At 43.2% G+C, this 72089-nt stretch overlaps 2 protein-coding genes across 2 annotated transcripts; one reads left to right on the top strand and one right to left on the bottom strand.

Moving 5' to 3' along the window:
• Positions 1 to 40707: 40707 nt before the first annotated feature.
• On the top strand, positions 40708 to 48920 carry LOC142697962 (uncharacterized). Its single transcript, XM_075847733.1, has 6 exons — positions 40708 to 41306; positions 42323 to 42475; positions 42541 to 44805; positions 45036 to 45165; positions 46658 to 46731; positions 47717 to 48920. Exons 1-3 carry the CDS (start codon positions 41171 to 41173, stop codon positions 43008 to 43010), a joined length of 759 nt encoding a protein of 252 aa, XP_075703848.1. The 5' UTR covers positions 40708 to 41170; the 3' UTR covers positions 43011 to 44805; positions 45036 to 45165; positions 46658 to 46731; positions 47717 to 48920.
• Positions 48921 to 54062: 5142 nt separating this feature from the next.
• LOC142697960 (DNA damage-regulated autophagy modulator protein 1-like) lies at positions 54063 to 57644 on the bottom strand. The gene is made up of 7 exons (XM_075847732.1): positions 56970 to 57644; positions 56662 to 56729; positions 56029 to 56171; positions 55447 to 55618; positions 55067 to 55125; positions 54594 to 54680; positions 54063 to 54482 (listed from the first exon to the last, which is right to left on the bottom strand). Exons 1-7 carry the CDS (start codon positions 57089 to 57091, stop codon positions 54417 to 54419), a joined length of 717 nt encoding a protein of 238 aa, XP_075703847.1. The 5' UTR covers positions 57092 to 57644; the 3' UTR covers positions 54063 to 54416.
• Positions 57645 to 72089: the final 14445 nt, after the last annotated feature.

Raw genomic sequence — 72089 nt, 5'->3', positions numbered from 1 at the left:
TGTGCTGACTGGCCAATCACAATGCAGAAGTATTATTTTACCAGCATCTCCTGCTCTGTGAGGGCTCAACTGTGTCCTGGAGCCTGACAGAGCCAGATGCTGTGTAGATAGAGATAAAAATGAACATAAAGCCGGCGATCAGTCCCCTCACCAGCTGATAAAACACTACAACCACCATCATCTGGTGATTAGTGTCACCAAACCTGACCCGTCATCGCCTCTCATCCCCTGTACCCAGCTGTATACCCCTAGATTGCCCACTGTCCGAGGTCCTGGTTAGGTAGCAATGACCCTCTCATTTAGAATTTGGTAGGTAGGTAGGTCATCCCCACTTTTAAATACAGCAGGGTCACTGGTGGACGCTCCGCTCCTATTGTTCAGTTGAAATATAAAAATAAAAAAAACAACGGCCATCAGACCTGTCATCGCCTGTCATCAGACCTGTTATAAGACCTGTCATCAGACATGTCATTTCCTGTCATCAGACCTGTCATCAGACCTGTCATCGACTGTCATCAGACCTGTCATCGCCTGTCATCAGATCTGTCATCGCCTGTCATCAGACTTGTCATTGCCTGTCATCGCCTGTCATCAGACCTGTCATCAGACCTGTTATCGCCTGCCATCAAACCTGTCATCACCTGTCATCAGACCTGTCATCGCCTGTCATTAGACCTGTCATCGCCTGTCATCAGACCTGTCATCGCCTGTCATCAGACCTGTCATCAGACTGTCATCGCCTGTCATCAGACCTGTTATCGCCTGCCATCAAACCTGTCATCACCTGTCATCAGACCTGTCATCGCCTGTCATTAGACCTGTCATCGCCTGTCATCAGACCTGTCATCGCCTGTCATCAGGCCTGTCATCAGACTGTCATCGCCTGTCATCAGACCTGTCATCAGACTGTCATCGCCTGTCATCAGACCTGTCATCGCCTGTCATCAGACCTGTTATCGCCTGTCATCAGACCTGTCATCAGACTTGTTATCGCCTGGCATCAGACCTGTCATCAGACTTGTCATCAGACCTGTCATCGTCTGTCATCAGACCTGTCATCGCCTGTCATCAGACCTGTCATCGCCTGTCATCAGACCTGTAATCAGACCTGTCATCGCCTGTCATCAGACCTGTCATCAGACCTGTCATCGCCTGTCATCAGACCTGTCATCGCCTGTCATCAGACCTGTAATCAGACCTGTCATTGCCTGTCATCAGACCTGTCATCGCCTGTCATCAGACCTATCATCGCCTGTCATCAGACCTGCCATCGCTTGTCATCTCTAGTAAGAAATATTAAATATGACCCAAAGGCTTTACACCGCTGATGAGGCAAACCAAATGTTATGCTCAGATACAGACTCAGCAGGTGAAGGTGAAGCAGTTTATGATTTCATATGTATCCGTATCTAGAGAATCTGATTATCACGGGTAGCTGCAGATAATTATAGCCCCCCAAGTGCCTGATTTTACAGCCTCCTCAGGGATCAATTTGACGCCACAGGTTCGAGGCCATTGATTTTTTTGCCCTTTTTTTTTTGACTCCCTAATAAATGTATTGGTTGAGCAGACGAACATCTATGCTGCACCGTTTATCTCCAAAAACGCTGACCCCCTACTATGCCAGAGGCCGAAATTGGACCCCAACAATTACAGCAGAGCTGCATACATTCTGGGGCATGTTTAAGTTTTGGCATTATAAAAAGCCCCCTATTAGAGATGACTGGTCCTCTGATATATTATATAGCCCCCCCCCTCTCCACCGCACAATAATGAGCAGGACACGCTTTGAGGAGATAATTAAATTCCTGCATTTTAGTGATAACAGTCGCTGCCCCCCCCCCCCAGATGCCCCAAATTATGACCGTTTTGTCTTTCAAAATAAGGCCAATAATTGACCATTATTATCAAACATTTTCCCAAAATGATATCCCTATACAGAATATGGCGGTGGATGAATCCCTTGTCTGTTTTAAGGGAAGACTCAGGTTTAGGCAGCACCTTCCAAACAAAAGAGCCGGTACGTTATTAACTCGTTAGTGACCGGCCCATAGACTTTTTACGTCGGTCACTAACGGGCCTTATTCCGATGCCATAGACTTTTTACATCGCTGCATCGGAATAAGTAAACAGAGCAGGGATCTGTCAAATCTCCCTGCTCTCAGCTGCCAGCGGTAGCTGAGGGCTGGGGGTGTCCCTGCTCGACCGGATGAGATCGATATTAGTATCGATCTCACCCGTTTAACCCCTTAGATGCGGTGCTAAATAGCGTGCACCGCATATGAGTGGTTTTGGAAAGAAGGAGGGAGCTCCCTCTCATCCCACCGACACCGATAAGATCGCCGAGTGTCTGTGTCTCCTAATAAAGGCCCCCAGGTCTGCCTGTAGTGAATGCCTGCTGGATCATGCCTCTGGCATGACCTAGCAGATGCCTGTACGTTTTACACGGACAGGCATAATACACTGCAATACAGAAGGATAATAAGGATAATAAGGATAATCACATAGTAGGGTCCCCTAGTGGGACAAGTAAAAAGTAAAAAAAAAAGTTTCAGAAAAAGTGAGAAAAAAAAATTAAAAACCCAACTTTTCCCCCTTACAAACTGCTTTATTATTAACAAGCAAAATAAAGTAAAAAAGTTACACATATTTGATATCGCCGCGTCCGTAACGACCCCGACTATAAAGTTATTACATCATTTAACCCGCACGGTGAACGACACAAAAAATAAAATAAAAAAACATTTCTAAAATTGCTGTTTTCTTTGAATCCAGCCTTAATAAAAATGTGAGAAAAAGTGATCAAACAGTCGCATCTACTCCAAAATGGTGCCGATAAAAACTACAAGTCGTCCCGCAAAAAAAAAGCCCTCATACAATTGCATCGGCAGAAAAAAAAAGCATTTTCACTGTCAAAAAGTAGTAAAACATACAAAAACTATACAAATTTGGTGTCATTGCAATCGCAACAACCCGCTGAATAAAGTTATTGTGTTATTTATACCACACGGTAAACGGCGTAAATTTAGGACTCAAAAAGTGTGGTCAAATTGCTGTTTTTTTTCTATTCCCCCCCCCCAAAAAAAGTTAATAAAAGTTAATCAATTGATTCTATGTACCCCAAAATGGTGCTATTAAAAACGAAAACTTGTCCCGCAAAGAATAAGACGTTATACAGTTATGTCGACGCAAAAATGAAAAGGCTATAGCTCTTTGAATGAGACGATGGAAAAACGTAAAAAATGGCTTGGTCATTAAGGTCTAAAATAGGCTGGTCATTAAGGGGTTAAATGATATAAAATCTGTGGGAGTGCCCCGGGTATACCCATCACTTCAGGGTGTATGAGGGAAACGACTCTAAACTTGATCCCCCTGAACGCCCCCCTTCCTAGGAGTCAGTGCTGGAATATTACAACATCTGCAGCTCAATGCTGGAGGAACTATCTCTCACTGACAGTAGATGGCGCTGTGGTAACTATTAGTTGTTATCCCTGTGCAGCTCCTCTGGTGATGATGTGTTATCTCTGGTATTCTCCATCTTGATGTTGTTCCTGATGTCGGTTGCTGTCTGTCCCAGTCTTATTCTCCCACAATGTCTGACTGCTGCTGAAAGCTGCAAATACTGCAACAGGTTCTGGGCCCAGACGAGGAGCAGAACAGCTCAGTGACCCGACTGATAGCAGGAATCACCCCGAGGTCTCACCTCCTGAATACAGGAGACATATAAAGGAAGATGGCGGCAGCTCAGAGCTGACACTGACAGCGGCCCAACTGAGCCCTGACAATCACCAGCAATGGAAGGTTAAAGTGGAAATGTCACTATCCAGAGAGGACGTGTGGGGGCCATTACTACAGGGACCAGAGAGCAATTATCAGGACTGGGACCAGATAAATAGACAGGGACCACCATAAGGTTATTATACTGTATACCCCTAGATTGCCCACTGCCCGAGGTCCTGGTTAGGTAGCAATGACACCTCTCATTTAGAATTTGGTAGGTAGGTAGGGTATCCCCACTTTTAAATACAGCAGGGTCACCGGTGGACGCTCCGCTCCTATTGTTCATTTGAAATATTAAAAAAAACAACTACGGTCATCAGACCTGTCATCGCCTGTCATCAGACCTGTCATCAGACCTGTCATCACCTGTCATAAGACCTGTCATCAGACCTGTCATCAGATCTGTCATCGCCTGTCATCAACTGTCATCAGACCTGTCATCAGACCCGTCATCAGACCCGTCATCGCCTGTCATTAGACCTGTCATCAGACCTGTCATCAGATCTGTCATCGCCTGTCATCAGACCTGTCATCGCCTGTCATCAGATCTGTCATCGCCTGTCAGAAACTGACTCTGAACCCCCCGTCAGCGTGGATGAGTCTCAGGTCCTGCTATGCCGGGATTATCACGGGTAGCTGCAGATAATTATAGCCCCAAGTGCCTGATTTTACAGCCTCCTCAGGTATCAATTTGATGCCACAGGTTCGAGGCCATTGATTCGAGCTACATATCCACATCAGACATGACAGCGCTGCAAAAGCTGCACGACAGTTCCAGTGTGAACAGCAGCTTATCTCTGCTGAGGAAACGGTATAAAATGAGACACAACATAGAAAAAGATCTGCAGGAGCTTCACAAAGCAATGCCGGGGGGGGGGGGGGGGGGGCACAACTGAGGTCAGTCAGAGAGGACATTAACCCCTTCCCACGTTTTGCCGTAGCCATTCGCCAAATGCGTGGCACCGACTCAGAAGCTGACATCTGACTGTAATGGCGATGACCGAAATTAGCTTAGATCCCCGCCATTAACTCTTTTAATGCAGCGGTCAAAAGCGATTGCTGCGTTTAAGGTGTTTGCAGCTCATCAGAACCCCAGCTATGAAATTGCCTAATACTGGCCTCCTGGTCTACCTAGCATGGAAGCCTTCCAGGACCCGCTCTAATCGGCTTGCTGTCACTGAATGACTGACAGATATAATACATTGCACTATATAGGTAGTGCAATGTATTAGAGAAAAAAAAAATCTGACAGTTTCAAGTAATAAAATAAAATACAATCGTCCTGTTCCCTTATCAAGTCTTTTATTATTGAAAAAAAATAATAAATCATACGTATTTGGTGTCGCCGCGTCCGTAACGGCCTGAACTATAAAAATATGTTATTTATTCCACGCGGTGAACAACGTAAAAATCTATACCAGAATTTCTGTTTTTTTGTTCGCTTTGCCCTATAAATATTGGAATACAAAGTGATCAAAAAGTTGCACGTATCCAAAAATGGTGCCAATATAAACTATAGCTCGTCCTGCCAAGAACAAGCCCTCACACAGCTCCGCCGATGAAAAAGTTACAACGTTCTCACAACAATCTAATGATGTTAATGATGTTGGTTGCCGTATATCCCAAGTAATAACCAGTTTTTTTTTGTTTTTTTTATAACAACTTTTTATTGATTTTTCAGAAAAAAAAGAACAATTGTATGACAATATATCGGACAATACAGTTGGATCAATCAGACTCATTGATACAATAACACGTACAGTACATAAAGTAATTCGACAAAATTCTCATAAACAGAGATAATAAAACACCCCCCTCCCCCTGACATCCGGTTAGTGTAATACCAATGTATACATTTTAAAGTAGTTACACATAAAAGGTTAGGTATGTGAAAGCACAAGAGACTCATGCCACCCCCAAGACATCAGTACCTCATATATTGCCAAAAGTCATCCCTTCAAAGCTCCTAACGTTCCCGCCACATCCCTCGTCAAATACCAAGAAGTGTAATAGAACGGTGTCATCAGATCTTTCATCTCAGTGGGTTGGAAGTGTTTGCATATGAAAGTTTTCCACTTTTTGAAAAATTTCGAGGAGCAAGATTCCGCTGTACGTTCAATTTCCAACCTATCCAGATATACATATTTTTTCAATTGAGATATAACCTCAGTAATCGGCGGCAGCTGTGGCTTAAGCCAGAGGGTAAGCAGGGATCTTTTAGCAACTAGAAGAAAAGCATGTAGTGCGTCTGGAATGTGTGGGAAGACATGAAATAGAAGAGGTAGCGGCTCCACTGATAGAGATATTCCCCATGTCTCCCTGATGGCCTCTACAATCTCACTCCAGTATACAAATAATTTAGGACAGGTCCACAAACCATGAAACAGGTTAGTCTTAGGTGTATGGCACCGTGGGCACGCCACCAATCTTTCAGGAAAATTAGGATGAGGGGGATGTCAAATCCATATATAGCCCTATGAATGAACTTAAAGTGGGTCTCTCTCCATTGCTTTACGTACTCTTGCCCAAACCCCTAAAAATTTGCTGCGTTAGATCTTGCTGAGAGAACTCCCTATTCCACGCTTTAAACATTGTGGATATGGTTCCTTTGGCCATTGTTTCTCTTAGTGTGTAATATAGAAAGGACAAGGAAGATTTAACTGGAGGAGTCATGATTAAGGTGTCTAAAAGATTTCTGGGGCAATATTAAGTAGCTTCGACCTCAAAAAGGACTTTAACTGGCAATAGGCTAAATGATGCCGTGAGGAGATATTGTGTAAGACCGGCAACTCTGGAAAAGTCATGTAACGATTGTCAGTAGGGTGTATTAAATGACTAAGCTTAGAGATGCCCAGCAAGTGCATTAAACGAAAGTGGGGGTTCTCCCTCCCCTGAGGAAACTCTGGGTGCCCCCATAGATGCATTTGTTTGGAGATGTGTTGAGGGAGACCAAGAAGGGATCTGACAGATTTCCAGGCCATGATGGTGTCTCTGAATAATACACGGTGTCTCACTGCCGGAGCTAAATTTCTAAAAGAAGTATGTAACAAAGAAGATAAATGCATTGGAGCCCCAATAACCAGTTTTATTCTCCCACAATGTCGAGTGCTGTTGAAAGCTACAAATACTGCAATAGTCACGGGATGATTTGTTTGGGTCTTTGTGCATCTGCTGCTTGGCAAAGTGTACCATTTATATATAGATAATTTATACTATAGGGTCCCGATGGGTTAAAGTCCTTGCCTCCCGATCCACATTGGCCTGCGGCACAATCCGAAAAAAATATAAAGGTCTCCCCAAAACTCTGCTAGGACAGTCGTTAAGGGTGGGAGAGAGCAGGGCCGTCTACAGAGAAGATCTGCTGCTCCTCAGATACAGAGACAGAGGAGACGTCCTGATCCTGACCACCATTACTAATGGCAGCCGGAGCCCTGTCCCTGTATGCGGATCCACCACCCAATCCCTCAAACCCTGGTGTGTACAATAAATTTATGGGGGGCGTTCATATTTCGGATCAAGTCATCAAGCCACACAGCGCCATGCGCAAAACAAGGGTATAGAATAAGAATGTGTCTGTCCACCTGACACAAATTGCACTATACAACGCCTTTGTTTTGTGCAGATTTCTTTTTTTTTTCAATATTGTTTTTATTAATTTCCAACAAAACAATCCACAGACTGTTGTCACAAGCAATCCAATACACCTGAAGAGCATGTACCAGCATGCAGGCCGGTCAAGTGGGAACAATCAAACAGGACACTGTCTGTGCCATTAAGCAGAACGCGCACCAATGATCAGATGGAGATCCCATCTCGTATCAGAATAGAGATATGTATGAAGCTCGAACTGCGCAACAGCAAGACAGCGATGTGGGCCACAGCCAACAATCCAGTAAGAAAGGAAAACAAACATATATTATCATAAAATAATCAATAAAGAAAAATAAAAGCCTACTTTGCCCGCCGCCTCTCAAATTACCAAGTGGTGTCCCCCTCTCCCCAGTCAGAATTCTGAGTCATCCGTCACTTGTGCCTTACTACATGTTAGCCCCCTCCTCCCCCGCTCCATAATCATAGATGACAGTCTCACAGCGGAGTAACACACATTAGGCTCTATTTCTGATACCATGACGTTGGTTGGAAGCATGTACGGAGTTGGTCTTTAACTCGCTGAGGCAATAAAGATATGAAACCCCCCCCCCCCATATCTGAAAAAATGTTTGTAACCCTTTTCTCCTTCCGGTGAGAAGCCTCCACCCAATCCATCTTCACCATAAAAGATAATTTATCTAAGAAAATGTGAAGATGCGGGGCATGAGTGTGATTCCAGACCTGTAATATAGCCTTCCGGCCTGCTGCCGCTATTAAGTGTAAAACGCGAAGCTCATGCCTAGTGTGATCCTGTGTTTCTGCGTCCACATGTCCCAGTATAGCCCATTGTGAAGTCAAGGAGAACTGTCCAGTCATATTATTCATAACAAATTCTCTAATCCTTTTCCAGAATTCCTGTATTTGAGGGCATGCCCACAGGCAGTGGTACAAATTAGCATCCGACTGACCGCATTTAAAACAAGTGGAGGACTCATATATACCCATCCTGTGTCCCCTCTGAGGAGTAAGGTATACTCTGTGGATCACCTTGAGCCACATTTCGATATATCTTGCCGAGGGCAGGAATTTGTACGCAAGAGTTGTGGCTTGAAGTATAACTGAGGGGGTTAATGACGAGTCATCCGCTGCCCACCTGGCCAAGCCCCATTTAGAAATGCCGTAATCTATGGAGGGGTTAAGAAACCTATACAGTCTAGATATCACGTTCCTCCAATTTCAGCAAAGGGTAATCAAATCCCTGTGATTTACTGACCAGGAAGAGGAGGGCAGTACATCTAGTAGCAATGTCAGAAGGATTGTACCCGGCCAACATTTCATGACAGAAGCCCCCCACCCCCACTGAAAAAAAAACAGAGGCCCCAGAAAAGATGTCGCGTGTGCTCAATACAAGGCATCAGGAGGGACACGCAATATATGTGCGAAACGTCCCCCACAAACCTCAGATTGTCTCTCCAGTGTTTTCAAATTTACGACACTTCTTTAGATTTTTAATTTTCCTTTTTTTAAATTCTTCATCCACCTTAAGTCTTCCATATTGGCCATTACATGTTTTTTTCACTGACAAGTCCTTTGTAATATTAGTAAAAAACCCAAATAACGTAATTATTCTCCCTATACACAATACACTATGCCCTGTAGGCAGCTGGAATGGTAATGGAGGGAGTGTAGGGAATTGAAGGGGTTTTTAATAAATGTGTTTTCTGGGCTGCATTTTATGGAATGGTGGGTGGGTTAGCAGTGGGACCTGCCATTCCACCTCCCTCCAGTGCGGGATATTCAGGCTGCCAACTTCACAACTAATAATTCTTACTAATCCCCTAGATGAATACCATGAGAGGTGTCCGTCACATAGTCACAATTCTCATTATTCTCCCAGGTAAATTTCTTGAGGGGTGTAGCTTCAAAAATTGGGTTACGTCTGTGGGGTTTATAATATTTTGACATTTCAAATCGTCTGTAATCACGGCACAATGTGATAAATACCACCATAGTGGGCCTGAAATATTGCATAGTGCTCCTTATTTCCTGAGCCCAACCGTGTGCCTAAACACCAGTTTACATCCACATATGGGGTGTTGCCGTACTCGGTAGAAATTGTGTACAAACTTTTGCTGTACTATTTCTCCTATTACACCTTAGGAAAAAAAATGGATATAATTAGATTTTTCATTTTTCATGGACCATTTCTAACAAACACCAGTGGGGACAAGTTTACTAGGCCACTAGATTAATTCCTTTCTTTTATGGGTATAGATTCCAAAATGGCATAATTTTTTGGGGGTTTCCACTGTATTGATACCTCAGGGGCTCTGCAAATGCAATATGGTGTTGTGGATAATTCAAAGTCAAACAGTTGCTCCAGATTCATTCATATTTATTTCCTCAAGAGGAGGTTTCACAGCAGTGTCATAATGATGTCACTCAGCAAGTGATGGCAGACGGCATTTTACATACATTATGAGTGGGTTTATATGCAGTTTTTTTAGACTGAACTTTTACTACATCAGCTATAATAGTTTCTCTTGATTTTGCACAAAACAAATTACATTCACAATATTTTCTTAGCATTGCAATATTTTCCTATCAAGTCATTGAATGGTAAGTCCTTATCATCTTCTGTATTCTGTAAGGAGGGTGGGTCTTGAGTCATCAATTTTCCCTCAGCCTTTATTCTTGCTGATTCAATTCCTTAACACAGCAAAAACAGAAATACATTCTCTCAACATATTACTCTTATATTGAAGTTAAAATGGAAGTATAGAATAGAAGACAAAATGGTGGAATTAGTTCATTTCTTTCACAATGGCGGCCTAAAAGCATTCCAACAAAATCTGTGCTCCAAATATCCAAATGGCGCTCCTTTCCTTCTGTGCCCTGCCGTGGGTCCAAACAGCAGTTTATTACCACATATGGGGTATTTCCGTGATCAGGAGAAATTGCTTTACAAATGCTGATGAACTTTTTCTCCTTTTATTCCTTGCAAAAATTAGAAAATTCTAGGTTTTTTCAAAATTAATGTAGATTTTCATTTTCTCAGACTAATTCAAATAAATTTAGCAAAAAAACTGTGTTAAAATGCTAACTATACCCCTAGAAAAATTCCTTGAGGGGTGTATTTTCCAAAATAGGGTCACTTACAAAATGGCTTCCATTACCCAGAGGGGCCACAAGAGGGCAGAGAAACGCATATCCTCAGTCCTATAGATTATTATCTGACTGCTGATTATTAAGATGAAACATTCTGACAATTTTTCGACAGTATATAACATTGAGCATTTTCAATTTTTGTTTTATAGTGAAACGGGAAATTATTTTCCCGAAAATATCCTGTTTAGAATAGGATTCATAGGAATGGCCATTGCCTGTAAGTAAATATCACAGAAGTGATTATAATATGCTCTTACTTCTGGGGGATGGCGGGTTAGTATAAAAAGTCTTATATCTGATTATATTACTCTGGGGTCAAACCTACATTTATTTTTTACAAAAATGTGATTACTACGTCAGTGAGAGATGCAGGCTGGTTGCTAGGGACTCATTGCTGGACAAGACTGTGGTTGTTAGGTAGTGTATCCCTAGCAACCAGACTGTCAGACATGACTCAGACTTGGCATCAGTCCCGCCCTGCCCCCATCTCAGCCTGCAGCAGTAATCAGAATTTTCTAAAAAAAAATAAATGACGTTTTGTTAATTTCAACTGATAATAATTGTCCGGATTAGACGATGCAGATAAATGTTCCCGTCCATTATTGAAGGTTTCTTGTTGGGTTTAGGGCTCGGTCCGCGCTTCATAGATGTTATTAGGTTGTTTTACACGTAGTACAGGATTTATTTGGCTCATTTTCTCTTTTTCAGTTCTGGGTCTGACGTTTCTACATTATAAGTTAATCATTCTCCATGCTGAAGCCTTTGGGTCTCGTCAGACCTTGATTCAAAATATCCTCCAGGCAATTGGATGGTCATCATGCGTCGGGACAGCCGTGATGGCTACATTTTTGTTGCTCGGACCCCTCTGCTTCAGGCCAGAACCGGACAGTACATTCAATAAAGAATACGGTTGTTGATAAATCTGCAGCCCTGGCTGATTCCGGGCTTCTTCCTCTCCAGTCCTCTGATAGGGGGCTGAGCTATGCAGTGCCCTTGTTGCAGGTCCCCTGTGGCATCTCCTTTTCCTGGCCCTCCATGCGCCGCCCGGCTGACAACAATCAGCGGCACTACAGTCGTTACCCGGGTGAGTAGGGGGGAGGCGTGCAGCATGGGGAGGGATGCTGGACTCACTGACAGGGGAAGGGGGAACCACCTCCCCAGAGGATGTAGAAGGCGAGACAGGCCGGGCCCGACCGGTGTGCCTCCTCTTGCTGACGGTGAGAGCAGCCCATGTTGACGGGGAGAGCAGCCCCTGCTGAGCGGGCAGCCCTGGGAAGGGGACTTGGGCTTAATCTAACAGGAGGGTGGGTGATGCGATGTGGCCTACCCCTGGTCTCTCAAGCCGCAGGTCCAGGGCCTGTTGCAATAGCTTCACCATCTTTCTGTCTCAATACGTCCTCCAGCCGGGTGGTGCCTTCGACTACCACCTGCTGGGCCACTTGTTGTAAGAGCTCATCAGCTATGCTGGAAAGAAAATAAAATAAACATTTTCACCACACGGAGTGCAACTACTAGGTGTTACTTCACGCTGCCGCAGAAGGTAAAGAGGGGGCTCTGCCATTGAGCTCTACCCTATATCCGTTATGCCACTTCTCCTTTAGCACCTTAGCCCAATCACGCTCCTGGGCATTTTTTCACTTATATAACCACCTACTCCTATTCCCTGCTGTCCCTGGCGCTCCCCTTATGCGGTTCAGCGCCATCAGAGATGTGTGTCCTCAGTCCCCCCAGAGCAGACGCCATTTTCTGTTAGCTGCTTTCTGCTCCATCTAATAGAGAGGAATCCCAAGCAGGAGACCCCCCTCTATATTCATTATATCTCCGGGGTTATTATATCAGAACACGTTATTTAGGATTTATTGGGAAGTTCTGAGGGTAAATTAGTGATTAGTTCCATAAGATTTGCTCTAACCTCTGTCTGCTGTATATGTACAGTATATCGCATATATAATATCAAGATATTGACCTGCTGAGCTGCTGGTACAAACCAGTGGATGTAAAATTCCTTTAATTCTGCATTAATGAGATTATCAAAAATTCCGGATCATTGGATAGATTTTATTTGTACCCCTAGAAGCCGTTCTATAGGAAAACAATTGGACCCATAATCTTTGTGCTTATTCTCTGCACCATGGTGATCGTGACGTCCGCAATGTAATGGATATGGTGTCACATGACAATGGGTCAGGTCCATTTTGGCCTCGCCGTCAGTCACATGACTCCATGTAATAAACATGAATGCAGCCAAACCTCGGTCGGGGTGGAGAGTTCTTGTTTTGCGCAATTTTTTCTATATTAATTTTTTTTTTTTTGAATTTCACTCTTTATTCAAAATTTTGTAAAACATGAAATACAATGCCAACAATGAGGCCAACATAGCCGTACAAAAATGTCACAGGATATTATGCATTACATTGTTGACATATTCACCTAATAACATACCACTTTAGAAAAGTTACAACTTATGAACCAAACAAACAGTATTCCAGGAGACAATCATATATTTTCTAAGTCATTGGTATCAGAGATTACAGATCGATTATTTTCAAACATCTTCAAGGTTTAGTGTTGAGCTTCCATAAACATCCTAGTGAGGGAGAGTCCCGGAGTTCAAATATTCACACCATATAGACCATTTATCAGTGAACTTTTCAACCTGGTTGAGTCGTACCGCCACCATCCTTTCCATGACATAATCAAATTTAACCATGTTTACCAATTCCGCCATCGTTAAGGGAGCCGAGGACTTCCATGACCTAGCAATTATCAACCTAGCAGCTAGGATAATATGACCTACTACATGTCTGAATTGTGCAGGGATATCCGACAATCCTATAAAACATAATGCTAAGGCAGGGGAGGGAGATATCAGAGTAGCCAGTATCGAGCTAATAAGGGCAAACACCACCTTCCAGAATATAAACACTAAGGGACATTGCCACCACACATGCATATAGTTCCCCGAAAAACCGCATTTCCGCCAACACAGAGGGGAGTACTGAGTGTTAAATTTGGCTATCTGGGAGGGGGTTCTATACCAGCGTAAGAGAATTTTATGTGCAGTTTCCCAATGACTAGCTCCCCTGGAAATCTTTCTAACCCAATGAATAGCCTTATACCAATCTTTGAGCGGGACCTCTTGTTCTAAGTCCGCTTCCCATTTCAGGAAATAGCCGGGTTTTGATGCGGACACTGTGCTACTGAACCCAGAATAAAAGAACGATATGCCCCTAAGTTTCTGGTTCTCATTTGTAAAGAATCTATATGCAGTAGCTGGAAAACAGGGCGCGTCTAATGTTAGAGAGTGTAAAGCATGACGGAGTTGTAAATATTTATAAAAGTCCCTCTGGGGGATTCCATACTTGAGGACCATTTGTTGGAACGACAATAGAATGGCGGAATCATACATGGAACCTATAGTGTTCACCCCAGCTAGCATCCAGTTTTCGACATGAAGGTCCGGCACTAACGAGGTGATATATCCCAGCGGTAATAATTTCAAAGCCACGCATTCTGATATAGGTGTGGAAGCCACTAAAAATTGCCATGAAGATAAGGATGTAGTGATCGAGGAAAGGCGAACCAACGGCATCCACCTGGAGGGTTTACCCACATACAGCAAGGAACTCAATTGTTGAGCTGCAGCAACCCGCTCTATCTCCACCCATCTAAGATCTGTATTCCCCTTCCACCAGTGTTTAAGATGGGACAGAACTGTTGCATGGTAGTATTTTTTAACATCCGGGACTCCCATACCTCCACTAGAACAGTGCCTAGTCATAGTGGAAACACGGATTCTAGGTTTCCGGCCTGACCAAATAAAGTTAGTGATAATTCTCTGTAAATTCGCGAGATAGTTACTAGGCACAGAAATAACTACAGTACGAAAAAGATACAACACAATTGGTAACACCATCATTTTCACCACCGCCACCCTCCCCGCCCATGATATCATTGGCTTTGAAAACCCCTCTAACATTTTAGATATTTTAGACAACAAAGGCATATAATTTTTAGAGAAAAGTGCGGAACTGGGGCTAGTGATATACACCCCCAAGTACCTAATACTGCCCTCCTGCCATTTATATGGATATTGTGATGTCAGCCTATTTTTAGTTTGAGAGTCAACCCCCAGGTTCAGTATCTGTGACTTCGAAGCATTAACCGAATAGTAAGAAACTCTTCCAAACTCCGCTAGAGAATGTTGTAACGCGGGCAATGACTTACAAGGGTCAGTCATAGCTATGAGAACATCATCTGCTTAGAGGCCTATCTTATGTTCCGCAGATCCTACTTTAATACCTTTTATGTTAGAATTGGTCCTAATTACTTCCGCCAACAGCTCCATCACCAAAGCAAAAATGAGGGGGGACAGAGGACACCCCTGCCGTGTACCGTTACTGATTGTTAGGGGGTCAGAAAGAAAGCCAGAGGTTAAAACCCTAGCCGAAGGACTAGAGTACAATGCCGATATTGCGGAACCAATATTACCCGTCAGTCCAAAGCGCGACAAAATGTGAGACAGATAGCTCCAATTTACCCTATCGAACGCCTTCTCCGCATCCAAGGTTAATAACAGAGAAGGCGTTCGGGAGGCCTCCACCCACTGCACAAGATCAATAAACCTCCTCGTCCCATCCGGAGCCTGCCGCCCGGACACAAATCCCACCTGATCAGATTTAACCAAGTTTGGAATTATATTGTATAATCTATTGGACAGGATTTTCGCATAAATTTTTATATCCGAATTTAGTAATGATATTGGGCGAAAATTTGCTGGGTCAGTGGGTTCTTTCCCCGGTTTAGGGAGAGTAACTATAGTGGCAGATAGCATTTCAGCAGGAAATGCGCCCTCGGAAACCGCTTTATTAAACACTGCTAATAAATGTGGGGCTAGAATAGAGGTGTAACACTTATAGTAATTATTAGTGAATCCGTCCGGACCCGGTGCTTTAAAGGGTTTTAGAGCAGAAATAGCTTGGGTTATCTCTTCCAGAGTAAAGGGTTCAGACAAGGCCTTCAACTGATTCTCCGAAATTTTCGGGAGAGACACCGAGTCCAGAAACTCATTAATTTCAGAAGTCGATGGTTGAAATGTCGCAGGATTATCTTTTAGGTTGTAGAGAGAGCTATAATATTTCCTAAATCGCTCAGCGATTCCTCTAGGGTCAATGATTTTATTACCCTTATCATCCATCAAAAAGGCTATACGTGTACGCAATGCTGTCTGCTTCAATTTCTTCGCTAATAACGCCCCCGCTCTATTATTATGGACATATGTTTGTACCTGCATCCTTTTAAGAAAGATATCATATTGTGACGCTAATAACACCTGTAATGACAATCGTAAAGCTCGTAATTCAGAAGCCACACCAGGGGAAGGATTAGATTTATTTCTATTTTCTAGATCCGCAATTTTAAGTGTAGTTGCGACAACCTCCGCCTCCCTCTTCCGTTTAACCCTAGAACAGGCCTTAATAATTAATCCTCTCATAAAGGCCTTATGAGCATTCCATACAGTGTGAGGACAGGAAACCGAGTTCATATTGACGGAAAAATAGTGAGACAATTCTGATTTCAAATACTCTGTATACTCAGGGTGATGCAGAATAAAATCATTCAGTTTCCATTGGGAAGGGGGGGGTGATGAAAATTTTTCCGCCAGCGATATTGACACTGGGGCGTGGTCGGACCACGTAATGTCTCCTATACTAGAGGATTGGGCTTGAACAAGAGCTCTACCATCTACCAGAAATAAATCAATTCTAGAGTATGATAGATGAGATTGCGAAAAATATGTATAATCCCTTTCTATCCCGTGCTGACACCGCCACACATCATATAAGCCTTCCTCCGCCATAACCTGAGACAACGGCACCGTAAGTCTATTTTTATTAGTAGTATCCATATTAGGATCCCCTATGGAGTTAAAATCCCCTCCCAAGACCAAAAGACCCTGGGAAAAGGATCTGATTTTGGTTAACAGCGAACGATAATAGTGTTGTTGACGCCTGTTAGGGAAGTACACATTAACAAAGGTATATAACACATTATTAATTTCACAGACAAGTCCCACATATCGCCCCAGTGGGTCTTGGATAATGGACTTCATATTAAAAGCAACTGAGGACTTAATGGCTATCATAACCCCCTTACGTTTCGCTGGGCAGGAGGAGGTGAACACATGTGGGAAAAATTTATTCGAGAATTTGGGAGTTTTGTCCGAGTGAAAGTGCGTTTCTTGCACGAAAAGTACCTCACACTTAAGGGCCCTAGCCTCTCGCCATAAAAGACTGCGCTTAAATGGACTATTAAGTCCTCTAGCATTAATGGAGGAAATATGCAGTACCATGTTTCTGGCAATAGAACATGTGCTGTGATACCCTGCGGAGTATTCTACCAACTATATCGTACTGTACCCTATTCCCCAACTTCATTCGATCCACAATCCTGGATCCCCGTTCTGTTATGAAGTATTTGGTGTTCCTGGAATATAAACATTTGAACAAAGAAAAACGAATATAAAGAATAAAAACAACTAAACCCAAAGACATAATGCTCATTGAGCACCGAAATTCCTGGGGGAGAGAACACATCATACGATACTTAGTAAGTATAAAATACCAAATCAGTGTATAACTACTTTAGCCTGTCATATTTACTTGGATGCTCGGGTCCTATAAATGACAAAACAAAAAAGCTTGCAAGAGAAAACAAAAACAATTCAGGTGTTTTTAGATCTCACAGTGTCCCACTCTTTGGTAACTTGCGACTGAGATCTGTGTTTATCCGCCAGTCCCACAGAACCAGCTGAACCGATATTCCACTTCTGCAGCCATCGTAATCCTTCTTCCACTGAAGACACTGTAATCGATGTACCATTGCGGTTAATCAGGAGCTTGACTGGGAAGCCCCATTTATACCTGATGTTGTGATCCCTTAAGAGCTTTGTCACCGGGAAAAATTCTCTGCGTGCCTGCAGGGTAGCTGCGGAGAGATCCGGAAACAGGGAGACAGAAGAATATAGCGCCGGCAGCGCCTTAAGCTTCCTGGATTGAAACATTATGCTTTCCTTTACATGGTAGAAGTGAATCCTGGCCAGCGTATCTCTCGGCGCCTTTTCAGGAGCAGCTTTGGATTTGGGCACCCTGTGAGCCCGATCTATAGTAAGATCCAGTTCCGAAAGAGAGGGTACGACAGCGAGAAAAAGACGTTTGAGAAATGCTTGAATATCTGATGGAGCCACATCCTCTGGAATGCCTCTGATTTTAATATTATTCCGTCTGGACCTATCCTCAGCATCTGTAGCCCTAGTTTTAAGCCATTTCACCTCTTCTTCTAGTGCCGTGTGCGCATCCACTAGCTCATTATGCGCTGTAGAGACATCTTCCATTTTGCGCTCCAGATGATCCGTGCGATCCCCCAATGCAGTAACATTAGATTGAAGTTTCCGGACTAATGAGGAGACGCTTTGATTAATTCCATTCTGGAGCATAACAAGCATATTTTTCAATGTGTCCACTGTAATCGGGTCAGTAGAGGAAGGGAATTGCTGAAGGTCGCACTGAGCAGTCAGCAGAGCTGGAGAGACAGGCATCATATCCGCCTGTAAGCATTCCCTCTGATCCGGGCCCGCCTGCGCAAGCAAGGCTCCAGGAGAAGATGAGGCCCCCCTCAGACCCCCGTTTCCAGACTGCTCCGAGTCCCAAGCAGAGACTCCGTCCTCCGTAAGAACCACCGCTCTCGAGGGCGAGCCCAGAGGTGACTGGGTGCACACCTGCGGTTGCAATGGTGGAGCCGGAGAGTCCAACTCTTCTGCAGGGCCCAAAGTAGGGTTTCCAAAATATTCTGTGAGTTTTCTAGGAGCTGCCTTGCCTTTCCTTTTTGTCATGGTGATAGAAGCTACAGGTACCAGACCCCAGCAGAAAAGTATGCAAAATAATACGGGCCACTTAGCAGTGATTATACACTAGAATAGATAGCTTCCAAACACCAGCCCAGCAGCTAATTAATTGCCAATTACAACTGTGAAGAATAGGGAGTCCCCCTTCTGGATCGCTGCACAACTTTAGGCCGTGGCTTCTCAGGCCTACTCAGGCCTGCATGCGTGATCTTCACCAGAGCAGTCAATATATACAATTCTATGAGGCCAAGGGTGAGTTGAGTCCTCTATAAAGAAAAATATTCAGCTGCTCACTGATCCCGCCACCGATGGCTAACGATAAGTACCTCACACTTCTCTCCGTGGTCAGTCCAAATCCAGCACTTTCTCACTCCAGTCCTCCTACTTCTTCAGGCACACCAGCCCCTTTACCTGAGATATCTAGTGTCCAGCTCTATGTGTCGGCTGTGTTCCGCGCTGCCCTCACACTGCCGTCCTCCTCACCACGTGGCAGCTCCGGCCCAGCGCTTCCTCAGTCCGGCCGCCGCTCCAAGAGGCTGATTCCACCTGCTGCACCTCCCGGTCCGCTCACCTCACGTACCCGACAGGAGCCCCGAGGTATGCTGCAGTCGATACGCTGATTTGAAGTACTTAAAAGTACTTAGCTACGCTTTGTGCCGCTTTAATCGTATGATGTGGCAGGAGCCCCGGGATCAAGCGGCCATCTCCTTCAGCAGCCAAACTCCGCCCTTCTATATTAATTTTGATATTTTTTCACAGATCAGTGAAATGACAGCAAAGATCATAGAGTGGTCGACGTTGGTCCTCATTCTGGTATTGAGCTACTATCAGAATATTGAGCTACTATCAGAATATGCAGGTCAGTAGACGTCACCTCATTATCACCTCGTATACCAGACCTCGTAATAACATTATTATTCATCTCTATCTATAACAATTACCTGGAAAAGCTTCACCATCTCCAAGAGGGAGAAGAACCAGGACTCTGGAGTATAAAGAGGACCATCGTGGACGGTGACGTGAGACGGTTTCATCTGACCACACACCCCAAATCCACAAATACACAAGATCCAGCCCTAATCTCCCATGTCAGACCTGACAAAAATAAAAATAAAGCTGAGGTCAATGTGTTGTATGTCCTAAAATACATGTATATAGATGGCAGGTAGAGAATATCCAATCCAAACACTATTAAAAGGGGACTCACTATAAATGTTAGGAAATAACCACTCTACTACCCAAGTTTTACCCAAGTTTCTTCGGTGCTGGCAAAGATTACTGGTAGCTGTTGTTTTAGTTAGAGGGGTGGGAACTGCCCGCAGTGGCAAGAGATCAGTTACCCACGTTGTCCATGTTTCAAAAGCCGGCACCTCTTTCCGGCATCTGACGTCAGAGACAGGGAGAATTCCCTGTCCTTTTATATCCAGCTACTCCGCCCATCCTTCCTGTTGAAACACCCATGACGTTTATGGATGTGTGCAGCTAGGAAGGCAATGATTCGCTAACCTCCCGGTGTGAGATGCACCGACATGACCAACCTGGTATGTCAGTGCTGCACGCACCCACCTTACCTGAAGCATCGCCTTCATCCATCATCGTGAAATGCGCTGATATCCCTCCTCTAAGAATCAAAGATACAGGGAAGATGAATCCACAACAAATTGCATTCTCTCTAGCTACACCACAGAAAAAAGTGGAACATAGAATAAGATTAAAAACACAAAAAAGGCCATACTCACAAATTGGGCAGGTATAAGCCCAGCAGGACGCAGACGGGTCAAAAATGCTGCTGAAGGAGAGTGCTCAGGTGTGTTAAATATTAACAGCCACTCCCACTAGCCTTGAGGGGAGTGGTGTCTGGGGCATGGATATAAATGTGTAATACACAAGTGATAATAATGTATACAGAATATAAGGGGCAGGAGTGCATAGGGGTCAAAACTATGAGTTGTACATAGGGAGTGAGTGCAGTGTGTGAGACGGCATTTTTGACCCGTCTGTGTCCTGCCGGGCTTATACCTGCCCAATTTGTGAGTATGGCCTTTTTTGTGTTTTTTAATGACATTCTCTTAAGCGCCTATATTGTAAGTACATGTTCCCTAGGTGACGGACATTACCGCCCCTAATTAATGACGCGACAGCCAATCATTGGTCGTGGCGTACATTATTCCTCGCTGAATCGTCCAACACAGCAGTGCCCGTGACTACTAGCCTTGCGATATCCCCAGCGGGTAAGGACGAGTGTCCCAACCTGTTTGGTGCGGTGTCAGAGTACATATAGAGACGATGAATGAAGGATGGGAAAAAATTATAGTGATGGAGAAAAATAAGGGCCATATGGACATTTATGGAAATCCCCTTCCTCCACCCTCCACTTATGGTGATGCTATTGGAGCACAGGTTTTAGGACTTTTGCTTGTTTCCTAAAAGGAATTATTATGATACTGTAATTGTCGTATTTAGGACATTTAATGGCAAAGCTAGACATAATATAGAATTATGTCTATCAAACAAGTTACGATTTTTGAATGCAAGGAAGGAGTATTTTTTATTTTATTTCAGATGAAACATGTATAATCCAATTGTTTATTTAATCCGTTTGGCGCTATTGATCCCATTCGAAAAATCCATCTGGATTCTTTCTGTAGTAATATCCTGTCAATGTCACCTCCCCTGATTGACGGTTGTAATGATTCTATAGCGGTGAATTTTAGGCACTTCGGATCTCCCCCATTTTCCAAGTGAACAGTGAACATGGCGGGATACAGGTTTATCCCTCTTGTTTGCAACATCGCCCAGGTGTTCGAGGATTCTTTTCCTCCACTCTCTGGTCGTTTTGCCAACATAGTCCAGGGGGCAGGGACAAGTAATTTTATAAATAACGTATTTCGAACTACAGTTAAGAAAATCTTTTATAGGGTAAATGATCCCTGTATGAGCGCTTACAAATGTTTTTTCTATTTGTACCGACATGCTTGCTTTACAATGTCCGCATCTAAAACAACCATTGATCTTCCTGTCTAACCAACATCCCTGTTTTTTAAGAGTCGTTAGATGACTACGCGTAACTCGATCTCCTATACCCCTTCTGTATGTTATTTGTGCCCTGGGGGTCAGAACTTCTCTTATATCATTATCCATTTGGAGGATGCTCCAATGTTTACTCAGGACCTCTTTGACCATTTTGTCTGCCATGTCAAAAGTTCCTATGAAGCGTATAGGGGGATTTGTGATTTCTCGGTTTTTTTGGATAAGTAATGCTTCTCTATTTTGCGTGCACGCATATTTGTATGCCTCGCTCAAGATTTTCGATGGATACCCTCGTTCTAGGAATATAGATTCCAAATCTTTGGCTTTCTTTTTGAACTCTTGCATGTTTGAACAATTTCTCCTAAGGCGGGGGTACTGTCCTTTAGGTATGCCTCTTTTGATGGGAATTGGATGGCAGCATTCCCACCTCAAAAGGCTATTTGTAGAGGTAGGTTTTCTGTATTTAGTTGTTTTTAATTTGTCATTACCCTCAATAGATATTGAGACATCAAAAAAAGGGAGAGTATAAGGGTGTGTTCCAAGGTGAATTTCAAACCCACAGTATTCTGATTAAGGTTTTCTACGTATTTTTGAAATTGATCAGTCGATCCTATCCACAAAACAAAAATGTAGTCAATATAGCGCGCCCACATAGAGACCGGTAGGATCAATGAGTGTCGCTCATCATTGAAAATCAAAGTTTCTTCCCACTAGCCTAGGAAAAGGTTGGCACACGTAGGTGCACACGAGTTGCCCATGGCAGTGCCCCTGGGCTGGTGGTATATACGGCCATTAAATAGGAAATAATTCCTTGTTAGAACGAACTCTAGCAGTCTCAATGTGAGCGCGCTATGAGCCCTGAATCGTGTCCCCCTGGTGTTAAGGAAGTGGCGTACTGCTGTAATGCCCATATCATGGGGAATTGAGGAATATAGTGCTTCCACATCTATATTATACGGAATGGCATTTTCTCAGATGGGTAAATCATCAATCTTGGCAAGAAGATCCATTGTGTCTCTTGTATATGAAGGTAACGTTTCTACAAAATTTCTTTTGTCCAAAATTTCCTTTGTCAATATAGATCCCCACGTTCTTTGTCAGATCCGCAATAGCAGACACAATAGGGTGCCCTTTAAGGGGATGGGTACCCTTATGTATTTTAGGAAGGGCATAAAACGTAGGGGTCTGTGGTCTTTTCACCGCCATGAATTTGTATTCATGTTCATCAATAAGATTTTCTTGTTTAGCCTCTTTCAAAATTTTGAAGAGTTCAGTTTTAAATTTGCTTGTTGGATCTTCTTTGAGAATATAATAATTTATTGAATCATCCAAGATGCTATAGCACATTTCGACGTATCTCTTTCTTACAAGGATCACCACATTTCCCCCCTTGTCTGAAGATTTTATTATGATGTTATTATCTCTTTCTCGGGAAAACAATGCATTGTTCTCGCTCCTGCTTAGATTAACTATTTTCGCTAGTATGTTAATTTTCATTAAGTCTGTGGTTACTAGATCCTGGAACACATTAATTACGGAGGTTTCTCCAATGGGGGGCATTTTTCTGCTTTTCAATTTACATTTTGTAAATGGCCCTGTACCTCTCGCTTTCTGGTTTGAGGTCAGTAATTCTGCCAGGTTTCTCACATGTGAAAGTTCCATGGGTGTTATCCCCAATTCTTGGCATTCCTTCTTGTCCTTGATCTTATATAATTTATGCCATTTTAGTTGGTGAATGTCTTTAATCCAATTAAAGGTGTCAAATCCTGGGGTGGGTACAAACGATAAACCTCTCCTAAGTACTGAGATCTCCATATCAGTTAGTGTTCTTTCGGACAGGTTTGTTACTGTTAGTTCTGTATTTCTCTACTTTGATTGTTGAATTTGTTGCGTAGCTGGTATGGCGCTCTTTGGCCTCCCTCTCTAAAAAGGAATTGTTTCTGCGTTAGATCCAGCTTTGGCCGTTGCATTGTTGAGTCAAAATGCACGGATTTTGTGTTGTTTCCCATCTTTTTGGGGGATTTCTTCCCCTTGAGTGGCCCCGTCCCCTAGTGAATCTGGAGGGATTTCTCCCCCTTTCCACTCAGATCCCGTTTTGATAATTAGTTTCCTGATCAGTATAATCCATATCGGATGAAGACTGGTCTGTTTCAGTTCTTGTTCTTTCCTTCTTGGTTTAAAAGGAATAGGCTTTGTTATCCCTAAAATCCTGAAGGTCCAGAATAAATTGATTGTTTTCTCTCGGTTAGGTTATACTGAAATGTTAGTGAAAAATAGTTTGTAATGCGAGCTCTTTAGTGGCATATTCTGGATCAGTTTTGAATTTTAAGACCACATCAATTTGTTCTTTTAACCTCTTAGACGCCACATCTAGGACTCATCTTTCTTCATCCAAGAAAATCTATGAATCTCGGGGTGCTATTGGTAGCCTCTGTTTCCCATCTGTATATCAACTCGGGGTTTTGTAACTTTTTGCTGGTGTAAGTATTATCCTCAGTCCTCTTGGCACTATATTGTTCTTTAAATAATTCTCAAAAGATTGTACTTCCCACCACGAGATTGCCCGTTCTTTGTAACACCTTTTCAATCCTCCAAAAGCAGATTTTAACGAGGGTGTATGATTTTTTTGTATAAATTTCTTCTCAGAGAACACCTCCCTTGTTTTATTCAGCCATGCCTCCGTGTTAGATGTACTTGTAATGAAGTTTGCCATGCCCTCAAAAAATCGTTAATTTTTTTTTTATAAATTCTTTTATTTTTGGTTTTATAACATAAAGATAAACAGACAATCAGACAAAACCTTCAGAACACACCAATGTGGTATTGACATCGGCCTCAGGCCAGTTACTTACATAGCAAAAAATTTCAGTGAGAACAAAAACAAGTGCAATATCTCTCAGAATGGTTTTGGAAGGCATGCAGCTATGCACCCTGAACCCGCAGCGATGCATAAGACTCCATTGTAAAACAGAGATATAGTGAAGAAAGAAAGAATAATAATACAAAGACAAAGGGAAAGAAAGGGAAGGATAGACATGAGTCTGACATACTTGAGCCTAGGGAAGGGGACCCGGAGCCATGATGGCCTTGTATTCCTCGGAGGATTGATACCTGATCCATTACCGCCATGTTTTGAGGAAGTATGAATGGGACCCTTTCATCGATGCTGTGAGGTCCTCCATTCTCATAATCTCCTGGATCTTGTGACACCACATGCCGAGCGACGGGGGACAGGTCTGGCTCCACAACGCAGGTACACATGCTCTCGCCGCGTTCACCAAGTGGCGGACGACTGAGCGCCTATACATGGACAAAGGCATCTCACACAGGTGGAGCAGAAAAAAAAAAATCATTAATTTTTGATGGTATGGTTTTAGAAGCCCACCACCCGGGCTTAGTGTTGTCAGTTCTCCGTATAATTATAAAGAGAAAAAAATATATACATCCAGAGTTTTTAATATAAAATATAACTTTTACTGTATTTCTTTTTTAAAATTCAAATTACAAACATACTGTATATAAAATTGGTTGTATTCATACAATATCATCAGTCATATTCCTCGGGTAGCCTATGAATGTAACATTTCTTTCTGAGATATTTTCATAAAGATAGACAGCGTAGTATTCACACAATTTGCAGGTTATGCAGATGTATTAATTGTATTCAAAGAGAGGGGTTCACATATATAACCCTAATGTAGTTGGCTATTTTAATCGTAGAATATGAGGGTCGCTGCCCTCCCTACCCGTTCAGATGCAGGATATTCTAGGATTTGAGGGGATTAGGGAACCTCTCTCCGTCATAAATTACTCCCGACGCGTTTCCAGCTTTACCCGAGTTTCTTCGGTGCTGGCAAAGATTACTGGTAGCTGTCGTTTTAGTTAGAGGGGTGGGAACTGCCCGAAGTGGCAAGAGATCAGTTACCCACGTTGTCCATGTTTCAAAAGCCGGCGCCTGTTTCCAGCGTCTGACGTCAGAGACAGGGAGAATTCCCTGTCCTTTTATATCCAGCTACTCCGCCCATCCTTCCTGTTGAAACACACCCATGACGTTTATGGATGTGTGTAGCTAGGAAGGCAATGATTCGCTAACCTCCCGGTGTGAGATGCACCGACATGACCAACCTGGTATGTCAGTGCTGCACGCACCCACCTTACCTGAAGCATCGCCTTCATCCATCATCGCGAAATGCGCTGATATCCCTCCTCTAAGAATCAAAGATACAGGGAAGATGAATCCACAACAAATGGCATTCTCTCAAGCACCTATGTTGTGAATACATGTTCCCTAAGTGACGGACGTAAACGCCCCTAATTAATAACGCGACGGCCAATCATCGGTCGTGGCGTACATTATTCCACGCTGAATCGTCCAACACAGCAGTGCCCGTGACTACTAGCCTTTCCGATGTTGTCCCCAGCGGGTAAGTACAGAGTAAGGACGAGTGTCCCGACCTGTTTGGTGAGGTGTCAGAGTACATATAGAGACGATAAACTGCAAAGGGGAGACATTTCCTCAACCTGTTGCATGAAAATTTTTTGGGCCAGTTTGTGGAAGACCCGACTAGAGGTGAAGCTGTTGAATCTGGTCATTTCTAATAATGCACAGCTTGTTGGGGACGTCAATGTTCGTGAAAACCTCGGTAACAGTGATCACAATATAGTTACATTTTACCTATACTGTAAAAAACAAACACAGGCTGGGAGGGCAAAAACACTTAATTTTAAGAAGGCCAATTTCCCCAGGATGAGGGCTGCCATTCAAGATATAGACTGGGAAGAACTAATGTTAAATAATGGGACAAATGATAAATGGGAGAGTTTCACATCTACTTTGGGTAATTATAGTGCAAAATTTATTCCTATAGGTAACAAGTATAAACAACTAAAATTAAACCCCACATGGTTTACACCTTCTGTGAAAGAGGCAATACATGACAAAAAAAGGGCATTTAAAAAATACACATCTTCGGGTACAGCTGTAGCCTAAAAAATATTAAAAAGAGCTTAATAAAATCTGTAAAAATGTAATAAAATCAGCAAAAATACAAAATGAAAGGCGGGTGGCCAAGGAAAGTAAAACAAATCCCCAAAAATTCTTCAAGTATATAAATGCAAAAAAAGCCAAGGTCTGAGCATGTAGGACCCCTAGATAGTGGTAATGGGGAGTTGGTCACAGGGGATCAAGAGAAGGCAGAGTTACTAAATGGGTTATTTTGCTCTGTATATACAACAGAAGAAAGAGCAGCTGATGTAGCCGGTGCCAGTGCTGTTAATATATCAGTTGATATACTGAATTGGATGAATGTAGATATGGTCCAAGCTAAATTAAATAAAATAAATGTACACAAGGCCCCGGAACCAGATGGGTTACACCCTAGAGTTCTTAAGGAGCTTAGTTCAGTTATTTCTGTCCCCCTCTTCATAATATTCAGAGATTCTCTAGTGACTGGTATAGTGCCAAGGGACTGGTGCAGGGCAAATGTGGTGCCTATTTTCAAAAAGGGCTCTAGGTCTTCCCTGGGTAATTATAGATCAGTAAGCTTAACATCCATTGTGGGGAAAATGTTTGAGGGGCTATTGAGGGACTATATACAGGATTATGTGACAATAAATAGTATTATAAGTGACAGCAAACACGGTTTAACTAAGGACAGAAGTTGTCAAACCAACCTGATTTGTTTTTATGAAGAGGTGAGCAGTAGCCTAGACAGAGGGCTGGCTGTGGATATAGTGTTTTTGGACTTTGCAAAGGCATAGACGTCTAATGGGTCAATTAAGGACTATATGTTTAGAAAGTAGAGTTTGTAATTGGATTGAGAATTGGCTCAAGGACCGTATCCAGAGAGTTGTGGTAACTGATTCCTACTCTGAATGGTCCCCGGTTATAAGTGGTGTACCCCAGGGTTCAGGGGTGGGACCACTATTATTCAACTTATTTATTAATTATATTTTTGCAGATGACACCAAGATATGTAATATAGTTCAGTCTATGGAAGATGTTCGTGAATTGCAAGCGGATTTAAACAAACTGAGTGTTTGGGCGTCCAGTTGGCAAATTAAGTTTAATGTAGATAAATGTCAAGTTATGCATCTGGGTACCAACAACCTGCATGCATCATATGTCCTAGGGGGAGCTACACTGGGGGAGTCACTTGTTGAGAAGGATCTGGGTGTACTTGTAAATCATAAACTAAATAACAGCATGCAGTGTCAATCAGCTGCTTCAAAGGCCAGCAGGATATTGTCGTGTATTAAAAGAAGCATGGGCTCGCGGGACAGGTATGTAATATTACATCTTTACAAAGCATTAGTAAGGCCTCATGCACATGACCATAGCCATGTGCACGGCCGTGATTTTCGGGTCGGCCAGCCACGGAGTGACAGCTGCGAGCCGCCCGCAAATCGCGCGCCGTGAACATGGCCGCGGCCATTATTTTCAATGAGCCCAGACCGCAGAACATGGCCGTAATAAGACATGCCCGTTCTTTCTGCGGTGCGGGCTCCTGGGACATGCACGGACTGTGAAAACCACGGTCGTGTGCATGGCCCCATAGGAATGAATAGGGCCACAATTCTCCCGTGGATTTTTGGGGGAATTGTTGCCACAAAAGCACGTTCGTGTGCACGAGGCCTAAGGCCTCATCTAGAATATGCAGTTCAGTTCTGGGCTCCAGTTCATAGAAAGGAGGAAAAAATACAAAGAAGAGCAACGAAGCTAATAAGGGGCGCGGAGAATCTAAGTTATGAGGAAAGATTAAAAGAATTAAACCTATTTAGCATTGAAAAAAGACGACTAAGGGGAGACATGATTAACTTATATAAATATATGAATGGCCCATACATAAAATATGGTGAAATCCTGTTCCATGTAAAACCCCCTAAAAAAAAGGTTCAACCTGCGGAGGCGACAAGTCTTCTTTACTGTGAGAACTGTGAATCTATGGAATAGTCACCGCAGGAGCCGTCACAGCAGGGACAGGAGATGCTGCAAAAAAGGCTTAGATAATTTCCTAGAACAAAAAAATATAAGCTCCTATGTGTAGAAATTTTTACCTCCCCTTTTCCCATCCCTTGGTTGAACTTGATGGACATGTGACTTTTTTCAGCCGTACGAAGTATGTAACTGTGTAATGAAGGATGGGAAAAAATTATAGTGATGGAGAAAAATAAGGGCCATATGGACATTTATGGAAATCCCCTTCCTCCACCCTCCACTTATGGTGATGCTATTGGAGCACAGGTTTTAGGACTTTTGCTTGTTTCCTAAAAGGAATTATTATGATACTGTAATTGTCGTATTTTGGACATTTAATGGCAAAGCTAGACATAATATAGAATTATGTCTATCAAACAAGTTACGATTTTTGAATGCAAGGAAGGAGCATTTTTTATTTTATTTCAGATGAAACATGTAAAATCCAATTCTTTGTTTAATCCGTTTGGCGCTATTCTAAAAATCCATCTGGATTCTTTCTGTAGTAATATCCTGTCAATGTAACCTCCCCTCATTGACGGTTGTAATGTTTCTTTAGCGGTGAATTTTAGGCACTTCGGCTCTCCCCCATGTTCCTCATTGTATAAAACTGGAAACAGGAGAAAGTAAACCTGTAACTATATGGACAAATCTTCTAATATTTCGAAAACATTATTAGAGGATAATGGAGACAGTAGTGACCATAACAGTTAAACCCAGTGGTAGTAGTCATCATTGTCTGGGCAAGGTCTAAGGAGGCAGAGAGTGGATAGTGGAGTGGTTATTTCCTCACATTTATGGGTGGGATCCCCTTTTAACCCCTTAAGGACGCAGACACTTTTAGACCAAATGACAGAGCCTCATTTTTTAAATCTGACATGTGTTACTATATGTGGTAATAACTTCGGAATGCTTTTACCTATCCAAGCCATTCTGAGATTGTTTTCTCATGACATATTGTACTTTATGTTAGTGAAAAAATGTGGTCGATAAATTCAATAGTTTTTTGTGAAAAACACAAAAATTTAGAGAAAATTTGCAAACATTAGCATTTTTCTTTATTCAAATGTATCTGTTTGTAAGACAGATAGTATACCACACAAAATAGTGACTAGTTAACATTTCCCACATGTCTACTTTATGTTTGCATCATTTTTTTAACATCCTTTTATTTTTCTAGGACTTTACAAGGCTTATAAGTTTAGCAGCAATTCCTCACATTTTCAAGAAAATTTCAAAAGCCTATTTTTTTAGGAAACAGTTCAGATCTGAAGTGGCTTTGAGGGCCTTATATATTAGGAACCCCCACAAATCACCAAAAACTCAACCCCTTAAAGTATTCAAAACAGCATTTAAAAAGTTTCTTAACCCTTTATCCGTTTCACAGGAATTAACGCAGTGGAAGGGAAATTTGCAAATTTCATTTTTTTTGCAAAAATTCCATTTTAACCAATTTTTCCTGTAATACTGAAGGTCTTTACCAGAGAAACACAACTGAATATTTATTGCCCTGATTCTGCAGTTTTTAGAAATATCCCACATGTGGCCCTAGTCTGGTAATGGACTGAAACAAAAGCCCCAGAAGCAAAGGAGCACCTAGTGGATTTTTGGGCCTTCCTTTTCTTAAATTATATTTCAGGCACCATGTCAGGTTATAAGAGGTCTTGTGGTGCCAAAACAAAGGAAACACCCCAAAAGTGACTCCATTTTAGAAACTACACCCCCTAGAGGAATTCATCTAGGGGTGTAGTGAGAATTTTGGCCCCACAGGTATTTCATAGATTTCATTAGAATTGGGCAGTGAAAATGAAAAATTACATTATTTTCCAATAAGATGTAGCTTTATCTCAGAATTTTTAGTTTTTTCAACAAATAAATGTGGAAAATCACCCCAACATTTGTAAAGCAACTTCTCCAGAGTACGGAAATACTCCATATGTGGTAATAAACTACTATATGAATACCCATCAGGGCTCAGAAGGGAAGGAGTGCCATTTGGCTTTTGGACAGCAGATTTTGCTGGATTGATTTTTCTGCACCATGTCGCTTTTGCAAAGCCCCTTAGGTACCAGTACAGTGGTAACCCCCAAAAGTGACTCCATTTGGCAAACTACACCCATTGAGGAATTCATCTAGGGGGGTAGTGAGCATTTTGACCCCACAAGTGTCTCATAGATTTTATTAGAATTGGGCAGTGAAAATAAAAAATTACATTATTTTCCAATAAGACGTAGCAGTAGTTCAAAATTTTTCATTTTTTCAACAAATAAAGGAGAAAAAGCACCGTAACATTTGTAAAGCAACGTCTCCCGAGTAGGGAAATAGCCCATATGGGGTAGTAAACTGCTGTTTGGATACACAGCAGGATACAAGGGAAGGAGCGCCATTTGGCAATAGGAGCACAGATTTTGCAGGATTGATTCCTGGGCGCCATGTTGCATTTACAAAGCCCCTAAGGTACCAGTCAAGTAAGAACCCCTGAAATGTGACTCCATTTGATAAACTACACCCCTTGAGGAATTAATCTAGGGGTGTAGTGAGCATTTTGACCGCACAGGTTTTTGCTGAATTTCTTGGAATTGGGATGTGAAAATAAAAAAAGTTAGCATTTGTTTTGCAAAAAGATGTAGTTCTTGCCCAAAATTTTGCATTTTCACAAAAATAGGAGAAAAGCACCTCGACGTTCGTAAAGCATTCTCTCCAGAGTAAGGCGTGACCACACATGGTCATAAACTGCTATTTGGACACACAGCAAGGCTCTAAAGGGAAGGAGCGCCATTTAGTATTTGGAGTGGAGATTTTACAAGATTTGTTTTTTGACACCATGTTGCATTTAGCTTTAGTACCAGTACAGTGGTACCCCCCGACAAATTACCCCATTTTGGAAACTAGATCCCTCAAAGAATTCATCTAGAGGTAATGTGAGCATTTTGACCCCACAAGTGTTTTGCAAAAATGAGTACACAAAAGATGTTGCAGATTGAAAATTGCAGTTTTCCACAGATATGCCATTTCAGTGCCCAATGTGTTGTGCCGAGCTTGTACCACCATAGACACACACCCCATAAATTGTTAAGCGGGTTCTCCAGAATACAGTAATACCACATATGTGGTCATAAATTGCCGTTTGGGCACATTGCCAGGCTCAGTTGGACCACCATTTGGCTTTTGAAGCGCAGATTTTGCTTGGTGTTTTACTGGTATTTCAGTTTATAATGTGGGGGCATATGTAAGCTGGGCGGAGTACATCAGGGTATATGTAAGCTGGGCGGAGTACATCAGGGTATATGTAAGCTGTGAGGAGTACATCAGGGTTTATGTAAGCTGTGCGGAGTACATCAGGGTATATGTAAGCTGGGAGGAGTACATCAGGGTATATGTAAGCTGTGCGGAGTACATCAGGGTATATGTAAGCTGGGCGGAGTACATCAGGGTATATGTAAGCTGTGCGGAGTACATCAGGGTATATGTAAGCTGGGAGGAGTACATCAGGGTATATGTAAGCTGGCAGGAGTACATCAGGGTATATGTAAACTGAGCGGAGTAGATCAGGGTATATGTAAACTGTGAGGAGTACATCAGGGTATATGTAAGCTGTGAGGAGTACATCAGGGTATATGTAAGCTGTGAGGAGTACATCAGGGTATATGTAAGCTGTGAGGAGTACATCAGGGTATATGTAAGCTGTGCGGAGTTCATCAGGGTATATGTAATATGTGAGGAGTACATCAGGGTTTATGTAAACTGTGCGGAGTACATCAGGGTATATGTAATATGTGAGGAGTACATCAGGGTATATGTAATATGTGAGGAGTACATCAGGGTATATGTAATATGTGAGGAGTACATCAGGGTATATGTAATATGTGAGGAGTACATCAGGGTATATGTAATATGTGAGGAGTACATCAGGGTATATGTAAGCTGTGAGGAGTACATCAGGGTATATGTAAGCTGGGAGGAGTACATCAGGGTATATGTAATCTGTGAGGAGTACATCAGGGTATATGTAAGCTGGGAGGAGTACATCAGGGTATATGTAAACTATGTGGAGTACATCAGGGTATATGTAAGCTGTGAGGAGTACATCAGGGTATATGTAAGCTGTGCGGAGTACATCAGGGTATATGTAAGCTGTGCGGAGTACATCGGTATATGTAAGCTGGGCGGAGTACATCAGGGTATATGTAAGCTGGGCGGAGTACATCAGGGCATATGTCAGCTGTGCGGAGTACATCAGGGTATATGTAAACTGTGTGGAGTATATCAGAATATATGTAAACTGTGAGGAGCACATCAGGGTATATGTAAACTGTGTGGAGTATATCAGAATATATGTAAGCTGTGAGGAGTACATCAGGGTATATGTAATATGTGAGGAGTACATCAGGGTATATGTAAGCTGTGAGGAGTACATCAGGGTATATGTAAGCTGGGAGGAGTACATCAGGGTATATGTAATCTGTGAGGAGTACATCAGGGTATATGTAAGCTGGGAGGAGTACATCAGGGTATATGTAAACTATGTGGAGTACATCAGGGTATATGTAAGCTGTGCGGAGTACATCAGGGTATATGTAAGCTGTGCGGAGTACATCGGTATATGTAAGCTGGGCGGAGTACATCAGGGTATATGTAAGCTGGGCGGAGTACATCAGGGTATATGTAAACTGTGTGGAGTATATCAGAATATATGTAAGCTGTGAGGAGCACATCAGGGTATATGTAAACTGTGTGGAGTACATCAGGGTATATGTAATCTGTGCGGAGTACATCAGGGTATATGTAAACTGGGCGGAGTACATCAGGGTATATGTCAGCTGTGCGGAGTACATCAGGGTATATGTAAGCTGTGAGGAGTACATCAGGGTATATGTAAGCTGTGAGGAGTACATCAGGGTATATGTAAGCTGTGCGGAGTACATCAGGGTATATGTAAGCTGTGCGGAGTACATCGGGGTATATGTAAGCTGTGCGGAGTACATCGGTATATGTAAGCTGGGCGGAGTACATCAGGGTATATGTAAGCTGGGCGGAGTACATCAGGGTATATGTAAACTGTGTGGAGTATATCAGAATATATGTAAGCTGTGAGGAGCACATCAGGGTATATGTAAACTGTGTGGAGTACATCAGGGTATATGTAATCTGTGCGGAGTACATCAGGGTATATGTAAACTGGGCGGAGTACATCAGGGTATATGTCAGCTGTGCGGAGTACATCAGGGTATATGTAAGCTGGGCGGAGTACATCAGGGTATATGTCAGCTGTGCGGAGTACATCAGGGTATATGTAAACTGTGTGGAGTATATCAGAATATATGTAAACTGTGAGGAGTACATCAGGGTATATGTAATCTGTGCGGAGTACATCAGGGCATAATAGGATGATGTAATAATAGGGTAAATATCCATGGATTGGTGTGTTACGCTTTGAACCAATCCTTTATGCACAGGCCGGGATTATTGGGGATTATACAGAATATCTGCGCTCCAGTATCGCCTAATATTTGACTTCTTCACTAGCCCTATAAGCCGCACAAGGCCCTAAAGTTTCCTCATCTCCGCTGCATCTACGGGGTCACCTGTGGGGTCCAGTAAATGATGATGTGGGGTATTTAGTGAAATTCTACTGGACCGAAAAAATTAGTCTGTGAAGTCATTTTGCATCATTGTGTTTTGAGAGTCATAACGTGTTATTTTATCCGTTGACGGAGCTGTGTGAGGGCGCGTTTTTTGTGGAACGAGCTGTAATTTTTATTGGTTCCATTTTGGGGTACATGCGATTTTTTTTTTATCACTATTGAATTTTTTGGAGATGAGAAAACCAAAAAACAGCAATCTAGCACGTTTTTATTTTTTACAGCGTTCACCGTGCAGTATTAACAACATGTTAACTTTATTCTGCGGGGCGATACGATTACAGCGACACCAAATTTATATCGTTTTTTTACTTTTCACTACGTTCCCACAATAAAAATACTCTTTTTAAAAAATATAATTTTTTAGTGTCGCCATTTTCTGACAGCCATAACTGTTGATATCGCTGCGGGACGGCTTGTTTTATGCATGACGAACTGTCGTTTCTATTGGTAACATTTTGCGTTCCTTGCAACTTTTTGATCACTTTTTATAAAAAAAAATTTGAGACAAGATGACCAAAAAATTAAATGCTGTCATTGTTTTTTATTAAAAATTTTTACTGTGTTCACCGTGCGGTAAAAACAATGTGATATTGTTATAGATCAGGCCGTTCCGAACGCGGCGATACCTATTATGTATAGTTTTTTTTCATGTTTTCATTTTTTTTCTAATATTAAAGGAGTTGATCAGGGAAACAGGGCAAGTGTTGTTTTTATGAGTTAAAATTTTTATTTATTTATTTTTCTTTAACATTGACCTAGGGACTTGAAGATCTGGTCTTCTGATCCCCGATACAATACGCTGCACTACTTATGTAGTGCAGCGTATTGTAACTGTCATTCGTCATCTGACAGTTAGCGTATTAGGTCCCGCCTCGGGCAGGATCTAGTAGGCTTCCATACCTGGGCAACCAGGAAGCCTAGCAACAGCTTCCTGGTTGCCATAGCAAACATCGCCACCCGCGATCCATTGCGGGTGGGTCATAGAGGGAGGGAGCTTCAATGTGGCGGACGCCATTGACAGCCGCATTGAAGGTGTTAAACGGTGGCGATCTGCGTTAACAGCCATCGCCGCCGTTGCAGCAGGATGTCAGCTGTGTATTACAGCTGACAGCCGCTGAAGAAGAAGCGCGCACAGCTCCTGTGTCCGCTTCATCTACAAGGTGTGACTGTACGCCCTATTGCGGGAATGCACTTTGAATCAGGATGTAAAGTCACGCCCAAAAGCGGGAAGGGGTTAATAGTGTTTGGATTGGATATTGGATTTTCTCTACCTCCCTTGTATATACATGTATTTTAGGACATACAACACATTGACCTCACCTTTATTTTTATTTTGTCAGGTCCGACATGGAAGATTAGGGCTGGATCTTGTGTATTTGTGGTTTGGGGTGTGTGGTCAGATGAAACCGTCTCACGTCACCGCCCACGATGGTCCTCTTTATACTCCAGAGTCCTGGTTCTTCTCCCTCTTGGAGATGGTGAAGCTTTTCCAGGTAATTGTTATAGATAGAGATGAATAATAATGTTATTACGAGGTCTGGTATACGAGGAGATAATGAGGTGAAGTCTACTGACCTGCATATTCTGATAGTAGCTCAATACATTCACCAGAATGAGGACCAACATCGACCACTCTATGATCTTTGCTGTCATTTCACTGATCTGTGAAAAAATATCAAAATGAATACATTAAAAATTGCGCAAAACAAGAACTTTCCGCCCGGGCCGAGATTTGGCTGCATTCATGTTTATTGCATGGAGTCATGTGACTGACAGCGATGCAAAAAAAAACGTGACTCATTGTCATGTGACTCCTCACCCATTACATTGCGGACGTCACGATCACCATGGTGCAAAGAATGAGCACAAAGTTTATGGGTCCAATTGTTTTCCTATAGAACTGCTTCTAGGGGTGCAAATAAAATCCATCCAATGATGCAGAATTTTTGATAATTGCATTAATACCGGATTAAAGGAATTTTACATCCACTGGTTTGTATCAGCGGCTCAGCATGTCAATAACTTGATATTATGTATGAGATCTGCTGTACATACCTTTACACATTGATCTCCAGTGCACAGGTGGGTTTATACTGATACCCTACCTTCCAATGGCTGGTAATTTATTATATAGGAAAATAAAGTTTATTATGTTTAGTAAGTGTCTTATAGGAGTTACTACATATTTATGTAAGATAAATGTTAATATAATACATATATCACAATGACAGTACCGCTGCTTTCTATTCAATATCTTTCTGCAAGAAGCTGAAAAATGTTACCAGATGACGCTGTTTTACACCAGCATGTCGCCATCTGACCGCCAAAAACAGAAAATTAAGGGAAATGATCACCTCAAGATGTGATGTTTTCTACATGTGAACCTAAAGACAAGGATGATTGGATTCCATTCAAATATTCTTTAAGAAATAATACAAAAAACTACTAAGGTCACGGCCATTATGCAGGACGCCAGTCTGAAATAGCTGATGACTCTTCGGCTTTCGAGCACTTTGTAGACGAGTATGGACTGCCAAAGGTTGTAAAGGCTGCCAAACCCGAATGCAATGAAAGCGCAAATCCGGTGAGTCATTTTTTATAATAGTAGGTCTAGAAAACAAGCAGACAGAGGTTAGAGCAAATCTTATGTAACTAATCACTAATTTACCCTCAGAACTTCCCAATAAATCCTTAATAACGTGTTTTGATATAATAACCCTGGAGACATAATGGATATAGAGGAGGGTCTCCTGCTTGGGATTCTTCTCTATCAGACAGCAGAATGCCGCTAACAGAAAATGGCGTCTGCTCTGGGGGAACTGAGTACACACATCTTTGATGGCGCTGAACCGCATAGGGAGAGCGCCAGGGGCTGCAGGGAAGAGGAGTAGGTGGTTACATAAGTTTAAAAATGACCAGGAGCATGATTGGGCCAAGGTGCTAAAGGATAAGTGGCATAAGGGATATAGGGTAGAGTTCAAGGGCAGAACCCTTCTTCATCTTCTGCGGCAGCGTGAAGTAACACCTAGTAGTGAGGGCTCTGCAGTGAGGGCGCTTCATGGCTCAGCCTCTATCAGAGGACAAGATATGGAGAGGATGAAGACTTGAATCAGCCAGGGCTGCACATTCATCAACAACCGTATCCTTTATTGAGTGTACTGTCCAGTTCTGGAATGCAACAGAGGAGTCCGAGCAGGGATGTGGCTCATGTGTTTGGTTCCAAGGGGGATCGATGTGATGTTGGTCACTCTTCTGCCTTGTCCGACTTTTCTGTTTTAGGTTCGGCAAAGGAGTTATCTAGAAGAGGGAGGAAATGTAGATCTGGAGGTGGGCGCAGGCACGGTCGGCGCAAGCATCGTCATAACAGAGTTGGTCGTTATCAGAGGCGGAGATCGCCCTTGTGAACTTCTGAGCGACAACTCTCCTCTTCTTTCTGTTTATAAACGTTCTATTTAGTTCTTTCTCGCTGATGTAAGATGATATTTGGGAGAAATGTTGGAGGTGGTGGACGTCTCGGCACTTTGTTGTATTTCTGGAGCCTCTGCAGTTTGAGATGTTCCTGCTCGGCTGTGACGTGCCATTCCACCTCGCTGTAGAGTTCGCTGGTTATAAACGGTTCTTGTAGCTCTTTCCCACCTGATATAAGATTGTTTTTGGCGAAAGGTTAGAGCTGGTAGATGTCTTGGCACTTGGTCGCCATCTCTAGATCTTCTGCAGTTTGGGATGTGATAACTGCTTGGCTGTGGCGCGCCATTCCACCTCATTGTATAAAACTGGAAACAGGAGAAAGTAAACCTGTAACTATAAGGAAAAATCTACTAATATTTCGAAAACATTTTTAGATGATAATGGAGACAGTAGTGACCATAACAGCTAAATCCTGTGGTATTAGTCATCATTGTCTGGGTAAGGTCTAAGGAGGCAGAGAGTGGGTAGTGGAGTGGTTATTTCCTAATATTTATGTGGGGATCCCCTTTTAATAGTGTTTGGATTGGATATTGTATATTCTCTACCTGCCATCTATATACATGTGATTTAGGACACGCAACACATTGACCTCACTTTTATTTTTGTCAGGTCTGACATGGAAGATTAGGGCTGGATCTTGTGTATTTGTGGTTTGGGGTGTGTGGTCATATGAAACCGTCTCACGTCACCGTCAACGATGGTCCTCTCTATACTCCAGAGTCCTGGTTCTTCTCCTTCTTGGAGATGGTGAAGCTTTTCCGGGTAATTGTTATAGATAAACTAAGAAAAGAAACACATATCCACATTACATACCCCATGATTGTAGAGATTAATAATAATGTTATTACGAGGTCTGGTATACGAGGGGATGATGAGGTGACATCTACTGATCTGCATATTCTGATAGTAGCCCAATACATTCACCAGAATGAGGACCAACGTCGACCACTCTATGATCTTTGCTGGTATTTCACTGATCTGTGAAAAAATATCAAAATTAATATAGAAAAAATTGCGCTAAACAAGAACCTTTCTCCCCGGCCGAGGTTTTCCTGCATTCATGTTTATTGCATGGAGTCATGTGACTGACGGTGATGCCAAAACAGACCTGACCCATTGTCATGTGACACCATATCCATTACATTGCGGACGTCACGATCACCATGGTGCAGAGAACGAGCACAAAGATTATGACTCCAATTGTTTTCCTATATAACGGCTTCTAGGGATGCAAATAAAATCTATCCAATGATCCAGAATTTTTGATAATCTCATTAATGCAGAATTAAAGGAATTTTATATCCACTGGTTTGTTTCAGCGGCTCAGCAGGTCAATAACTTGATATTATGTATCAAATCTACTGTACATACTTTTACACATTGATCTCCAGCAGTTGGGTGTATACTGATACCCTACTTCCAATGTCTGGTCATTTATTATATAGGAAAATAACGTTTATTAAGTGTCTTATAGAATTTACTACACTTTTATGTAAGATAAATGTTAATATAATACATATATGACAATGACAGTACCGCTGCTTTCTATTGAGTATCTTCCTGCAAGAAGCTGAACAATGTTACCAGATGACGCTGTGTTACACCAGCATGTCGCCATCTGACGGCAGAGATCAGAAAATGAAGGGAAATGATCACCTCAGGATCGGACGTTTTCTAAATGTGAACCTAAAGACAAGGACGGTTGGATTCCATTCAAATATTATTTAAGAAAGGATACATGGAACTACTAAGGTCACGGTCATTATGCAGGACGCCAGTCTGAAATGGCTGATGACTCTTCGGCTTTCGGGCACTTTGTAGAGGAGTATGGACTGCCAAAGGTTGTAAAGGCTGCCAAAACCGAATGCAATGAAAGCACAAATCCGGTGAGTCATTGCATAACAGTAGGTCTAGAAAACAAGCAGACAGAGGTTAGAGCAAATCTTATGGAACTAATCACTAATTTACCCTTAACTTCCCAATAAATCCTTAATAACGTGTTTTGATATAATAACCCTGGAGACATAATGAATATAGAGGGGGGTCTCCTGCTTGGGATTCCTCTCTATTAGGAGGTGACGTCTACTGACCTGCATATTCTGATAGTAGCTCAATACATTCACCAGAGTGAGGACCAACGTCGACCACGCTATGATCTTTGCTGTCATTTCACTGATCTGTGAAAAAATATCAAAATGAATACATTAAAAATTGCGCAAAGCAAGAACTTTCCGCCCGGGCCGAGGTTTGGCTGCATTCATGTTTATTGCATGGAGTCATGTGACTGACAGCGATGCAAAAAAAAAACCTGACTCATTGTCATGTGACTCCTCACCCATTACATTGCGGACGTCACGATCACCATGGTGCAAGGAATGAGCACAAAGATTATGGGTCCAATTGTTATCCTATAGAACTGCTTCTAGGGGTGCAAATAAAATCCATCCAATGATCCAGAATTTTTGATAATTGCATTAATGCCGGATTAAAGAAATTTTACATCCACTGGTTTGTATCAGCGGCTCAGCATGTCAATAACTTGATATTATGTATGAGATCTACTGTACATACCTTTACACATTGATCTCCAGTGCACAGGTGGGTGTATACTGATACCCTACCTTCCAATGGCTGGTAATTTATTATATAGGAAAATAAAGTTTATTATGTTTAGTAAGTGTCTTATAGGAGTTACTACATATTTATGTAAGATAAATGTTAATATAATACATATATAGCAATGACAGTATCGCTGCTTTCTATTCAGCATCTTCCTGCAAGAAGCTCAACAATGTTACCAGATGACGCTGTGTTACACCAGCATGTCGCCATCTGACGGCAGAGATCAGAAAATGAAGGGAAATGATGACCTCAGGATCTGATGTTTTCTACATGTGAACCTAAAGACAAGGATGCTTGGATTCCATTCAATTATTATTTAAGAAATAATACATAAAACTACTAAGGTCACGGCCATTATGCAGGACGCCAGTCTGAAATGGCTGATGACTCTTCGGCTTTCAGGCACTTTGTAAAGGAGTATGGACTGCCAAAGGTTGTAAAGGCTGCCAAAACCGAATGCAATGAAAGTGCAAATCCGGTGAGTCATTGGATAACAGTTGGTCTAGAAAACAAGCAGACAGAGGTTACAGCAAGTCTTAAGGAACTAATCACTAATTTACCCTCAGAACTTCCCAATAAATCCTAAATAACGTGTTCTGATATAATAACCCTGGAGACATAATGGATATAGAGGGGGGTCTCCTGCTTGGGATTCCTTTCTATCAGACAGAGCAGAATGCCGCTAGCAGAAAATGGCGTTTGTTCTAGGGGGACTGAGGACACACATCTTTGATGGCGCTGAACCGCATAGGGAGAGCGCCAGGGACTGCAGAGAAGAGGAGTACGTGGTTACATAAGTGAAAAAATGCCCAGGAGCGTGATTGGGCCAAGGTGCTAAAGGAGGAAAGGGATATAGGGTAGAGTTCAAGGGCAGAGGCCCCTCTTTACCTTCTGCGGCAGTGTGAAGTAACACCTAGTAGTTGCCCTCCGTGTGGTGAGGAGATTTTTTCTTTTCTTTCCTTCTGTCTCTTTCCTTTTCTTTCCAGCATGGCTGATGAGCTCTTACAGCAAGTGGCCCAGCGGGTGTCAGTCAAAGGCACCACCTGGCTGGAGGACCTGTTGAGACAGAAAGATGGTGAAGCTGTTGCAACGGCCCATGGACCTGCGGCTGGAGAGACCAGAGGTAGGCCGCAGCGAATTACCTGCCCTCCCTTTTGATTAAGCCCAAGTCCCCTTCCCAGGGCTGCCCGCTCAGCAGGGGAGGCACACAGGTTGGGCCTGGCCTATCTCACCTTCTACATCCTCTGGGGAGGTGGTACCCCCTACCTCACTCAGTGTGTCCAGCATCCCTCCCCATGCTGCACGCCTCCCCCTTCTCACCCGGGCAACGGCCAGAGTGTAGTGCCGCCGGTTGTTTTCAGCCTGGCGGCGCATGGCGCTTCTGCTACCAGCCCGCCGTGCTCCAATGGGGGAGGGTCGGCTCCGGAGGACATGCCGCAGGTGCGCTGCAGTGAGGGCACTCCATGGCTCAGCCCCTATCAGAGGACAAGATATGGAGAGGAAGAAGACCGGCAAAGGAATCGTCGAGAAGAGGGAGGAAATGTAGATCTGGAGGTGGGCGCAGGCACGGTCGGCGCAAGCATCGCCATGGCAGGGTTGGTCGTTCTCAGAGGCGGAGATCGCCCTCGTCATCTTCTAAGCGACAACCCTCCTCTTCTTGCTGTTTATAAACGGTTCTTGTCGTTCTTTCTCCCTTATGTAAGATGATATTTGGTTGAAAGGTTGGAGGTGGTGGATGTCTTAACACTTGGTCGCCATCTCTAGATCTTCTTCAGTTTGGGATGTGATCTGTTTGGCTGTGGCACGCCATTCCACCTCATTGTATAAAACTGGAAGACGGAGAAAGTAAACTTGTAACTATATGTACAATTCTTCTAATATTTCTAAAACATTTTTAGATGATAATGGAGACAGTAGTGAACATAACAGCAAAACCCAGTGGTAGTAGTCATCATTGTCTGGGCAAGGTCTAAGGAGTCAGAGAGTGGGTAGTGGACTGGTTATTTCCTAACATTTATGTGGGGATCCCCTTTTAATAGGCTTTGGATTGGATATTGGATATTCTCTACCTGCCATCTATATACATGTGATTTAGGACATACAACACATTAACCTCACCTTTATTTTTATTTTTGTTAGGTCTGACATGGAAGATTAGGGCTAGATCTTGTGTATTTGTGGTTTCGAGTGTGTGGTCAGATGAAACCGTCTCACGTCACCGTCCACGATTGTCCTCTTTATACTCGAGAGTTCTGGTTCTTCTCCCTCTTGGAGATGGTGAAGCTTTTTCAGGTAATTGTTATAGATAAACTCTAAAAAAGAAACACATATGCACATTATAAACCTCATGATTGCAGGCACGGCCGGCGCAATCATCACCATGGCAGAGGTGGACGTTCTCGGAGGCGGAGATCGCCCTCGTAATCTGCTGAGCGACAACCTTCCTCTTCTTCCTCGGGTCGTCCCGGGCTTGCGACTCGGCTCGGCGACCAAGCGGGGAGCCGTCCTTGGTTCCGACGCCGCCAACGGTGAGGATGCGGCTTCGGGAGTGGTGGGGACCCCTACCCTCGGTGAGTCATCATGTGTGGACGTATGGCTTTCAAAATCTTTAATGTCTGGAAATTACTTAGAGTCGTTATTAAAGGCTATGGTGGCCAGTTTGGATAAAAGTGAAGGTGCTCCTGTGCTTTCTGTTCCTCCAGGGGAGGTTAAGCCCTCGTCTGTGAGGCAAGCTAACTTAGCCTGCTTGACGTTTAGGGATTCCCTGTTTTATGGTATGGCTCCTCTCGGCACTCATCTACCTGCTGAGACCAAGGAAAAAATGTAGAAAAATTAGTTAATTAGGCGCATGTTTTTGGTGCCAAGGGGGATCAATGTGATGTTGGTCACCCTTCTGCCTTGTCCTTTTTTTCTGTTTCAGGTTCGGAAAAGGAATCGTCGAGAAGAGGGAGGAAACGCAGATCTGTAGGTGGGCGCAGGCACGGTCGGAGCAAGCATCGCCATGGCAGAGGTGGTCGTTCTCGGAGGCGAAGATCGCCCTCATCATCTTCTGAGCGACAACCTTCCTCTTCTTTCTCGCCATCATTATCTGCATCATCCTCCCCGCCGAGGTCGTCGAGCCGTGCTGATGATAGACGGATCCACAGGCAGCAACGTGTCAATGCCCGGCAGGCAGAAAAAGACCTGGTTGGGTCGTCCCGGGTTTGTGCCTCGGCTCGGCCACCAAGCGGGGAGCAGTCCTTGGTTGTGGCGGGGACCCCTACACTCGGTGCGACTGATGCCTAGTCTGAGTCATGTCTGACAGTCTGGTTGCTAGGGAAACACTACCTAACAACAACAGTCTTGTCCAGCAATGAGTCCCTAGCAACCAGCCTGCATCTCTCACTGACGTAGTAATCACATTTTTGTCAAAAATAAATGAAGGTTTGACCCCAGAGTAATATAATCAGATATAAGACTTTTTATAATAACCCGCCATCCCCCAGAAGTAAGAGCATATTATAATCACTTCCGTGATATTTACTTACAGGCAATGGCCATTCCTATGAATCCTATTCTAAACAGGATATTTTCGGGAAAGAAATTTCCCGTTTCACTGTAAAACAAAAAGAAAAACGCTCAATGTTAAATAATATAGAAAAATTGTCAGAATTGTTTCATCTTAATAATCAGCAGTCAGATAATAATCTATAGGACTGAGGAGATGCGTTTCTCTGTCCTCTTGCGGCCCCTCTGGGTAATGGAAGCCATTTTGTTAATTAGATATTTCCTCCTTATTTAAGTAATTACCTTATACATTCCCAAACTATAAAAGTCGTGTAATTCTCCATCTTACCTGATGTACATCAGTGGGGGGGCATGGCTGTTGATAACAGTCAGTGTGTAGCTACCAGAGAGCCAGGCCACACATCAAAAGGCCAAGAAGATGGTGAAGAATCCCAGTCCATTGATTTCCATAATAATGAAAAGTCGCAAATGAATCAGCAAATCGCCCTCTTGTGTCAATTCACAGAAAGAAAGACCGGGCAGCTGCCAGGGGAATATTTATAACATCTCATCATCTCTCTGTGACATCATAGATCAGTGATATCATCATGATGGCGACTGTGTCAGGAGATGTTGGGGGAAGGAGGGCCAGGCAAAGGAGACGCCGCAGGGTCACTGCAGCGAGGGCGCAGCCCCCTATCAGAGGACAGGAGCTAAAGAGGAAGACGACCGGTATCAGCCAGGGCTGCCAACTCCTGATCAACCGTATCCTTTATTGACTGTATCTTCTGGTTTTTGGCCTGCAGCAGAAGGGTCCGAGCAGGGAAGTGGCGCATGTTTTTGGTGCCAAGGGTGATCAATGTGATGTTGGTCACTCTTCTGCCTTGTTCCTTTTTTCTATTTCAGGTTCGGCAAAGGAATTGTCGAGAAGAGGGAGGAAACGCAGATCTGGAGGTGGGCGCAGGCACGGTCGGCACAAGCATGGCCATGGTAGAGGTGGTCGTTCCCGGACGGGCCCCGTTGCAGGCCGCAATTGCTAATTTGACATTGCCCCGTCCCCAGTTGATCCTTGCACCGCCCCGCCGTCACCAGCAGGCATAAAATTGAACTTGCCCCTTTGGTGTAGTTTACAACTGGTGAGTAGATGATGAACCCATGTGTAGACTGTGTAGTATTAAACAGAGTGGAGTAGGTCAAGATCACTTTTTTCAATTGGAAAGTCATTTTGGGGGATGGGCTCATACTAGATTGGCATGGTGCAATGGAAGTGGATGCTGCTATGTAAGTAAATCATGAGGTGGGGCAGGTTAGGATCTGACTAATGTATTGAGGAGTCGCTGTATTAACGTATTTACTTTTTCTTTAGGTGACGTGAAGAACCCGACCCCTCTACGTGGTGGGAGTAGATTCCAGGCTCCTTCTACCTGTATCTCCTGGGTGCCGGCTGCCCAGTGGGCATAGAATTGAACTTGTCCCTTCGGTGTAGTTTACAACTGGTGAGTAGTCAATTGTCTTATTTATAATGCTGTACTAGATAGGAAGGGGATGATTTATAGATTGTGTTAGGCTCATGTCACGTTTTTTTTCTGGCAGTTTCTGAGCAATTTTTTTAGCCAAACACAGGAGTGTATACAAAAGAGACAGATCAGCTTTTTCTTTATACTTTTCCGTCTTTTAAGATCCATTTCTGTGTTTGACTCAAAAAACGGTGACACCAGCCTCAAGGAAATATGCTAAGCGCTCTGTCTATGGGCTGTAACTGCAATACCAGATGCAGCCTGTGGACCGACGTGATGCTGTTTAAAAAAACAACACTTTTTTAGAGTCCTGAACAACCCCTTTAAAAATAGAAATATGCTGCCTAAAGTACATTCACTTTGTAAATGAGACCGCACTGTTGCTGAAACGAAGGTGCAGAAGTCCTCAGCTGAGCGCCTTGCACCTTCGGCTGTGAGCAGCGCTCGTTGTCAGGCTGGAGACGGCTCTCATAGACGTTCTATATAAGCCGTCTCAGCCTGACAGGGAGAGCTGCTCACAGGTGAAGATACAAAGCTCTCAGCTGAGTACTTCTGCACCTTCGTTTTAGCGGTGGCGGTCTCAGCACCCAGACCCACTTCTGGTATGTGTCTATGACATTTCAAAAGTTTGATGAAAGTGCAGTTATTATTTAATGTTAAAACTTGTTTTAAAGCAGAATTTTAATATGTTGGATTTTTAACAAGAATCTGTTGCTGTTAACAAAGTTTGTACCGCTTTTCTTCCAAAAAAATATACTTTTTTAGTCAGGCAAGCACTGGTTAGCACTGCTGCCCATGCCGTTTCTTGTACCCATCAGATTGAGGCTGCCTTGTCGGGGCAGGTGGGCTCACACAATTTTATCAAATTTGATTAAACTGTGTGCCAAGAACCTCACTGTTATTTGCTTATAAGAAATAATGCAGTAATTAAATGGGTTTTTGAATCTAATCTCATAAATTCATGGTATATCCCCATGATATGCTATAAATGTCTAATAGATGCAGGAACCACTTCTGGGACCTGCACCCACCTCGAGGACGAGGTCCCCTCACACCTGTCAAGTCTTCTAAAGTGGACGGAAGGAACAGAAATAGCCAAGCGGGCTGTTTTCAGCTGTTTGCATAACTCCAATAGAAGTCTATTGGATTAAACAAGTGGCATAGCGAGCTATCCTGTGGATATACCATAAATGTATGAGATAATATATAAGACTCGTGAGTTATGAAAACAGTGTAGCTCGCAGTGCTGTCCTGTGGATATGCCATAAATGTATGAGATGAGAAAACATCTTTTATTCTACATATTTTATATATAATGTATATTTTACTTTTGGTCACTGGTGTCTCGGTGACCTCTAGGACAGCATGTTCTTTTTAAGACACCCGGTTTAATCCTGCTAATGTTTCCTGAGAGCGACCGGCCCAGCCAGCAATGAGTGTAATGTTATCTGCATTTCTTTTTACCACTTAGCAAAGACGAACCTACACTCACTGCATGCCACCCACCATCTATGGGTACAGAGCGAAGAATGATGGGCATCCAATGTAAGTCACTGCTTTTAATGTTTAACTTAGTGGACTTTTAATATCTCAAGCACTCTGGCTTCTATTTTGTGGGGGACAGTTTATAATAGGTTGTACTAAGCTTCAAATGCCTAGAAGCATTGCCGTGGGGAACCCTGTGTTAGTTGGGTGGGGGCCCCCATCATAAATAACTGCTCCATACTGCTGGCAGTCTAAGGGTATGTTCACACGGCCTATTTTCAGACGTAATTCGGGCGTTTTTCGCCTCGAATTACGCCTGGAAAAACGCCCCTAGTACGCCTACAAACATCTGGCCATTTCTTTCAATGGGAATTACGATGTTCTGTTCCCACGAGCTTTTATTTTGCGCGTTGCTGTCAAAATACGGTGCGTAAAATGACGGCTCATCAAAAGAAGTGCAGGTAATTTCATGGGACGTTTTTGGAGGCGTTTTTTATTGACTCCATTGAAAAACAGCTCCAAAAACGGCCGTAAAAAACGCAGCGAAAAACACGAGTTGTTAAAAAACGTCTGAAAATCAAGAGCTGTTTTCGCCTGAAAACAGCTCCGTATTTTCAGACGTTTTTGGTCAGTACTTGTGAACATAGCCTTAATCTGGCCCTGGGTAGCATTTATGTTGAAGCTGTGGGGTGCTTGAGATGTCACAAAAGAATTTGTAGTTCGTCGGGCATTGAAGGGTTGGAAAAAGGAACATGTCTCGCGTGACAAGCGGCGGCCAGTCGTGTCCTTTGCCTCTCTCTCACCCGTTTTCAGTTCATGGCAGTTTTCAAGTCTTGCCGGGAGAAGCTGGGTTTGCCGGCAAGTGATTTTGGGACGCACTCTTTTCACATAGGTGCGGCTACAGAGGTCGATTCACTGGGTTTGGGCGAGAGAGAGATAAGGCGTTTAGGTCGTTGGAAGTCTAAACTGTTATAAATCTTATGTGAGGCCTGACTTACTTTGTTAGTGGTTTATTTTTCATTTTCCTCGTTTTATGTTTTTGTAGGTTTTGGATTGTTGGGCATTCTTATGTCCATTGGGCCTCCGAGCGCGCTCCTTGGCGCCCCCTTGGTGCTGCTTTGGGCCTCAGGATTTCCGACATGCATTGGAGAGGCATTACGAGATTACGGTGGGTAAAAGTGTTGCCAGAAAATGTAGCCATCACAGCTGTCCCAACGCATAATGACCATCCAATTGCAAGGAGGATCTTTTGAACCAAGGCCTGATGATCCCCAAAGGCTTCAGCATGGAGCATGATGAACTTATAGTGTAGAAACGTCAGGCCCAGAGCTGAAAAAGAGAAAATGAGCCAAATAAATCCTGTACCACGTGTAAAACCACCTAATAACATCTATGAAGCGCGGACCAAACGCTAAACCCAACAAGAAACCTTCAATAATGGACGAGAACATTTATCTGCATCGTCTAATCCGGACAATTATTATCAATTGAAATTAACAAAACTTTATTTATTTTTTTAGAAAATTCTGATTACTACTGCAGGCTGAGATGGGGGCAGGGTGCGACTGATGCCAAGTCTGAAAATTGTCAGAATTGTTTCATCTTAATAATCAGCAGTCAGATAATAATCTATAGGACTGAGGGGATGTGTTTCTCTGTCCTCTTGCGGCCCCTCTGGGTAATGGAAGCCATTTTGTTAATTAGATATTTCCTCCTTATTTAAGTAATTACCTTATACCTTATGGGGGGGGGGGGGCATGATTGTTGATAAGAGTCAGGGTGTAGCTACCAGAGAGCCAGGCCACACACCAAAAGGCCAAGAGGATGGAGAAGAATCCCAATCCATTGATCTCCATAATAGTGAGAAGTCGCCAATGAATCAGCAAATCGCACTCAATTCACAGAAAGTAAGACCGCGCAGCTGTCAGGGAAATATTTATAACCCCTCATCATATCTCTGAGACATCATAGCTCCGTGATGTCATCATGATGTCACAGTAAGGTCAGTTTTGCTCTGGAGCTGCCATGGTTTAGTATCTGCTATGAACTTATATCTGCTATGGGCTTCGCAGACCCCAGAATCCAAGTCATTGATGTAGTGACATTTTAGCGTCTTTTTTCACAGAGGTCAATGTAAGGTCATCTGTTATACTGTGCTAATAAAGAGTATTTACCCCCCTCCATTGATTTTTCCATGTTGTTTTGGGTGATGGCATTGTATCACAGGGGATTAAAATTGGTAAAACAAGACTGACCAATGATGGCATCACCCCCATATAACACAACCTCTAACATTTATATGAAATAACTGAGACCCAGACCAAGATGTGGGGGTAAAGTGGGGGTCGGCCACAGCTTTTATTATTACCAATAAATTTGAGGACGTTGTCCGCTGGTTGGATAAACACATTGCAAGATAAACAGGTCACCCTGGGTGCCAGAACATTGCAGGCGCGATGGGCATGCTCCAGTTGTTTCCGGGTGATTTCACGAACGGTAGAGACAAGATCCTCCTAGAACCGCCGATGTGACATCTGGAACAGAACAAAATGATCAAAACAGGATGAACATAAAAACTCTGAAACAATTATCAACAAAATGACATTTAAGGCTATGTTCACACGCAAACTCAAAAACGTCTGAAAATACGGAGCGGTTTTCAGGCGAATAACTCCTGATTTTCAAACTTTTTTTAACAACTCGCGTTTTTCGCGGCGTTCTTTACGGACGTTTTTGGAGCTGTTTTTCAATGGAGTCAATGAAAAACGCCTCCACAAACGCCCCAAGAAATGACCTGCACTTCTTTTGACGAGCCATCATTTTACGCGCCGTATTTTGACAGCGACGCGTAAAATAAAGGCTCGTGGGAACAGAACATCGTAATTCCCATTGAAAGCAATGGGCAGATGTAGGCGTATTAGGGGCGTTTTTTAATGCGTAATTCGTGGCTTAAAACTCCCGAATTACGTCTGAAACCACTGCGTGTAAACATACCCTAACTCCTTAACAAGATGCCACATACATGTACGTGACAGTCGTTAAGGGGAAGTATGGAGCGGGATCACGGGCTGAGCTCGCTCCATACTTAGCGGGTATTCGCTGTGTAATATGGCCAACACCTCACTGCAACGGACAGAATCAAAAATCACTTTGAGTCTTCCCGTTTAACCCCTTAGATGCCACAGTCAATCACGACCGCAGCATCTAAAGCATTAGAATGAGAGGGGCGACCCCCACCGACGTGCCCTTGTGCCCCCACGATGCTATAGCGGGATGTCGATGGTTATCATGGCAGCCTGGGGCCTAATGAAGGGTCTGCCATCTTTGTTCTCCGGCAGGGCTTCATAGGTGGCTGTAAAAATCATGATATACTGCAATGCTTTACTATTGTAGTGGATCGTGTGAGCAATCCAATAATCGCTGGTTCAAGTCCACTAGGGGGACTTCTAAACTGAATTTTAAAAAGTTAAATAAAGTTTTTTGCAAATATCCCCCCAAAAAATATTTACATTTCTAAAAAATTCCCTCTTCCCATTTTTTCCCTAAAGTAATGTTAAACAACATATAAGTTAGCATAACTGATATCGCCGCGTTTGCAAAAGTCCGAACTATGAGGGTATGCTCACACGAGGTCATTACGTCCGTAATGGAACCGGGCTCCTAGCATCATATTTATGTACGACGCTAGGAGTCCCTGCCTCGCTGATGGACAATTGTCCCCTACTGTAATCATATTTTCAGTACGGGACAGTAGTTCCACGGAGAGGCAGGGACTCCTAGTGTCGTACATAAGTATGATGCTAGGAGCCTGGCTCCCTGCACTGTGTTCGGTCCGGTACTTGCGGCCGAAATACGTCCGTCAATTACGGACGTAATGACCTCGTATGAACATACCCTTACAATCTGATGTTATCTAACCCACTCGCTGAACACCTTAAAAAAAAAAATAATAATTTTTAAAACACCCAAATTGCTGTTTTTTGGTCACGTTAGTTTCCCCAAAAAATAGAATAAACACTGATCAAAAAGTCGCATGTACCCCAAAATGGTAACAACAAAAGCTCGCCTCGCAAAAAATAAGCCCTCACATCGCTCAATCGATGGAAACATAAAAAAGTTATGGTTCTCAGATTTTGGCGACGCAAAACAAATTTTTTTAACAAATAGTTTTCCAAAGTGGTAACACATGAAAAAATAAAGTCGGTATCACCGTAATCGTATTAATCCGTAGAATAAAGTGAACATGTAGTTATTACCGCACAATAGACGCCGTAAAAACAAAATCCCCAAGAAAATGGCGCATTTGCTTTTTGTTTTTTTGCTAATTTCACCCCACAAATAGTAATAAACTAAAATAAAAAAAACTAAATTGGTCGTGTCATTAAGGAGTCAAATCTTGAGAGGGAGTGGGGGAAAGACGCCAAGCTGCAGGGTCCAAAGAGGACGAAGGGCATTACTATCTTATAGGGAGCTCTATAGCCCCCCTACCATGTGATCACTGGCCAATCCCTGTAGATCATGATGATGTGATGCCACCCCCCATTTATTTATTCTAAGGGCTTATTCAGACGAACAGGATATACGTCCGTGCAAGGCGCTTGATTTTCACGCGCGTCGCACAGACCTATTGGGGCCGTGCAGACATGTGCGTGATTTTTACGCTGCGTGAGTCCGTTGCGAAAAAGTCACGACATGTCCGTTCTTTGGGCGTTTTTCACGCATCACGCACCCATTGAAGTCAATGCCACACGGAAGCGCTTCCGTGCGGACTGCATTTTTCACGCAAGACTTGTTAAGTCTATGTAAATGAGTTAAGAAAACTTGGCCAAACAAGCACCAACCAGGAAGTGGATTTTCACTTGTTGGGTGTCACGGCACAGGGTGTGGACCCACTGGGCCGTACCGCGTAGCGGGGTAGCAGCTGGCCAACAAGGTACAAAACAATGTCTATAGTTCTGAACGGGTACCTGAGGCAATGTAGACAGCGGCAGGAACACGACTTGGCTTTCACAGCAGGTGACGCCGCGGATGCAGCGGAAGACACGACTTGGCTTTCACAGCAGGTGACGCCGCGGATGCAGTGGAAGACACGACTTGGCTTTCACAGCAGGTGACGCCGCGGATGCAGCGGAAGACACGACTTGGCTTTCACAGCAGGTGACGCCGCGGATGCAGTGGAAGACACGACTTGGCTTTCACAGCAGGTGACGCCGCGGATGCAGTGGAAGACACGACTTGGCTTTCACAGCAGGTAACGATAGTACGGGATGCAGGGTACAGGCAGCAGGAACGGGTAACACTGGGAACTAGAAAACACTGGGAGACCTTTAGCAAGACAGACTAGGGTATACAATGCCCAGCTAGCTTGTCCGACAGACCCTATGAATGCCCCCACAGTATAATGCCACCACACAGTATAGTGGCCCCCCATAGCTGCCCCCACACAGTATAATGCTCCCCATAGCAGCCCCCATACAGTATAATGCCCGCTATAGCTGACCACCACAGAATAATGCCCCCATATTTGGACCCCCTACAGTATAATGCGCCCATTATTGCCCCTCACACTATAATGCCCCCCAGAGCTGCGCCAACAGTATAATGCCCCTATAGCTGCCCCCACAGTATATTGCCATCCATAGCTGCCACATAAAGTATAATGCCCCCCTACAGTATAATGCCCCCATAGCTGTCTCATTCAGTATAATGTCCCCTCAGCAGCTGCCATATAACCCCCCCCCTCCAATACCCAGTATAATGCGCCAATAAGTATGTACCTAATAGAAAACTTATAACATAATTACTTACCTATCCCCGTTCCCACGATGGGTGGAGGATCCTTCTCCTCTGCACTGTGCTGTGAGTGACTCGGCGCAGACAGGCTTAGGGGCCTGGTTGCAATTGCGACCCCTATAGCTACGCCACTGCCCTCATCTATAAAGAGCGTCTCTCTGGTGGAACCAGCACATCCGTGTATTACGTAGAGGGTCAGTATTTGGTTCCCTGGTGGTCTTGGGTAAGGAAAAGGTAAATTGCTGTCTCCTTGGTGGTCTAATAGTTTACCATCCTCCACAGGCTCTAGTGGTGTGTCTGGCCGCTGACGGGAAGCTGAATGCAATATTCACATCGTGATCGAATTCCCTCCCCACCCACCATCGATCATACAGATCATGGAATAACATTCGCAACCCCTCAAAAACCTTAAATAAAAGTCAAGCATACAAAATAGTTGGAAGTAAAAGGCTGCGGTGTTTATTATGGGTAACATAAAAATATTAATAAATCTTTATAATCAACTTGAATGAATTAATAAATAAATAATTAAATAAATAATGTCCAATAATGAAACGTCCAATAAACAAGCACTTGTCCACACAGCATTAGCTGCGAGACAACCCACTAACAAACTCCGCGACGGGGATTCTGTCCTTGAACAAGGGCAGGTGGGCGGGAATTCTGTCCTTGAACAACGGAGGGTGGGCGGGAATTCTGTCCTTGAACAAGGGAGGGTGGGCGGGAATTCTGTCCTTGAACAAGGGAGGGTGAGCGGGAATTCTGTCCTTGAACAAGGGAGGGTGGGCGGGAATTCTGTCCTTGAACAAGGGAGTGTGAGCGGGAATTCTGTCCTTGAACAAGGGAGGGTGAGCGGGAATTCTGTCCTTGAACAAGGGAGGGTGAGCGGGAATTCTGTCCTTGAACAAGGGAGGGTGAGCGGGAATTCTGTCCTTGATCAAGGGAGGGTGGGCGGGGCTGCTTCAAACAGCTTCTTCAGACAATCTGCTGATCGGACCAGACATCCTTTTATCCTCCAGGATTTCCAGCCGCTCAGCTGCTCAAACCAATCCCTGGACTGTTGCCAACATCTGCCTGGTCACAAGGTCAAACCTGAGGAAACTTCTAGAACAAGGTAAATACCGTAAAGCCACACCCCAAAGAAGGGGTGTGGGAAGACACCAAAAGACAAAATAGGGGGAAAAGCAGAATATAGGAAAAACAAGGGAACAGAATAAGGGAAAAGAAAGAAGAAAAAAAGGGTAAAAGGGGGTGCGAAGTGACCCCCACGCTATTCGCTCTAAAGGGGGGGGGCTCTCATTAGGTTTAATAAGGGGCCGCCAGGCTCCCCTGAGTCCGGACTATCACGTGTACACATTTTGTAGCAAGATTTTTTTATTGATAAAATGTACGTCTTATAGTGTAAAAAATATATTTATATTTTTCATAAATCTGAATTTTGCTACAAAAATATTGAGACGTTCTTATTCCTCCAGGTTCATGAGGACAGATCTATGGAAGACTCAGGATTATTATTATTATTATTGACAGTAATGAAGACAAAAACAGGTTTCAGGTGGTAGAAAATGACTTTACTAAACCGTTTTATAAGCCAACAAACAAGGACCATGAGGATAGTAAACAGTCCGCTGCTTCTCTCTCCTTGTGCTAAGATGATATTTGGGAGAAAGGTTGGAGGTGGTGGATGTCTCGGCACTTGGTTGTATAACCGGAGCTTCTGCAGTTTGAGATGTTCCTGCTCGGCTGTGACGTGCCATTCCACCTCGCAGTAGAGTCCGCTGGTATAAACGGTTCTTGTAGCTCTTTCTCCCTGATGTAAGATGATATTTGGGAGAAAGGTTGGAGCTGGTGGATTGGTCGCCATCTCTGGAGTTAAGCAGTTTAGGATGTTCCCAGTGAAGTTCCTGCTCGGCTGTGACGTGCCATTCCACCTCATCTGTAGTGTCCACTGTTTATAAATGGTTCTTCTCGCTCTTGGAGATGGTGAAGCTTTTCCAGGTAATTGTTATAGATAAACTCTAAGAAAAGAAACACATATCCACATTACATTCCCCATGATTGTAGAGATGAATAATAATGTTATTACGACGTCCGGTATACGAGGAGATAATAAGGTGACGTCTACTGACCTGCATATTCTGATAATAGCTCAATACATTCACCAGAATGAGGACCAACATCGACCACTCTATGATCTTTGATGTCATTTCACTGATCTGTGAAAAAATATCAAAATTAATATAGAAAAAATTGCGCAAAACAAGAACTTTCCGCCCCAGCCGAGGTTTTGCCGCATTAATGTTTATTACATGGAGTCATGTGACTGACGGCGATGCCAAAATGGACCTGACCCATTGTCATATGACACCATATCCATTACATTGCGGACGTCACGATCACCATGGTGCTGAGAACGAGCACAAAGATTATAGGTCCAATTGCTTTCCTATAGAGCGGCTTCTAGGGGTACAAATAATATCTATACAATAATCCAAAATAATCTCATTAATACCGGATTAAAGGAATTTTACATCGACTGGTTTGTACCAGCGGCTCAGCATGTCAATAACTTGATATTATGTATGAGATATACTGTACATACCTTTACACATTGGTCTCCAGCACACAGGTGGGTGTATACGGATACCTTATTTCCAATGACTGGTAATTTATTATATAGGAAAATAAAGTTTCTTATGTTTAGTAAGTGTCTTATAGGATTTACTACACTTTTATGTGAGATAAATGTTAATATTATACATATATAGCAATGACAGTACCGCTGCTTTCTATTCAGCATCTTCCTGCAAGAAGCTGAACAATGTTACCAGATGACGCTGTGTTACACCAGCATGTCGCCATCTGACGGCAGAGATCAGAAAATGAAGGGAAATGATCACCTCAGGATCTGAAGTTTTCTACATGTGAACATAAAGACAAGGACGGTTGGATTCCATTCAAATATTATTTAAGAAAGGATACATGAAACCACTAAGGTCACGGCCATTATGCAGGACGCCAGTCTGAAATGGCTGATGAAGTTTCGGCTTTCGGACACTTTGTAGAGGAGTATGGACTGCCAAAGGTTGTAAAGGCTACCAAACCCGAATGCAATGCAAGCATTAATCCGGTGAGTTATTGGATAATAGTAGGTCTAGAAAACAAGCAGACAGAGGTTACAGCAAGTCTTATGGAACTAATCACTAATTTACCCTCAGAACTTCCCAATAAATCCTAAATAACGTGTTCTGATATAATAACCCCAGAGATATAATGGATATAGAGGGGGGGTCTCCTGCTTCCCTATTAGACAGAGCAGAAAGCCACTAACAAAAAATCGCTTCTGCTCTGGGGGGATTGAGGACACACATCTATTACATGGTCGTCCATTCATTCTAATAAGCCATGTAATACCACTTTAGTGTGTGGCCACCCGGTGATAACCGCTGATCATGATCACCAGGGGTTCAGCTGCCAGACCTACAGTAATCAGCTGATTGCCAGCGGGTCCCTATTTAGTGAAGATGGGACAACCCTATCAATGTAAAACATTTATTAACTTACCGAGAATGTAGCCATCATGGCTGTCCCGACGCATGATGACCATCCAATTGCCAGGAGGATCTTTTGAACCAAGACCTGACGATCCCCAAAGGCTTCAGCATGGAGCATGATGTACTTATAGTGTAGAAACGTCAGGCCCAGAGCTGAAAAAGAGCAAATGAGCCGAATTAATCCTGTACCACGTGTAAAAGCACCTAATAACATCTATGAAGCGCGGACCAAGCGCTAAACCCAACAAGAAGCCTTCAATAACGGACGGGAACATTTATCTACATCGTATAATCCGGACAATTATTATCAGTTGAAATTAACAAAACATTATTTATTTTTTTTAGAAAATTCTGATTACTACTGTAGACTGAGATGGGGACAGGGTGGGACTGATGCCAAGTCTGAGTCATGTCTGACAGTCTGGTTGCTAGGGATACACTACCTAACAACCACAGTCTTGTCCAGCAATGAGTCCCTAGCAACCAGCCTGCATCTCTCACTGACGAAGTAATCACATTTTTGTAAAAAATAAATGTAGGTTTGACCCCAGAGTAATATAATCAGATATAAGACTTTTTATAATAACCCGCCATCCCCCAGAAGTAAGAGCATATTATAATCACTTCCGTGATATTTACTTACAGGCAATGGCCATTCCTATGAATCCTATTCTAAACAGGATATTTTCGGGAAAGAAATTTCCCGTTTCACTGTAAAAGAAAAAGAAAAACGCTCAATGTTAAATAATATAGAAAAATTCTCAGAATTGTTTCATCTTAATAATCAGCAGTCAGATAATAATCTATAGGACTGAGGATATGCGTTTCTCTGTCCTCTTGCAGCCCCTCTGGGTAATGGAAGCCATTTTGTTAATTAGATATTTCCTCCTTATTTAAGTAATTACCTTATAAATTCCCAAACTATAAAAGTCGTGTAATTCTCCATCTTACCTGATGTACATCAGTGGAGGGGCATGGCTGTTGATAACAGTCAGTGTGTAGCTACCAGAGAGCCAGGCCACACACCAAAAGGCCAAGAAGATGGTGAAGAATCCCAGTCCATTGATTTCCATAATAATGAAAAGTCGCCAATCAATTAGAAAATCGCGCTCTGTGTCAATTCACAGAAAGTAAGACCGCGCAGCTGTCAGGGGAATCTTTATAACCTCTCATGATCTCTCTGTGACATCATAGCTCCGTGATGTCATCATGATGTCACAGTAAGGTCAGTTCTGCTGCTGTCAAGGGGAATTCCCAACTTCTCAGCTCTCTGTGACATCATAGCTCCGTGATGTCATCATGATGTCACAGTAAGGTCAGTTCTGCTCTGGAGCTGCCATGGTTTAGTATCTGCTATGAACTTATAATCTGCTATGGGCTTCGCAGACCCCAGAACACAAGCCATTGATGTAGTGACATTTTAGCGTCTTTTTTTCACAGAGGTCAATGTAAGGTCATCTGTTATACTGTGCTAATAATAACTATTTACCCCCCTCCATTGATTTTTCCATGTTGTTTTGGGTGACGGCATTGTATCACAGGGGATTGAATTTGGTAAAACAAGACTGACAGGACCAATGATGTCATCACCCCCATATAACACAACCTCTAACATTTATATGAAATAACTGAGACCCAGACCAAGATGTGGGGTAAAGTGGGGGTCGGCCACAGCTTTTATTATTAACAATAAATTTGAGGACGTTGTCCGCTGGTTGGATAAACACATTGCAAGATAAACAGGTCACCCTGGGTGCCAGAACATTGCAGGCGCGATGGGCATGCTCCAGTTGTTTCCGGGTGATTTCACGAACGGTAGAGACAAGATCCTCCTAGAACCGCCGCTGTGACATCTGGAACAGAACAAAATGATCAAAACAGGATGAACATAAAAACTCTGAAACAATTATCAACAAAATGACATTTAAGGCTATGTTCACACGCAAACTCAAAAACGTCTGTAAATACAGAGCGGTTTTCAGGCGAATAACTCCTGATTTTCAGACTTTTTTTAACAACTCGCGTTCTTCGCGGCGTTCTTTACGGACGTTTTTGGAGCTTTTTTTCAATGGAGTCAATGAAAAACGCCTCCACAAACGCCCCAAGAAATGACCTGCACTTCTTTTGACGAGCCGTCATTTTACGCGCCGTATTTTGACAGCGACGAGTAAAATAAAGGCTCGTGGGAACAGAACATCGTAATTCCCATTGAAAGCAATGGGCAGATGTTTGTAGGCGTATTAGGGGTGTTTTTTAATGCGTAATTCGAGGCGTAAAACTCTCGAATTACGTCTGAAACCACTGCGTGTGAACATACCCTAACTCCTTAACAAGATGCCACATACATGTACGTGACAGTCGTTAAGGGGAAGTATGGAGCGGGATCACGGGCTGAGCTCGCTCCATACTTAGCGGGTATTCGCTGTGTAATATGGCCAACACCTCACTGCAACGGACAGAATCAAAAATCACTTTGAGTCTTCCCGTTAAACCCCTTAGATGCCACAGTCAATCACGACCACAGCATCTAAAGCATTAGAATGACAGGGGCGACCCCCACCGACGTGCCCTTGTGCCCCCACGATGCTATAGCGGGATGCCGATGGTTATCATGGCAGCCTGGGGGCCTAATGAAGGGTCTGCCATCTTTGTTCTCCGGCAGGGCTTCATAGGTGGCTGTAAAAATCATGATATTCTGCAATACTTTAGTATTGCAGTGGATCGTGTGAGCAATCCAATAATCGCTGGTTCAATTCCACTAGGGGGACTTCTAAACTGAATTTTAAAAAGTTAAATAAAGTTTTTTGCAAATATCCCAAAAAATAATATTTACATTTCTAAAAAAATTCCCTCTTCCCATTTTTTCTCTAAAGTAATGTTAAACAACATATAAGTTAGCATAACTGATATCGCCGCGTTTGCAAAAGTCCGAACTATTACAATCTGATGTTATCTAACCCACTCGCTGAACACCGTAAAAAAAAACAATAAAAATGTTTAAAACACCCAAATTGCTGTTTTTTGGTCACGTTAGTTTCCCCAAAAAATAGAATAAAAACTAGTCAAAAAGTCGCACCCCAAAATGGTAACAACAAAAGCTCTCACATCGCTCAATCAACGGTAACATAAAAAAGTTATGGCTCTCAGATTTTGGTGACACAAAACAAATTTTTTTAACAAATAGTTTTACAAAGTGGTAAAACATGAAAAAAATATAAATTCGATATCGCCGTAATCGTATTACTCCGTAGAATAAAGTGAACATGTAGTTATTACCGCACAATAGACGCCGTAAAAACAAAATCCCCCAGAAAATGGCGCGTTTGTTTTTTGTTTTTTTTGCTAATTTCACCCCACAAATAGTAATAAACGAAAATAAAAAAACTAAATTGGTCGTGTCATTAAGGAGTCAAATCAAGAGAGGGAGTGGGGGAGGGAAAGACGCCAAGCTCTATACAGTGATCTGCATGTACTATAATTATTAACCCCTTGATGTCGCAACCAATTTTGTCGGTTAAGCTGCAAATAATTTTTTCCGCTTTTGTCTCCCTTCATTGTGACCATTTTGCAGTACATTTAATTTAAATTAGCATTTAAAGAAGAACTCCACTTTATTGTTTTTATTGCACCCTCCATTTGTACATTGGTGTTTCACTGGAGTGCTGTGTGTAGAAATACTTATCGATCCCCGAATCCTGTCGTTTTTCGTGTCCATTCTGACTTCGTCTAGAATCACTGCTGTTCAGAATTCCTGGAAGTCAATGCATTCCTATGGAGCCTCGTTCTGGCCTCGTTCTTGCCTCGTTCTGGCCTCGTTCTGGCTTCCATAGGAATGCATTGAGTTCCGGTTTATTCAAAAGCACAGTAACTTCAGACAAGTCTGGGGGAAGGTCACGTGAGCGGCGTTGGACCCGAAAAATACAAGATGCGGGGATCGGTAAGTATTTTGCTCACAGCACCCCACTGAAACACCAATGTACAAAAGGAGGGTGCAATAAAAAAATAAAGCGGAGTGTTCCAATAATTTATCTTTATTTTTATTGTTTTTTGAAGTTTTTATGCCCTTCATCATTCACCATAAATAATATGTTATTGTTCATGTCAGGAAACTGTTATTGGGGTCAGTAGCTGTCACTATTATTGGGGTCAGTAGCTGTCACTATTATTGGAATCAGTAGCTGTCACTATTATTGGGGTCAGTAGCTGTCACTATTATTGGAATCAGTAGCTGTCACTATTATTGGGGTCAGTAGCTGTCACTATTATTGGGGTCAGTAGCTGTCACTATTATTGGGGTCAGTAGCTGTCACTATTATTGGGGTCAGTAGCTGTCACTATTATTGGGGTCAGTAGCTGTCAATATTATTGGGGTCAGTAGCTGTCACTATTATTGGGGTCAGTAGCTGTCACTATTATTGGGCTCAGTAGCTGTCACTATTATCGGGGTCAGTAGCTGTCACTATTATTGGGGTCAGTAGCTGTCACTATTATTGGGGTCAGTAGCTGTCACTATTATTGGGGTCAGTAGCTGTCACTATTGTTGGGGTGAGTAGCTGTCACTATTATTGGGGCCAGTAGCTGTCACTATTGTTGGGGTCAGTAGCTGTCACTATTATTGGGGTCAGTAGCTGTCACTATTATTGGGGTCAGTAGCTGTCACTATTATTGGGGTCAGTAGCTGTCACTATTATTGGGGTCAGTAGCTGTCACTATTATTGGGGTCAGTAGCTGTCACTATAATGGTGGCAGTAGCTGTCGCCTCTAGAGGCTCTGGCTGTCACTGCATGGTGGGCTGTGGTTGTCACTTATCAGACCCTCCAATCTACCTACCAACTCTCATCTTTTGAATTGGTTGCTATGGTTACTTATGGGAAGATGTGGAGTCGAAAAATGAGCAGGTATAAAGCATGGAAACATTGCCCATAGCAACCAATCAGATCACTTCTTTCATTTTCAAACCTGTCTTAGAAAAATAAAACCAGGAATCTGATTGGTTGCTATGGACAACGCCTCCATGTCTTTTCTATACTCTTTCTCTATAAAGCAGGGGCCCTTTAGGTAAGGGGGGGGGGCACTAGCTCTTTGAGTGAGACAATGGAAAAACGTAAAAAATGGCTTGGTCATTAAGGTCTAAAATAGGCTGGTCATTAAGGGGTTAAATGATATAAAATCTGTGGGAGTGCCCCGGGTATACCCATCACTTCAGGGTGTATGAGGGAAACAACTCTAAACTTGATCCCCCTGAACGCCCCCCTTCCTAGGAGTCAGTGCTGGAATAATACAACATCTGCAGCTGAATGCTGGAGGAACTATCTCTCACTGACAGTAGATGGCGCTGTGGTAACTATTAGTTGTTATCCCTGTGCAGCTCCTCTGGTGATGATGTGTTATCTCTGGTATTCTCCATCTTGATGTTGTTCCTGATGTCGGTTGCTGTCTGTCCCAGTCTTATTCTCCCACAATGTCTGACTGCTGCTGAAAGCTGCAAATACTGCAACAGGTTCTGGGCCCAGAGGAGGAGCAGAACAGCTCAGTGACCCGACTGATAGCAGGAATCACCCCGAGGTCTCACCTCCTGAATACAGGAGACATATAAAGGAAGATGGCGGCAGCTCAGAGCTGACACTGACAGCCGCCCAACTGAGCCCTGACAATCACCGGCAATGGAAGGTTAAAGAGGAAATGTCACTATCCAGAGAGGACGTGTGGGGGCCATTACTACAGGGACCAGAGATCAATTATCAGGACTGGGACCAGATAAATAGACAGGGACCACCATAAGGTTATTATACTGTATACCCCTAGATTGCCCACTGCCCGAGGTCCTGGTTAGGTAGCAATGACACCTCTCATTTAGAATTTGGTAGGTAGGTAGGGTATCCCCACTTTTAAATACAGCAGGGTCACTGGTGGTTGCTCCGCTCCTATTGTTCAGTTGAAATATAAAAAAAACAACAACGGTCATCAGACCCGTCATCGCCTGTCATCAGACCCGTCATCGCCTGTCATCAGATCTGTCATCGCCTGTCATCAGACCCGTCATCGCCTCTCATCAGACCTGTCATCGCCTCTCATCAGACCTGTCATCGCCTCTCATCAGACCTGTCATCAGACCTGTCATCGCCTGTCATCAGACCTGTCATCAGACCTGTCATCAGTCCTGTCATCACCTGTCATCAGACCTGTCAACGCCTGTCAGAAACTGACTCTGAACCCCCCGTCAGTGCGGATGAGTCGCAGGTCCTGCTATGCCCGGATTATCACGGGTAGCTGCAGATTATTATAGCCCCAAGTGCCTGATTTTAAAGCCTCCTCAGATATAAATTTGATGCCACAGGTTCGAGGCCAGTGATTCGAGCAACGTATCCACATCAGACATGACAGCGCTGCAAAAGCTGCACGACAGCTCCAGTGTGAACAGCAGCTTATTTCTGCTGAGGAAACGGTATAAAATGAGACACAACATAGAAAAAGATCTGCAGGAGCTTCACAAAGCAATGCTGGGGGGGGGGGGGCACAACTAAGGTCAGTCAGGGAGGACATTAACCCCTTCCCGCATTTTGCCGTAGCCATATGCCAAATGCGTGGCACTGACTCAGAAGCTGACATCTGACTGTAATGGCGAGGACCGAAATTAGCTTAGATCCCCGCCATTAACTCTTTTAATGCAGCGGTCAAAAGTGATTGCTGCGTTTAAGGTGTTTGCAGCTCATCAGAACCCCAGCTATGAAATTGCCTAATACTGGCCTCCTGGTCTACCTAGCACGGAAGCCATTCAGGACCCGCTCTAATCGGCTTGCTGTCACTGAATGACTGACAGATCTAATACATTGCACTATATAGGTAGTGCAATGTATTAGAGAAAAAAAAAATCTGACAGTTGGACCTTCTAGTCTCCTGGTGGGACTTAAAAAAATGTGTAAAAAAAAAAAGTTTTAAAACATATAATAAAAGTTTCACGTAATAAAATAAAATACAATCGTCCAGTTCCCTTATCAAGTCTTTTATTATTGAAAAATAATAATAAACCATACGTATTTGGTGTCGCCGCGTCCGTAACGGCCTGAACTATAAAAATATGTCATTTATTCCACGCGGTGAACAACGTAAAAATCTATACCAGAATTCCAGTTTTTTCGTCACTTTTCCCTATAAATATTGGAATAAAAAGTGATCAAAAAGTTGCACGTATCCAAAAATGGTGCCAATATAAACTATAGCTCGTCCTGCCAAGAACAAGCCCTCACACAGCTCCGCCGATGAAAAAGTTACAACGTTCTCAGAACTTGGCGACAGAAAAAAGACATTCTTTTTACATAAGTAATTTTATTGTGCAAAACGTTGTAAAACATAAAAAGGGCCATAAATTAGGTATCGCCGGAATCGGACTGACCGCAGAATAAAGGTAACATGTCATTTATAACGCGTGGTGAACGCTGTGTAAAAAAAACTAAAAAACTGCCAGAATTGCTGTTTTTTTGTGGTACCAAAACAGTTGAAACCCCCCAAAAGTGAACCCATTTGGGAAACTACGCCCCTCGAGGAATTTATTTAGGGGTATAGTAAGCATCTTGACCTAACAGTTTTTTTGCAGGAATTTTTGGAATTAGGCCATAGGTTTAGCTAATTTTTTATTCATTTCCACGAGGACTAAAGGAGAGAAAGCATTTGTAAAGCAATTTCTCTCTAATAAAACAGTACCCCACATGTGGAAATAAATGACTGTTTGGACACACGGCGGGGTTTAGAAGGGAAAGAGCGCCATTTTGCTTTTGGAACTCAAATTTAGCTGGAATGTTTTGCGGAGGCCATGTCACATTTGTAAAGCCGCTGAGGGGACAAAACAGTGGAAACCCCCATCAAGTGTCCTCAGTTTGGAAACTATACCCCTTAAGGAAATTATCTAGCGGTATAGTGAGCATTTTGACCCCGCAGGTGTTTTATAGAAATTATTGGAAGTAGGCCGTGAAAATGAAAATCGACAGAAGGAGAAAAAGCACAACAACTTTTGTAAAGCAATTTCTGCCGAGTAAAACAATACCTGATATGTGGTCATAAACTGCTGTTTGTACACAGGGTAGGGCTCAGAAGGGAAGGAGCACCATTTGGAATGGTTTCTGGGCGTCATGTCACGTTTGCTGAGCCCCTGTAGTACAGTGGAAACACCCCAAAAGTGACTCCATTTGGGAAACTGCAACCTGAAGAATCATCTAGGGGTATACTGAGAATTTTGATCCCAAAGGTTTTTTGCTGAATTAATTAGAATTAAGCAGTGAAAATGAAATATGAATTTTTTCCAATAAAATGTAGTTTTAGATCAACATTTTTCATTTTCAGAAGGAATAAAGAAGAAAAAGCACCCCAACATTTGTAAAGCAATTTCTCCCGAGTACAGTAACACCCCATATGTGGTAGTAGTGAGAATTTAGGCTCCAGGTATTTTTCAGAAATTAATACGCAGTGGATGGTGCAAAGTGAAAATTGCAATTTTTCCACTGATCTGCCCATTCACCGCACAATATGTTGTGCCCAGCTTGTGCCACTGGAGAATCTTACCACATAAATTGTTAAGCGGGTTCTCCAGGGTATGGTAATGCCTTACTTGTGGACATAAATTGCTGTTTGGGCACACTGTAGGGCAAGAAGGGAAAGACCGCCATTTTGAGCATGGATTTTGCTTGGTAGTTTTGTTTGAGTATTACTGGTATTTCAGTTTATAATGTGGTGGCATATGTAACCTGGGCAGAGTACATCAGGGCATGATAAGAGGGTATAATAATGGGGTAAATAATACAATTCTCCATAGATGTGTGTTATGCTGTGAAGCGATCCGTTATGCGCAGGCCGGTGTCACACTGATAAACGGTTTTCTTTCTTATCCCCCTTCTGTAACGCTCTGCACCTTTTGGGGACTTTTTCTCCTTCGTAGTTTGGGAAATATTACTGGGAAAGTTTTGCGCTGGTATAATACGGGCGTCCTCGCTTCCAGCGGATGTGCTATGTCCCTGCCCTTTCCTAGTTCCTAAATACTAGGACCCTGAAACTGAAGGAATGTTCCCCTCCGGCCTGCGCATTGAGATGTTTTTCATCACCGCATTACTAGTGCCGTAACTTTTTTGTTTTTCAGTTGATTGAGCGGTGTGCGGGCTTGTTTTTTGCGAGACGGGCTGAAGATTTTATTGGTACCATTTTGGAACACATACGACTTTTTGATCACTTTTTATTTCATTTTTTGGTAAAGGAAATTATCAAAAACAAGCAATTCTGGAATAGTGTTTTATTGGGTTTTTTTTCGGCATCCACAGTGCGCCATAAATTACATGTTCGCTTTATTCTGCGGGTCGATACGATTACGGCGATACCAAATTTATATAGTTTTTTTTATGTATTGCGGCTTTTGCACAATAAAATCACTTTTTTTTATAAAATCATTGGTTTTCTGTGTCGCCATATTCTAAGACCCATAAGGTTTTTATTTTTGCGTGGACAAAGCTGTGTCAGGGATTATTTTTTGCGGGACGGATTGTCGTTTTTATTAGTACTATTTTAGATTTATTATGACTTTTTGATCACTTTTTATAGCATTTTTTGGGAAGAGATGTGACCTAAAAACAAAGATTCTGGCGTTGTTTTTCATGGTTTTTCTTACGGCGTTCACAGTGCGGGATAAATTACATAACAGTTTTGTAGCTTGGGTCATTACGGACTCGGCGATACCAATTATGTATAGTTTTTTAAAAAATGTAAAGTTTTTTCCCATAATAAAAGACTTGTTATGGGAAAAAGGCAGTTTAGCTTTTTTTTTTTACTTGACACTTGAGGACCTGATGCCCCCATCGCTGCTCTAATACACTGCACTACATACGTAGTGCAGTGTATTAGCGCTGTCAGTTATTCACTGACAGCAAGCCTATGAGGACCCGCCGGTTACTTCTGGGAAGATGTGGAGTCGAAAAATGAGCAGGTATAAAGCATGGAAACATTGCCCATAGCAACCAATCAGATCACTTGTTTCATTTTCAAACCTGTCTTAGAAAAATAAAACCAGGAATCTGATTGGTTGCTATGGACAACGCCTCCATGTCTTTTCTATACTGTTTCTCTATAAAGCAGGGGCCCTGTAGGTAAAGGGGGAGGGGCACTGTCACATTAACCCCTTCTCGCAAAATGACGTGTCTGGTACTTCGGTATTGCAAGTAACTTACTGCCGTCCTATGTACCAGGCAAGTCAGGACTTTAAACTGTCACTGTGTGAAGCGACACAGTGACCGAACCGGCAAATCAGATCTAAAGCAGAGTTGCCGGGCAGAAGATGCCGGCATGGGACCAATGAGAATGGTCCAGTGCCCTAAGCGCTGTGATTGGCCAGTCTGTACTGACTGGCCAATCACAACGCAGAAGTATTATTTTACCAGCATCTCCTGCTCTGTGAGGGCTCAACTGTGTCCTGGAGCCTGACAGAGCCAGATGCTGTGTAGATAGAGATAAAAATGTACATAAAGCTGGCGATCAGTCCCCTCACCAGCTGATAAAACACTACAACTACCATCATCTGGTGATCAGTGTCACCAAACCTGTCCTCAGACCCGTCATCGCCTCTCATCCCCTGTACCCAGCTGTATACCCCTAGATTACCCACTGCCCGAGGTCCTGGTTAGGTACCAATGACCCTCTCATTTAGAATTTGGTAGGTAGGTAGGGTATCCCCACTTTTAAATACAGCAGGGTCACTGGTGGACGCTCCGCTCCTATTGTTCAGTTGAAATTAAAAAAAAAAAAACAACGGTCATCAGACCTGTCATCGCCTGTCATCAGACCTGTCATCAGACCTGTCATCGCCTGTCATCAGACCTATCATCGCCTGTCATCAGATCTGTCTTTGCCTGTCATCAGACCTGTCATCACCTGTCATCGCCTGTCATCAGACCTGTCATCGCCTGTCATCAGACCTATCATCGCCTGTCATCAGACCTGTCATCGCCTGTCATCAGACCTGTCATCAGACCTATCATCGCCTGTCATCAGACCTGTCATCGCTTGTCATCTCTAGTTAGAAATATAAAATATGGCCCATAGGCTTTACACCGCTGATGAGGCAAACCAAATGTTATGCTCAGATACAGACTCAGCAGGTGAAGGTGAAGCAGTTTGTGATTTCATCTGAATCCGTATCTAGAGAAACTGACTCTGAACCCCCCGTCAGCGCGGAAGAGTCGCAGGTCCTGCTATGCCGGGATTATCACGGGTAGCTGCAGATAATTATAGCCCCAAGTGCCTGATTTTACAGCCTCCTCAGGTATAAATTTGATGCCACAGGTTCGAGGCCATTGATTTTTTTCCCCTTTTTTTTTGGACTCCCTAATACATTTATTGGTTGAGCAGACGAACATCTATGCTGCTCCGTTTATCTCCCAAAACGCTGACCCCCTACTATGCCAGAGGCCGAAATTGTACTCCAACAATTACAGCAGAGCTGCATACATTCTGGGGCATGTTTTTAAGTTTTGACATTATAAAAAGCCCCCTATTAGAGATGACTGGTCCTCTGATATATTATATAGCCCCCCCCCCTCTCCACCGCACAATAATGAGCAGGACACGCTTTGAGGAGATAATTAAATTCCTGCATTTTAGAGGTAACAGTCGCTGCCCCCCCCCCAGATGCCCCAAATGTTGACCGTTTTGTCTTTCAAAATAAGGCCAATAATTGACCATTATTATCAAACATTTTCCCAAAATGATATCCCTAAACAGAATATGGCGGTGGATGAATCCCTTGTCTGTTTTAAGGGAAGACTCAGGTTTAGGCCGCACCTTCCAAACAAAAGGGCCGGTACGTTATTAACCCGTTAGTGACCGGCCCATAGACTTTTTACGTCGGTCACTAACGGGCCTTATTCCGATGCCATAGACTTTTTACATCGCTGCAACGGAATAAGTAAACAGAGCAGGGATCTGTCAAATCTCCCTGCTCTCAGCTGCCAGCGGTAGCTGAGGGCTGGGGGCGTCCCTGCTCGACCGGATGAGATCGATATTAGTATCGATCTCACCCGTTTAACCCCTTAGATGCTGTGCTAAATAGCGTGCACCGCATCTAGTTTTGGAAAGAAGGAGGGAGCTCCCTCTCATCCCACCGACACCGATAAGATCGCCGAGTGTCTGTGTCTCCTAATAAAGGCCCCCAGGTCTGCCTTTAGTGAATGCCTGCTAGATCATGCCTCTGGAATGAGCTAGCAGATGCCTGTACGTTTTACACGGACAGGCATAATACACTGCAATACAGAAGGATAATAAGGATAATCACATAGTAGGGTCCCCTAGTGGGACAAGTAAAAAGTTAAAAAAAAGTTTCATAAAAAGTGAAAAAAAAAAATTAAAAACCCAACTTTTCCCCCTTACAAACTGCTTTATTATTAACAAGCAAAATAAAGTAAAAAAGTTACACATATTTGATATCGCCGCGTCCGTAACGACCCCGACTATAAAGTTATTACATCATTTAACCCGCACGGTGAACGTCGCAAAAAATAAAATAAAAAAACATTCAAAAATAGCTTTTTTCTTTGAATCCAGCCTTAAAAAAAATGTGATAAAAAGTGATCAAACAGTCGCATCTACTCCAAAATGGTGCCGATAAAAACTACAAGTCGTCCCGCAAAAAAAAAGCCCTCATACAATTGCATCGGCAGAAAAAAAAAGCATTTTCACTGTCAAAAAGTAGTAAAACATACAAAAACTATACAAATTTGGTGTCATTGCAATCGCAACAACCCGCTGAATAAAGTTATTGTGTTATTTATACCACACGGTAAACGGCGTAAATTTAGGACGCAAAAAAGTGTGGTCAAATTGCTGTTTTTTTTCTATTCCCCCCCCAAAAAAAAAAAATAATAAAATTTAATCAATTCTATGTACCCCAAAATGGTGCTATTAAAAATTACAACTTGTAATAAGACGTTATACAGCTATGTCGACGCAAAAATGAAAAGGCTATAGCTCTTTGAATGAGACGATGGAAAAACGTAAAAAATGGCTTGGTCATTAAGGTCTAAAATAGGCTGGTTATTAAGGGGTTAAATGATATAAAATCTGTGGGAGTGCCCCGGGTATACCCATCACTTCAGGGTGTATGAGGGAAACAACTCTAAACTTGATCCCCCTGAACGCCCCCCCCCCTTCCTAGGAGTCAGTGCTGGAATATTACAACATCTGCAGCTGAATGCTGGAGGAACTATCTCTCACTGACAGTAGATGGCGCTGTGGTAACTATTAGTTGTTATCCCTGTGCAGCTCCTCTGGTGATGATGTGTTATCTCTGGTATTCTCCATCTTGATGTTGTTCCTGATGTCGGTTGCTGTCTGTCCCAGTCTTATTCTCCCACAATGTCTGACTGCTGCTGAAAGCTGCAAATACTGCAACAGGTTCTGGGCCCAGACGAGGAGCAGAACAGCTCAGTGACCCGACTGATAGCAGGAATCACCCCGAGGTCTCACCTCCTGAATACAGGAGACATATAAGGAAGATGGCGGCAGCTCAGAGCTGACACTGACAGCGGCCCAACTGAGCCCTGACAATCACCAGCAATGGAAGGATAAAGTGGAAATGTCACTATCCAGAGAGGACGTGTGGGGGCCATTACTACAGGGACCAGGGATCAATTATAAGGACTGGGACCAGATAAATAGACAGGGACCACCATAAGGTTATTATACTGTATACCCCTAGATTGCCCACTGCCCGAGATCCTGGTTAGGTAGCAATGACACCTCTCATTTAGAATTTGGTAGGTAGGTAGGGTATCCACGCTTTTAAATACAGCAGGGTCACTGGTGGACGCTCCGCTCCTATTGTTCAGTTGAATTATAAAAAAAACAACAACGGTCATCAGACCTGTCATCGCCTGTCATCAGACCCGTCATCAGACCTGTCATCGCCTGTCATCAGACCTGTCATCATCTGTCATCAGACCCGTCATCGCCTCTCATCAGACCTGTCATCGCCTGTCATCAGACCTGTCATCGCCTGTCATCAGACCTGTCATCACCTGTCATCGCCTGTCATCAGACCCGTCATTGCCTCTCATCAGACCTGTCATCGCCTGTCATCAGACCTGTCATCGCCTGTCAGAAACTGACTCTGAACCCCCCGTCAGCGCAGATGAGTCTCAGGTCCTGCTATGCCCGGATTATCACGGGTAGCTGCAGATTATTATAGCCCCAAGTGCCTGATTTTATAGCCTCCTCAGGTATAAATTTGACGCCACAGGTTCGAGGCCATTGATTCGAGCAACGTATCCACATCAGACATGACAGCGCTGCAAAAGCTGCACGACAGCTCCAGTGTGAACAGCAGCTTATTTCTGCTGAGGAAACGGTATAAAATGAGACACAACATAGAAAAAGATCTGCCAGAGCTTCACAATGCAATGCTGGGGAGGGGGGGGAGGGCGGGCACAACTGAGGTCAGTCAGGGAGGACATTAACCCCTTCCCGCATTTTGCCTTAGCCATACGCCAAATGCGTGGCACCGACTCAGCAGCTGACATCTGACTGTAATGGCGAGGACCGAAAACAGCTTAGATCCCCGCCATTAACTCTGTTAATGCAGCAGTCAAAAGCGATTGCTGCGTTTAAGGTGTTTGCAGCTCATCAGAACCCCAGCTATGAAATTGCCTAAGGGTATGTGCACACACACTAATTACGTCCGTAATTGACGGACGTATTTCGGCCGCAAGTCCCGGACCGAACACAGTGCATTGAGCCGGGCTCCTAGCATCATACTTATGTACGATGCTAGGAGTCCCTGCCTCGCTGCAGGACAACTGTCCCGTACTGTAATCATGTTTTCAGTACGGGACAGTAGTTCCACGGAGAGGCAGGGACTCCTAGCATCGTATATAACTATGATGCTAGGAGCCCGTCTCCCTGCACTGTGTTCGGTCCGGTACTTGCTGCCAAATTACGTCCGTATATTACGGACGTAATTAGTGTGTGTGCACATACCCTTATACTGGCCTCCTGGTCTACCTAGCACGGAAGCCATTCAGGACCCGCTCTAATCGGCTTGCTGTCACTGAATGACTGACAGATCTAATACATTGCACTATATAGGTAGTGCAATGTATTAGAGAAAAAAAAAATCTGACAGTTGGACCTTCTAGTCTCCTGGTGGGACTTAAAAAAATGTGTAAAAAAAAAAAGTTTTAAAACATAATAAAAGTTTCAAGTAATAAAATAAAATACAATCGTCCAGTTCCCTTATCAAGTCTTTTATTATTGAAAAATAATAATAAACCATACGTATTTGGTGTCGCCGCGTCCGTGACGGCCTGAACTATAAAAATATGTCATTTATTCCACGCTGTGAACAACGTAAAAATCTATACCAGAATTTCAGTTTTTTGGTCACTTTTCCCTATAAATATTGGAATAAAAAGTGATCAAAAAGTTGCACGTATCCAAAAATGGTGCCAATATAAACTATAGCTCGTCCTGCCAAGAACAAGCCCTCACACAGCTCCGCCGATGAAAAAGTTACAACGTTCTCGCAACTTGGCGACAGAAAAAAGACATTCTTTTTACATAAGTAATTTTATTGTGCAAAACGTTGTAAAACATAAAAAAGTGCTATAAATTAGGTATCGCCGGAATCGGACTGACCGCAGAATAAAGGTAACATGTCATTTATAACGCGTGGTGAACGCTGTATAAAAATAAATAAAAAACTGCCAGAATTGCTGTTTTTTGATCGCTTGCCTCCCAAAAAATAGGATAAAAAGTGATCAAAAAGTCTCATGTACCCCAGAATGGTACCAATAATAACTACAGCTCGTGCCGCAAAAAAATCAGCCCTCACACCACTACATCTATGAAAAATAAAATTATTTAAGGCTCCAATAAGTCAGGAAATAAAAATATGCAGCTGTGCCGGCCCGAGGGGAACATTTCTTCTGTTTCAAGAGGCGAATTATCAAGGCCCTAAGATTAGTGAACCAGGAAGGGGAGGCCCCAAACATGTCTGCTGGAAGCAAGGGCGTCCGTATTATACCAGGACAACACTTTCCGGCAAAA

Source organism: Rhinoderma darwinii (genome assembly GCF_050947455.1).
Source record: "Rhinoderma darwinii isolate aRhiDar2 chromosome 10 unlocalized genomic scaffold, aRhiDar2.hap1 SUPER_10_unloc_6, whole genome shotgun sequence".
Classification (NCBI taxonomy): domain Eukaryota; kingdom Metazoa; phylum Chordata; class Amphibia; order Anura; family Rhinodermatidae; genus Rhinoderma; species Rhinoderma darwinii.
This window is presented reverse-complemented; position numbering and strand designations above follow the sequence as displayed.

Bases quoted from the DNA above. Each gene is read 5' to 3' on its own strand.
- LOC142697962 (XM_075847733.1), top strand. From the start codon at position 41,171: ATGGCTGATGAGCTCTTACAGCAAGTGGCCCAGCGGGTGTCAGTCAAA. The intron at 41,307-42,322 runs GTAGGCCGCAGC...TATTTTTGTTAG, and splicing joins TGCGGCTGGAGAGACCAGAG to GTCTGACATGGAAGATTAGG. The intron at 42,476-42,540 runs GTAATTGTTATA...TCATGATTGCAG, and splicing joins AGATGGTGAAGCTTTTTCAG to GCACGGCCGGCGCAATCATC.
- LOC142697960 (XM_075847732.1), bottom strand. From the start codon at position 57,091: ATGGAAATCAATGGACTGGGATTCTTCACCATCTTCTTGGCCTTTTGG. The intron at 56,730-56,969 runs GTAAGATGGAGA...TTTCTTTTACAG, and splicing joins CCTCCACTGATGTACATCAG to TGAAACGGGAAATTTCTTTC. The intron at 54,483-54,593 runs GTCAGTAGACGT...TTCTTTTCTTAG, and splicing joins GCTATTATCAGAATATGCAG to AGTTTATCTATAACAATTAC.